We start from the raw sequence: 71,504 nt of genomic DNA, 5'->3' as shown, positions 1-71,504 counted from the left end.
GCCCATTTGCCAATGTGGTTTGTCATGAGCCTCAGTCAATCACAAGCTAACGTCTGAGCTCGCAAAGCTGTGCAGAGAAGCGATAAAGGAAGACCTCAAAGAGAGAAGAGCAGCAGTATTGGCCAGTGTGGCAGAAGCCGAGAAAAGTATTCACAATGCTCGCCTGTCCTTTGCCAACTACAAGACCAAGATGACTGCCCTCCCACATCCTGATGGATCTATCACATCTTCCAGAAGGGCAATGGAGAGGATTACTCACAACTTCTACTCGGATCTCTTCGACAGCCACGTCCACCTACCCACATACCAAATTCCGCAGGATGGATATGTTGTTCCCAACATTCTCCCTTCCAAAATCCAACACATCATTTCATCGGTAAAGACGAGTACAGCACCCAGTCCAGACAAGGTCAGACCCGAACACCTGAAGAATCTGCCGCCAATACTCATCAATACACTGGCTCGGCTCTTCACATGTTACCTGTCTGAATGCAAGGTTCCATCCCAGTGGAAAACCAGCAGGACCGTTCTGTTGTACAAGAAGGGAGACATCCACGACATCGGCAACTATCGCCCAATCTGCCTGCTGTCTGTCGTCTACAAGTTGTTTACTTGTGTCATCCTGAATAGAATAGGCAGAACACTAGATGAAGGACAACCATGCAAGCAAGCTGGATTCCGAACGATCGACCATACCCACACAATGAGCAAGCTCATTGAAGTTTCGTGAGAGTTCAAGATGCCGCTCTGTCTAATGTTCATCGATTTAAAGAAGGCCTTTTATTCTGTTGAGACTGAAGCGGTCATCAAAGCTCTAGCCAAACAGGGCGTTCAAACTCAAGATCCTCCTCGAGCTGTATTATGGATTCACCACCAGGATCTCACCATTCTACAAGGAAGTGATCATTGACGTAAAGAGAGGGGCTCTGCAGGGTGATACCATTTCACTGAAACTCTTCAGTGCCATCCTTGAGAATGTCATGCAACGACTGGAAGGGGAAGGAATAGGAGTGAAGATAGTCGGTCGGCAACTACACCGCCTCCTCTTCGCTGATGATATCATTCTAATGACACCAAAGGCACAAGAGGCACAAATGCAGGCTGACTTCGACCACAAGTGTGGAAAGGTCAGACTACAGCTGAATCTCACCAAGACATTGTTCACGAAAAACAAACTAGTCCCTGATGTTCCACTTGCTCTCAATGGAATGAACATCTTCGAATGCAACAGCTATGTGTACCTGGATCAAGAACTCAACATGAGGAATGACTTGGCGCCAGAACTGTGCAGGAGAAAGAGAGCAGTGTGGAACGCCTTCAAGAGCATTGAAGAAGTTGTTAAAAGGATGAAGGACCTCCGGCTCCGGGCACATCTTTTCGACTCCACCATTCTTCCTGCTAACATAGCCTCAGATACCTGGGCCCTACGCAAACAGGATGAGAACGCTATTTGAGTATCCCAAAGAGGAATCTAAAGAGCTATGCTAGGAGTTTCACATTTCACTCAAGTGAGAGAAGGAATCCAGAGTTTCGAATTCTGCCGACAATCAAGAGTCAGGGACTCTGTCTTGTTTGCCAAGGCGTCGAAAATCAGACGGGTTGGACATGTAATGCGATTTAGAGACGACCGCTAGACTAGAGCTATTACCGACTGGGTTCCACGGGACGTCAAAAGACTGCTTGGCCGCCCATCTATGAGATGGTCAGACTTCTTCATCAAAACCCTGAACGAAAAAACAACAAAACAAAACAAAACAAAACCCTGAACGAATGGTTTGAGGCTCTTCGTGTTCCTGGAGCAAGCAGATACCATTGGGCCACACTAGCATGCGACAGGGACAAATGGAGATGTTACTGGCGCCTGCTCTAGCAAACTGAAGATCAACAGGATGACAAGTGATACAAGAGATATAAGTTTATGGTCACAACTTGACCTTGACTTCCCTCACTGCCATGATAATTTGGATTCAAATCTCAGCTTGGACCTTGCCTGTGTGAGACCCTACGTTTAATCTCTGGCACTGAAAAAAATCAAATTCCAGCTCAGCACTTCCCAGCAATGAGAACCTGGGCAAGTTCATTTTCCCTATCTTAGGGTCTTTTTATATTTTTCCAGCTGTGCTGATGAACTTGCACATTTAGTACTCTACCTTAAACTACATTACCCTGACCCTAAATTTTAGTGACTTAATCATTAAAATGGGGATGTTCCACTAAGTTCTATCTTGCAACGGATAGTGCACTGAAGTTCTAAAATGGGGATACTGAACTGGGCTCAGTACAAGTCAGGACCCTGGACTCGAGCCCTGACACCCCTTGGCCTCATGAAGACACTGGATATATCCCTTGAGATCCTCAAAACTGTTGGAGAGACACCTCAAAAACAGACAACCCAACCAAAGAAGGATAGCAAGGGAATATTGCTTCTGGTTATCGTGTGGATTAAACAAACAAGTGAAATACCAAACATCTTTACTTAGGCAGCAATTGTTGTATTTTTTTGGTTTTTTTGTACCACATCCAGCAGTACTCAGGACTTATTTCTGGCTCTGCATTCAGGGATTACTCCTGGTGGGGCTTGGGAACATATGGGGTGCCTGTGATTGAACCCAGGCTGCATGCAAAGCAAGCCTCTGTTGATGGTTATTTTTATTTTTGTGTTTTGCCACATAAAGAAGCCCTGGGGGCTACTCCGGTAGTACTTAGAGGGTCATGCAGTGCTGGAGATTCAACCAGGGCTCTCACAAGCAAAACATGCTCCATCTCTTTGAGCATTCCTATTCCCTGTTAAGTTTTTTCTGTTAGGATCCTCCTAGCAGACTCCCAGGGAGTTCTGACGCCAAGGTGCCAGCAGACGGCGCTGTGGACCCATTTCGCTGATGGGGATTCCAGCTTGGACTGATGGGAGTACTCTTAGGACAATGGCTTGCTTTTCTTTCTTTCTTTCTTTTCTTTCTTTCTTTCTTTCTTTCTTTCTTTCTTTCTTTCTTTCTTTCTTTCTTTCTTTCTTTCTTTCTTTCTTTCTTTCTTTCTTTCTTTCTTTCTTTCTTCCTTCCTTCCTTCCTTCCTTCCTTTCCTTCCTTTCCTCTTTCCTTCTTTTCCTCCTTCCTTCCTTTCCTCCTTCCTTCCTTCCTTCCTTCCTCCCTTCCTTTCCTTCCTTTCCTCCTTCCTTCCTTTCCTTCCTTTCCTCCTTCCTTCCTTCCTTCCTTCCTTCCTTCCTTCCTTCCTTCCTTCCTTCCTTCCTTCCTTCCTTCCTTCCTTCCTACCTTTCTTCTTTCTTTCTTTCTTTCTTTCTTTCTTTCTTTCTTTCTTTCTTTCTTTCTTTCTTTCTTTCTTTCTTTCTTTCTTTCTTTCTCTTCCTTCCTTCCTTTTTTTCTTTCTTTCTTCCTCTTTCTTTTTTAATTGAATCACCATGAGATAGACAATTACAAAGCTGTTCATGATTAGGTTTCAGTCATACCGTGTTCCAACACCCATCCCTCCACTAGTGTACACTTCCCAGCACCAGTGTCCCCAGTTTTTCCTCCTCCCTACTCTCCCCCGCCCCACCCTCTCTCTCTCTCTCCCCCCTCCCTCTTTCTCCCCCTTCCTTTCTCCCTTCCTCTGTCCCTCCTTTTGGGTATTGTGGTTTGCAATAGAGATACTGAAAGGTTATCATGTATAAGGATAGTGATTTCTTAACTCCTCTCCAGAGTCTGGGCTTCTTCATCTCATCTGCAGGCAGCCCAGTCTAGGAGGATTCTGGGAGGTGAAATTTCTAAATCCCAAACCTGCTTTGTTCTGCTCTGGGGATTCCAGCATAGAGTTGGCAGCCAGACGAGCCACATAATTTGTGGGGTCTAGAGGAAGAAGAAAATGTTCATGTTGCTCATACAGGCAGCACAGGACTTGTCTAAAAGTAGCAGAATGGTTCTAGTTCAACTTCTTGGACTATTAACATGTCATTGACATCTGGCTGAAGAGATAGTATACAGCAGGTAAGGTGCTTGCCTTGCACATGGCTGACCTAGATTCAATCCCTAGCACCATATGCAGTCCCCTGAGGTCTGCCAGGAGTAATCCCTGTGTGGAGAGCTCCAAGTAAGTTCTGAGCACTGCTGGACATGGCCTTCCAGAGAAACAAAACAAAAAGTTAAGAATTTATGAGCTAGTTGTTGAGTCCAACTATTATAAAGAATGAGATAGCACAGGGATGAAGGCACTTGTCTTACATGAAGCCTTCCTGAGTTCAATCCTTGGCATTGCACAGTCCCCCAGAACTGCCAGGAGTAACTATGAGAACCACCAGGTGTGACCCTAAATATCCCATATCCAAATTAATGCCTATAAACTTATAATTAAGTTATATAAGAACAGGGGGAGGGGGCTGAGGTGACCTTCTGCTTTTATAGGACAGTATTGCTATTTTCTTCTATGACAATAATGACAAATTTTCCCAGAAGGGAGACTGGGTTTGGATGCTTTGTGAAATGCCAACCAAAAATACAATGCTTCAATATTTTAATTATTTTAAGCTGAAGGCATTTGAAAAGCAGTTCATTCAGGGAGAGACTTTCTCAGAACCCTTATCTGCTTAATAATAGACCCCTGGTAGGAATCAGTTGTCATCAAGCATCTCCTTGAGGTTTCATCCACCATTTTGTGTACACAAATAATTGAGAAGGTCAATCTCCTCCACATACCACATAATAGCGATGGTCAGTGTCAGGCTGCACAGAGAGTGATGGTTCCTGCAAATGTCCTAGGTGTCCTGTAGGATGATCTAGACTTGGCTATATAAACTCTTGACTTTCACACAATAACATTTGCCTGAAGAAGCTTTTCTCCTTTTTTTCCTTGAGTTTTGGGCCAGATCCAGCATACTCAGGGGTTACTCCTGATTCTGAACTCAGAAATTATTCCTGGTGGCTCATGAGTGACCATATGGGATGCTGGGAATCAAATCTGGGTGGACCATATTAAAAAGCAAACTCCTTGACTTCTGTACCATTTCCCAAGCCCCTAAAAAGCCTTTTGCAAAGTGTGTTTGTGCAGTTAAGCAGAGTGTAACTGTATATGTAGATCTCACCCAGAGTTCTGAAGCTCCTCCTGGTGATGCTCAGCCCTAGGTCATGAGGAGAAAGGGTCAGTGCATGGAACTGTCATGCCCTGGGCCAGAGGTGCTCAAAGTCCACTCCAGGCACGCTTGATGGTGCTCAGCGGGCCAGGCGGTGTTGGGATTTGAACTCAGAGCTTCACACCTGCTGGGCATATGCTGTCACCTACACCATCTCCTCCACTGTAGCACTGTAGCACTGTCATCCCATTGTTCATTGATTTGCTTGAGTGGGCGCCAGTAACGTCTCCTTTCTGAGACTTGTTACTGTTTTTGGCATATCGAATATGCCATGGGTAGCTTGCCAGGCTCTGCTGTGCGGGCGGGATACTCTCAGTAGCTTGCCCGGCTCTCCGAGAGGGATAGAGGAACTGAACCCGGGTCGGCCACGTGCACTGCAAACGCCCTACCCGCTGTGCTATTGCTTCCTCATCTCCTCCACATACCACATTAATTCATCCATAATTAGATGCTTGCTTCCGTGTCTTGGCTATTGTAAATAATCTTGCAGATGCTATTGATCTAAAAAGGAAAATTACCTAGAGAGTTAATTCCCAAAGGCAGCAACCATTCTTATTGGGGTAGATGAATACAGGGAAAAGGTCAGACTTGTTTCTATTTGTTTATTCATCGTTTTTTGCCAAACACCACATATAGCCAGGGGTAAGCCCCATTCAGGGAATGCTCAAGGGACCATGTACAGTTCTGGGATCAAGCCAGGATTTGCCATTTTCAAAGCAAGCACCTTACTTACTCCTGTACTATCTCTCCAGCCCAGAACTGAGTCTGGGCTGAACTGAGGATAGTACAGGGGTTAAGGTACTTGCCTTGAATGCAAATGACCCCAATTCAATCCCTGGCACCACATATGTTCCTCCAAGTACTACTATCAATGATCCCTGAGCAGAGCCAGGAATAAGCCCTGAGCACTACAGGGGTGGCCCAAACCCACCCTCCCCAAAGACCTAGCTTAGTGGTAGAGTGAATGTCTTACATACACTGGATCCTGGATTTGTTCTTCAGTAACACATCTGTAACACCACACATGCACACACACACACACACACACGCATATACACACATCAATTTGGAAGCTAGAACTAGAGTTTTCAGACTTAGCAGAGAAAAATACAATGTTTGAAATGTGAATTTCAGGCAATATTAATTATCCGAAATTCAACTAGTGTCTTACATTTGTCTTTCTTTGCAGGGGAGAGGGATTTTTCCCAAGCAGTGCTCAGGGGATCCAGGAGACTCTCTTGGTGACACGCCCAGTGCGACTCTGACCCAACAAGACTAGAGGGCTCTAAGGCCATGCTAGTAGGTTTGGGGGACTACGCGGTGCCAAGACTTCAACCTAGGCAGGCGCTCCAGCCCTCTAAGTCAACTCCCTGGAACCTCTTTCGTTTTTCTTGGTTAAGTTTGGCAACTGCAGCTGGAATCAGTCGCTGAGGAGAGGAGGCTGCTTGGTAATAAGTGGGTCACTGAGAGGGGTGCAGTGAAACAGTCTGTGAATATCAGAAAAGTGCAAACTAAAACCCTTTCCTCAATCAGCTGTTGGGCCAGTTGACAGGGTGAAACGCAGGGTGGAGGAGAGACTGACAGTAGCAGGCAGGTAAGGAGGAGGACACCCCTTTTCTTCTGCCACCTTGTGACCACTCTGATCTCCCCTATTGTCAGCTGGCAAGGAAGGAATTGTGTGACCTGGGAATGTGGCTTGAGGCCATGAGGTTGACCGCAGAACTGACCTGTCTCCCCCGAAGTGACCCTTGCTGGTACTGCCCCTGTGATCCCTATTTTCACAACTTGTGTGTCACTTCTGAGCATCACAACAATGACAGAAACAACAGAAGGAAGTGTGATTTTCCCAGTCTCAGTTCCGCATCTCCAAGCTGGGCTTAGGGCTGAGAGATAGGACAGGGGTAAAGGCGCCTGCTTTTCATGCTGCTGACCCCAGTTTGATCCCTGGGACCGGACGGTCCTTAGCACAGAGTCAGAAATATTCCCTAAGCACTACTGGATGTCACTCAACCACACCCCCAAAACTGAGCACAGACAGTGGGTTGGAACACAAAAGATTAACAACCAGAACAGCTGGACAGCTGCCAAGAAGGATATTTTCTCATTGGAGAAGACAAGGCTATCTCAGATGGTAGGGTCTGGGGCTAGAGCAATAGCACAGTGGTTAGGGTGTTTGCCTTGCATTTCCCAGCATCTCATATGGTTCCCCAAGCACCGCCAGAAGTAATTCCTGAGTGCGTGAGCCAGGAGTAACTCCTGTGCATCGCTGAGTGTGACTCAAAAAAAGCAAAAAAAAAAAAAAAAAAAAAAAAAAAAACCACCTCAGCCTAAGACATAGTAGAGTAGGTAGGACACTTGCCTCGCATGCAATTGACCCAGCTTCAATTGCTGACACCCGTTAGGTCCTCTAAGCCCCCACCAGAAGTGATCCCTGAACACAAAACCAGGAATAAGCCCTGAATACCGATGGGTATGGCCCAAATACTCCCATCTCCCACCACCACCACAAATTTAACACCCGCGTAGGAAACCCTTACCATTCCTGCAACAGAGGTTCTAATAATTTCCTAGACAGTGACTTCTGAAGGTTCACAGTCTCCTTTTTTGATAGGATTATTTTACTGCAGTTTTCTTGTTCTATCTCTATCCCTGTATATCACGAGTATTGAATGATAGTAGATGCTTTCCACAGGTAGACTTCACGGGTAGGATGTCAAGCATGCAAGATGGCTCAGTAGCCTAGGGTGTACGCTTCGCATGCAGCTGCCCCAGCTTCAGGTTCAGTACCAGACACTGTGTCTCCAGCCTTCCTTTGGGAGTTCTCTGGTTCTCAGAGAAAGGCTGAGGGATGGGGTGGGGTAGGAGTGGGATGAAGGGAAAGGTGGAAATGGGTAGGTGGAGTTCAGGGGTAAAGCATTTGCTTTCTATGTACAAAGTTCTGGGGAATTTGTACAAAATCTTGGCATCAAAAAGAAAACCAGGGGAGGGGCTGGAGCGATAGCACAGCGGGTAGGGCGTTTGCCTTGCACGTGGCCGACCCGGGTTCTAATCCCAGCATCCCATATGATCCCAGCATCCCATATGGTCCCCTGAGCACCGCCAGGGGTAATTCCTGAGTGAAGAGCCAGGAGTAACCCCTGTGCATCGCCGGGTGTGACCCGAAAACCAAAAAAAAAAATCCAGGGGGCTGGAGCGATAGCACAGCGAGTAGGGCATTTGCCTTGCACGTGGCCAACCCGGGTTCGAATCCCAGCATCCCATATGGTCTCCTGAGCACCGCCAGGAGTAATTCCTGAGTGAAGAACCAGGAGTAACCCCTGTGCATCGCCGGGTGTGACCCAAAAAGCAAAAAAAAAAAAAAAAAACCAAAAAATGACCAAAAGGAGTGATAACATCAGGAATTAAACTGTTAAATCAGGTTTACAGAAATCATAGACCTTATCCCATACTACACTCAACTGATGATTTTCAGTCTAAAGGCATTGATAATGCTCAGAAATTCAATACTGTCCTATGCAGCTCCCATTTATTTGTTCTAATTTTTATTTTGAAAGCATGATTGATTTATAATACACTTAATGATAAAATTAATGATAGCTTTATGCATACAGTATTCTAATACCATGCCCACCACCACACTGGTCAGTGTCCCTCCACCAGTGACCCACGGATTCCTCCATCAATAATTCACCCAATAGCTCCCCATTTAGAGTATATCTTTTCTCCCTCACCTCCTGAATCACTTTAGTTTTCTTTAGTTTTCAACTTACCAGGTAAGGTTTGTTCTGAATGATATCTGAGAGCCATTGCTTCCACAAAAAGAATTATTTTGGTTATGGCACTTTGCCATCTATTTTTTTAAGAGTAAAGAAAAATATATTTTATTGTGAATTTATTGGTGTCTGCTTGAGCAAATCAATGAACAACAGGACAGTGTTACAGACAGTGCTATAGTGCTATTAATTTGTATACAATTCTGGTCTTCCACCTGACTCAGTTTTGTTATTATCTTAACATGTTTCTCTTCAGCTTCATTTTAAAAAAATTTTTTATTGAATTACCATGTGAAAAGTTACAAATATTTCAGGCTTAAGTCTCAGTGATACAATGCTCAAACACCCATCCCTTCACCAGTGCCCATGTTCCACCACCAAGAACCCCAGTATACTTCCCACCCCACCCCACCCCTGCCTGTGTAGCTGATAATTTTCACTTTACTTTCTCTTTACTTTGATTACATTAAATATTTCAACATAAAACTCACTATTATTATTTGGAATTTTTCCCCGGAATCAAACCTGCTGAAAAGGCAGCGTTTGATAATTTGTTTTCTCTTGCTGAGAATGAAGAGATATGAGGTCGCACGGCCACTATCGCCTGTTTTGGATTTCTGTATTTTAGTAGCTAAGTCCAGGGAAATTTGTGCCAAAAATTGCATTGTGTAGTGGGCCTTATAAGATGGCGGTCGCCACGCTGCCCCACTGGAAAGGAAAAGCCGAGAGAGAAAAACCTTTCCCCTCCTGGGGTAGCATGGGGCCGTGGCTTAGTTCACAGTCTGGAGGCATTTCTGCCTTGCCATCTTTTTTTTCTTTCTTTCTGGTATTTGGGCTGTACCTGGTGGTGCTCAGGGAGTACTCCTGGTTCTGTGCTCAGGGATCACTTCTGTGGTGCTTGGGGGGACAATATGTAGTGCTGGGGATCAAACCAAGTTCAGGTGCATGCAACACAAACACCCTACCTGCTGTCTCTGGCTCCAGGAGATTTCCCATCTTATATCTGATTAGTTTTCCCATCTTGTATCTGATTAATTACATGATCCATCCTCCATATTCTGATTAGTTATAATTTACATTAATTCATAAACTCTAGGGTTATTATTATTATTATTATAGATGTTGAGCCACACCCAGCACTGCTCAGGGCTTACTCCTGGGGGTTCAAGGGACCATAAGGGTGCTGGGGGTGGAACCTAGATCAGCTATGTGCAAAGCAAACACCCTACCCGCTGTATTCCAGCCCATAAACTCTAGGGTTAACTACAATTATTTACAGACAGACAGTACTGGTACATCCTGCTAAAAATAACTCATAATTAAGAATTTTCTGTTAGAGAGTACTGTTAGCTTGTTTACCAAGAGCATGGATTATTTGCATTTTATTATTAGAATTGACCAGGGACATTTCGTTCTTTTTCTCCAGGTCCCAGTAGAGAGAGGTAATGGGTTGTAGGTTTGAGGTTACCTCTTTCCTTCCCACTAGGGCAGTTTCTTAATCTCATAAAGGCAATTAACAACATATAGAGTTTGAGTATTAAATTTTTTTCCATAAGCTAGTAATAAAACCACAGAGCTGAGGCACTCACACCAGAGGGCCAGGCATGAGCCTGCCAGAGTGCGCGAATATTCACTGAAACATACTCTAGGTTTCAACTGGGGATAAAATATGGGTTGGGGGGGCCGGAGCTATAGCACAGCGGGTAGGGCATTTGCCTTGCACGCGGCCGACCCGGGTTCGATCCCCGGCATCCCATATGGTCCCCCCAAGCACTGCCAGGAGTAATTCCTGAATGCAAAGCCAGGAGTAACCCCTGAGCATCGCTGGGTGTGACCCAAAAAGCAAAAAAAAAAAATATGGGTTGGGGAAGTGGCATTTGGAAGTGACACAGGAGGAGCAGCCATAGTCTTCAGAGGTAACCACGCACTTAAGGACCCAGGGGCATGGCTCAGGGGTAGAGCACCAGTCTCAATCTCTGATCCCGCCTCCCATTGTCAAGTGTGACCCGTCTCACTGCTGGAGTGACTTTAGCACCATCACTAAGTATTCTGAGCACTGCCACCACATGTGTGATCTCCAAGCACTGCAACTGAGACCAGGACAATAACAAGGGGCAAAGGGAAAGTATTCACTGGAGAATAAGGCTAATTCCCACGTTAGCAAGCCAAGCCAGAGCTGCCCTTAGGCTAAATGACAATGTGTATATTTTATTTTACTTATTTAAAAAAATTTTATTAGTGAATCACCATGAGGTACAGTAGTTACAAACTTACAAACTTTTGTGTTTGCATTTCAGTCATACAATGATCCCTCCACCAGTGCCCATTCTCCTCCACCAACGTTCCCAATATCCCTTCCACCACCCCCACCCCATCCTTCACCACCCCACCCCACTTCTGTGGCAGGGCATTCCCTTTTGTTCTCTCTCCTTTTGGGTATTATAGTTTACAATAGAGGTATTGAGTGGCCATCGTGTTCGGTCTATAGTCTACTTTCGGCATGCATCTTTCAACCCAAATGGGTCTTCCTGACACCCTTTACTTGGTGGTCCCTTCTCTATCTGAGCTGCCTTTACCCCACCACGTGAGGCCAGTTTCCAAGCCAAGGAGCAGACCTCTTGGTCCTTATCTCTACTACTCTTGGGTGTTCTAAGGTCTCCCATTCTCTATGTCTATCTCTCTCTTTCTGACTCATTTCACTTAACATGATACTTTCCATGTTGATACACTTATATGCAAATTTCATTACTTCATCTTTTCTAACAGCTGCATAGTATTCCATTGTGTAGATGTACCAAAGTTTCTTTAACCAGTCATCTGTTTTTGGGCATTCTGTTTTTTTCCAGATTTTGGCTATTGTAAACAGTGCTGCAATGAACATATAAATGCAGATGTCATTTCTACTATACCTTTTTGCCTCTCTGGAATATATTCCCAGAAGTGGTAATGTGTATATTTTAGAATAAATAAACACAAACTTTACTTCCACAGAGGAGCAACATATTTGGTTTTGTGACCATATCATGATTTCCTCAATAAGAACATCAATACAGTCTAGAATTTGGAAATGCAGAGCAGAAGGCATGTTCAGAGGATGGCTTTGCCCTTGTGTCAGATGCAGGCCCCATGCTATGGCTCATTGTTGGGAGGAAGCAGGGCCACACCTTTCTCAGAGTCTAAGCTGTTGTAGGTCCCGCTTATTGCTCTAATCAGATAGCCCCAAACAGACGTGCCGCTTCTGCTCTTGTGTCCTGTTGGGTTTGCCCAGTTGCTCCTGACTCGACTATTCCAAGTTGTATACCCACATTCACACCTGTGGACTCTCTCCAGCTCCCAGCCCCCCCAAAGACATGAATAGCCTGTAGTTCTCTAGAAGTTCTCCTTGTTTTTTTTTTTCTTTTGCTTTTTGGGTCACACCCAGTGATGCACAGGGGTTATTCCTGGCTCTGCACTCAGGAATTACCCCTGGAAGTTCTCAGGGTACCATATGGGATGCTGGGAATCGAACCTGGGTCAGCCTGGGTCGGCCTCGTGCAAGGCAAGTGCCCTACCCGCTGTGCTATTGCTCCAGCCCCCTAGAAGTTCTCCTTGGAAAGAAAATATCTCATTGTTCCAAGGGCTCCTCACTGGCACAGCTGGCGGCCATTGCTGGCCACAGTCCATGTGGAAAGTATACTGAAATCCGACACGCCATTTCGTCGGTAAAGACTTGTACAGCACCCAGTCCAGACAAGGTCAGACCCGAACACCTGAAGAATCTGCCGCCAGTACTCGTCAATACACTGGCTCAGCTCTTTACTTGTTACCTGTCTGAATGCAAGGTTCTGTCCCAGTGGAAAACCAGCAGGACCGTTCTGTTGTACAAGAAGGGAGACATCCACGACATTGGCAACTATCACCCAATCTGCCTGCTGTCTGTCATCTACAAGTTGTTCACTCGTGTCATCCTGACTAGAATAGGCAGAACACTAGATGAAGGACAACCATGCAAGCAAGCCGGGTTCCAAAAATGATTCAGCACGATAGACCATACCCACACGGTGACCAAGCTCATTGAACTTTCGAGAGAGTTCAAGATGCCACTTTTGGAAGGGAGGACGTTGGGAATGACATATCTATCCTGCGGAATTTGGTATGTGGGCAGGTGGACGTGGCTATCAAAGAGATAAACATCTTATAAATCCGTCATTCATGTAGAAGATGCAAGAGGTAGAAATTTGGTGAAGAATTTCTGGATATCATCAGAAAATGCAATCCTTTAAAAAATGGCGGGGGGGGGGCAATTTCGGGTCACAACCAGTGGTGCTCAGAGACTACTTCTGGCCCTGTGTTTTGAGAGCCATATGTAGTGCTGGGGATAAAATGGGACAAAAGGTTTGCTTTACTCCTGTCCTTTATCTCCAGTCCAGAAAATACAACCTTTCTGTTCTTTCCTAGAATTTTATTTGTTTTTCTTTTACAGAGGAGTGGCTGGACCACCCAAGTAGAAAAACACTGTTTTAAGTCAACTGATAATTCCCAACCAGACATTCACCGTCTGAGGAATACTCACAGGTCGGAAAAAGAGGCCTCATTTCTCTCCCTCTGTGTTTTCATGCAAAGCCTAGACATTCATTACAGGGAAGTTGGCCCAAACAGGACAGGAAGTCTACCGCTCCAGACTTGGCGTCCTGGCTAAAGTACCTGGCGCTTTGCCTTGCAGGGAGGGCTGTGCGACTCCCCGAGGAACAGAGGTCTATGCGAGCCTGTGTGGAGTCACAAACGAGTGCCATCGGGTTCCTGAAGCCGGCACGCGACAAGAGTGACCTGCTGTCGGCGGAGAGATGTAGGTGTTTGTGGGGGTGGGCTCTGCGCTCATCACTTGCAGAGCAGCTGGTGCATCCCAACCACCTGCCTCGCATCTGCCCCTGGGAGTCAGAGCAGCTGAAGGAGACCTGGCCTACGGCGGGGAGGGGGTGGGGAGGGGGCGGGAGGGGGCGGAGCTAACGCGGGGCGGGGCTAACGTTCCGGGCGGAGGCGCGGGGCGGGGCTAGCATCCCCGACGCGGAGCAGGGGGAGGGGCCAACGTTCCGGGCGCCTGCGCACACACGCCCGTACCGCACCGCCGTTACCCGCCGGTCTCCACTGTGTTGGCGCTCCTTGCACTCTCCACGCTTAGGGCTCTCGTTCCTGTGCTTTCCCGGCCCTCTCGGGGGTCGGGACAGCTGCAGCTCCTCGCCCTCCCCGAGCTCTCAGGCATCTTTGTGCTCCACTTTGGCCCCACTGGGGTCTTGCCGGTGCAGCCGCAGCTGCCTCAGTAGCTATGTTTTTTCAATAAGTTGTTTTGAGGGTTTTTTTTTTTTTGGGGGGGGGGCGTGGAGTGTACCTTACTGGCTGTGCTCTGGATTTATTACTTACACCGTGCTCGCTCCTAGAGGGGCTTGGGGAACCGTATGTTGTGCGGGGACATGGATCCCAGACTGGCCACGTGGCAAGGCAAATGCCTTAAGCCTTGCACTAGCTCTCCAGCCCCCTCACTAGCAGCCTTGGCAGCTTCAGCCCGCTCTCTCGCGCTCTCTCCCTCACTCCCTCCCACCACCCTTGCCCCTCCCTGGACCCTGTGCCCACCACCCTCTGGTCTCTGAGTTCATCTCAGTGGTAGCAGCTGGCCCCTCGCACTTCACCCCTCCAGCAGATGGCCAGCATTGCTCAGCCATCCCCAGGCTTGTCCCCAGGTAGGGTAGCAGCGGTTCTGGAGATGACACACCCTGCCACAGCAGCTTCTATTCTCTCAAGAAGCTGCTCCTCTGTCCCTCACAACCTGTGTCTGGTCCCCACTCAGCTGGGGGACTCAGAGGGGAACAAAGGAACAAAGCTGATTAGAATACCAAGGACCTTACTCTCTGCAAACCTACCGGTAGGCATACATAAGAAGTACCCAAGGTCCTACTGTTTGTCTGGGTCTTCTTCCTGAAGTCTGTTCCTCAAGGTCCCACTGTTTTGCCTAAATCAAGGAATCTTTCTCACCCCAGGCCCCTAAATGTGTCAATGGACAAACAGCCCCTTACAGAATAAAGACCTAACTCCATCATCGAGGAGAAAAATCCTAACACTGCCATAAGCCTTAGACCCATGAAGGGTGGTTTGCCAAAGTTCAGGGCATTTTGATACTAAATCAGCAATGATATAATAAGCCCTATAACATACCAGATCAAATCTATAGGGATAGTAAGAACGCCTCCAAAGCCCAGTTTCTAGGAATGTACCCTAAAAAGTCCCTTTAGGAGCTGGAGTAATAGCACAGCGGGTAGGGCGTTTGCCTTGCACGTGGCTGACCCGGGTTCGATTCCCAGCATCCCATATGGTCCCCTGAGCACCGCCAGGGGTAATTCCTGAGTGCAGAGCCAGGAATAACCCCCTTGCATCACTGGATGTGATGACCGCCTCTCATCAAAAAATGTCCCTTTATACTAACAGTCAGAAAGATAACTAAACTTTCTAGCACAGGACATGTGTGCTCCAGCCATAAAATATACCTTAAATTTAGAGGTATCCATAAGGTATTTGGATAGACACAAGAAATATAGAATTACACTGGTGAAGGAATTGGTGTTGGAACATTGTATATCTGCAATGTATATTCAGTCATGAATAATTCATGTTGATTCAGTAAAATTTTTTTTCTTTTTTGGGTCACACCCAGCGATGCACAGGGGTCACTCCTGGCTCTGCACTCAGGAATTACTCCTGGCAGTGCTCAGGGGACCATATGGGATGCTGGGAATCAAACCCAGGTCGGCTGTGTGTAAGGCAAACACCCTATCTGTTGTGCTATGTCTCCAGCCCAATTCAGTAAAAATTTTTAAAAATTGTGGAATTAATAGCACAGGGTGAGTTCCACGTACTGTTAAAAATAAAGGTTAAGCCCTTTTCTAATACACAAAAAAACATTAAGGAGCGGCTCCTTCACCCCTGAATGGCCATGATCCCAGAGGCACACAAACCAGTCTCGGAATGCATCGGCTGCTGGCAGAAATGCTCCTGAATTGTGAACTAAGCCCCTGGGAGGGGAAGGGTTTTTGTCCTTTGGGCTCTTCCCCTTTGCAGCAGCATGGTGACCGCCACCTTCCAGAGCCAACTGGACAGAGAGGTAGGAGCTTGCAGTGATGGGCCGCATGGGAAATCTCCATGGGGGGCAGAATTGGCCAGTCTCCCACCCAAATGGGACGGAACAGCTGCCCACGAACGGCTCCTCCGCTCCTAAACAGCCGTGATCCCAGAGGCACACCAACGTAGTGGTGCCTCAACACATTCTCTCAGCTCAGAACGCAGTGGCTTCTGGCAGAAATACCTCTGGACTTAATTACTAAAATACCAGAATTCCGAAACCACATGGCCACTATCGTGGCTGTGTGACATCATACGCTTTTCATTATCAGCAATAGAAAACTAATTATTTAATGATGCCTTTTCGGCAGGTCTGATTGTTGAGGGAATATTCCAGATAATAATAGTGGGCTTTCTGTCAAAAATTGAATGTAAACAAAGCAAAGAGAGAGTAAAGTGAAAATCACTGCCACACAGGCAGGGTGGGGGGTATACTGGGGTTCTTGGTGGTGGAACTTGTGCGCTGGTGAAGGGATGGGTGTTTGATTATTGTATGACTGAGACTTAGACCTGAAAGCTTTGCAACTGTTCTTACGGTGATTCAATTAAAAAAAAAAAAGAGTTAAAAAAAAAAATGAAGGTTAAGGGACCAGTGACCTGACTTTCTAAGTTAGGAGGTAGGACTAGTCAAGCCCAGGAAGGACTGATGCTCTTCTGTCTGATGAGTGCTTTGTTGCCATGAAGCGCAGACCCTGCGGTGGGCTGAGCTGGCCAGAGACAGAGCAAGGAGAGCCATCCTGGATCAAGAAGCAGCTCGCTTGACCTCTCTGGGTATTTGGCTTTGCGAGAGACAAGTAATCTGCTTTTCCTTAATGGACAGTATAAGCTTGTCTGATATTTTGTCTCTTGTGGTACTGAGTTTTGTTTTTTATTTTCACTCCTGACTCTGTGCTCAGGGTTCACTCCTGGAGGTGCTTAGGAAACCATATGTGATGCTGGGTATTGAACCAGGGTTGGGAGCATACAAATCAAGTGCCTTAGCCCTTTTACTGTATCTCCAATACCTTAAAGTATTGTTATCTCGGACTGGTGAGTTAGTTTTCCAGGTCATGCTTATGCCTGACATCAGCAGGCAGCAATTCTGAGCATGCTTATGTGCTAGCACCACCAGGAGGCCTGAGCAACAAACTCAGAGTAGCCCCCAGCATGGCGAGGTGTGACCCCCAAATAAATGAAAAACATTATTACTATCTTTAAAGTGATGAGGCTGGGGCAACAGTACACAGGATAAGGCATTTGCCTTGCATGAGGATGACCTGGGTTTGATCCCTGACACCCCATATAGTTCCCTGAGCATCGCCAGGAATGCTTCCTGAGTGCAGAGCCAGGAGTAACCCCGGAGCATTGCCAAGTGTGGCCCAAAACCCAAAAATTTAAAATAAAAATTAAAAATATATTTAGGGGCTGGAGAGATAGCACAGCGGGTAAGGCGTTTGCCTTGCACGCGGCCGACCCAGGTTCAAATCCCAGCATCCCATATGGTCCCCTGAGCACAGCCAGGGGTAATTCCTGAGTGCAGAGCCAGGAGTAATCCCTGTGCATCGCCAGGTGTGACCCAAAAAGCAAAAAAAAAAAAAAAAAAAAAAAATATATTTAAAAAGTGAGCTGTAGCTTTGTTTTTGGCCTGCTTTAAAATTTATTCTAAGACAGTTAACCACTTCTACTACTTCCACCATAACTCCAACAATTGGTATTTTTCAGTGGGGCTACTGTTACAATATCATCTCTTTCTCTGCTGAAGATTCAAAGTTATCACACTTGAAAAACCAAATCAAACTTCCCTAAACTTGCCTGGAAAAATTACAAAATTTGGTGTTTTTTTTTTTTTCTGCTTTTTGGGTCACACCCAGCAATGCACAGGGGTTATTCCTGGCTCATGCACTCCGGAATTACTCCTGGTGGTGCTCAAGGGACCATATGGGATGCTGGGAATTGAACCTGGGTCGGCCGTGTGCAAGGCAAATGCCCTACCTGCTGTGCTATCGCTCCAGCCCTTCATTACAAAATTTGGGAGCCTAATACAAAATAAAAACAAAGAACAGAGAGAGTACAGTGGAGAAGGTTCTTGTCTTGCATGCAACTCACCTAGTTCACAAACCCTGGGCTCCACAAATGGTCCCTTGAGCCCCACCAGGAGTGATCTATGATTAAAGAGGCAGGAATAAGTCCTGAGTACCACCTGGTGTGGCCTCAAAACAAACATATAAAGTTTATTTGCTGAAAAATTATGAAGAATTATGATTGGGCTGAGAAATGACTCAGTGATGGAGTGCATGTCTGCATGTTTTGCATGTATGAAGCCCTGCGTTCAATCTCAAGCACACACGTATGCACACACATGAGAGTGAGAGAGAGAGAGAGAGAAAGAGAGAAGAGAGAGGGAGAGAAGAGAGAGGGAGAGAATGACAAGAGAGCAATAGCAGAGCATTTGGCCAAGCACTGAACTTTCTGAGCATGCAGCCATGCCTAACATACAGGTTTCACAGCATTAAACTGGTCAGATTGTCATTCATACACCTCCTCACCCCAGTGACCTCCTGTTTCTGAGGCATGCATCAGGCTGTTTCAGAGCCTTTGTATCAGCACTCCTTCCATCTGAAATGTTCCTGTTTCTCCTCATCAGGGTCTCGGGTGAAAGGTCATCTGACCCAACCTAACAACCCATTAATAGCTCTTTTTTTAATTTGTTTGTTTTGTGGCCACACTTGTGGTACTCAGGGCTTACTCCTGACTGCAACTCAGGAATCACTCCTGGCAGTACTCTGGGAACCATATAAGATGCCGGGATTGAACCAGCAAGTACCCTACCTGCTGTACTCTGGCCCCACCACTAAAGCACTCTTGATTGTGTCAACCCTGTGTTCTGTTTTTTTTTTTTTAATTTAATTTTATTTTATTGAATCACCATGTGGAAAATTACAATGCTTTCAGGCTTAAGTCTCAGTTATACAATGCTGAAACAACCATCCCTTCACCAGTGCCCATATTCCACCACAAAAAAAAAACAAACAAAAAAACAGTATACCTCCCATCCCCCCCCGCCCCCCCCCAAACTGATAAATTTCACTTTACTTTCTCTTTAATTTGGTTACATTCAATATTTCAACAAAAAACTCACTATTATTGTTAGGAGTTTGCCACTAGAATCAGACCTGTTGTGAAGAGATATGAGGTTACGCACCCGCTATTGTGGCTGCGCGGTTTTGGATTTCTGTATTTTAGCAAGTCCAGGGAAATTTCTTCCAGATATTGGATCATTGCAAGCTTATAACTCTCATCTGTGTTCCTCATAATATGGCGGTCACCACACCCATTCCCCCCACCCCCGCAAGGAAAAGGAGAGAGAGAGAGAGAGAGAGAGAGAGAGAGAGAGAGAGAGAGAGAGAGAGAGAGAGAGAGAGAGAGAGAGAGAGAGAGAGAGAGAAATACCTTTCCCCTCCTGGGCAGGCATGAGGCCGCGGCTTAGTTCTCAGTCTGGAGATATTCTGCAAGGAGCTGCTGGTACCAAAAGTAGTTTAGCTGGCCTCTGGAATCATGCTCATGCAGCTGCAGAGAGGCCGCACACGTGCGGCCCCTGGGATCACATATCGGCGGAGGGAACCCTGTGTTTTAATTCTTTGCCAAACTCTTCGTATTACCTTCCTCCCACTTCCCTTCCCTCGCATGTTGTGATTACTGGTGGGTGGTATATAAATTGGGGTATGGTGCACACTTTTTTGGGGGGCACACCTAGTGATACTCAGAGCTTACTCCTGGCTCTAAGGTCAGGGATTCCCGGCAGAGCTTGGCTACCATATGGGATGCTGGGAATTGAACCTGTGTTGGCCATGTGCAAAGCAAGTGCTGCCCCTGCTGTTCTAAGACTCTGGTGCACACTTTTAGTTGTGGTACAAATAAACAGGCATGCTGGGGATTGCAATCTTTTAGTTGTGATGCTTGAAAACATCGTGGTTGTAATGCTAGGCTTGGATCACTGTGATAGTTACACAGTGGCACTCCTGGCTGTAGTGTTCACACAGCTTTAATTACACTGCTTGCACAATATCACTAACTCCACTGTGGCCCCAACAGTCCCACACAGCAGAGTTGCTAGGATTATGCTTGTGTGTATAGGCAGCATCAGGGATTGAACTTGCAGCCTTACTGAGTATGCAATGCTGGTTCCTAATAGTTGAGCAATCTGGGACACTTTCCAGTTTGGTTATTTGACCGTTTCCCCTAGTTAAGGCTTGAATTGTGGGAGCCCTCCCCCTGCCTCCATTCCTGTGTAAAAGCCTTAACCCACTGTACCTGCAATGAGACCTTATTTAGTAATAGTGTCATTGCAGATGTGATTAGAGGTCATGCTCTGGTAAAGGTAAGTCCCAAATCTAATAGGACTGATGTCCTTATGAAAAGGGGTAAGTTTGACACAGAGATTTAAATGGAAGATGAATAGGAAAATGATGGTCTCCAGCCATTTCTTTCATAGCTCTCAGAAGAAACCAGTTCGATTCTTCTAGAACCAGGAGAAATCAATTCTTGTTGAAGCAGCACTAGAAAGGATTCAAAAGCCTACTCCCTGTGAGAGCTATGGTAACCAGGTTCGTCTTGTTCACAGGCAGCCCTGAAGTTTCTTAGCTATCTTGGTTTCATGTGCTGACAGGAACCTGAAAGTCTTTATAGAAGAGGGTGGTCACTGTATCACTGTATCAGTCATCCCTTTGTTCATCGATTTGCTCGAGTGTGCACCAGTAACGTCTCCATTGTGAGACTTATTGTTACTGTTTTTGGCATATCGAATACCCCACGGGGAGCTTGCCAGGCTCTGCCGTGCGGGTGGGATACTCTTGGTAGCTTGCCAGGCTCTCCGAGAGGGATGGAGGAATCGAACCTGGGTGGTGGTCAATGAAAACCTGTTGAGACAGTACAGCGGGTAGGACATCTGCCTTTCACATGGCCGACCTGCGTTCGATCTCCAGCATCCTATATGGAGTAATCTCCGGGTGTGGCCCAAACTCCTCCCTCACCCATTCCCCACGAAATAATAACCTGTTGAGTAGATGAAAGCTTTTCACTCGTTTCTGGACTTCTCTTTTCTTTTTTTTTTTTTTCACGGAGAGTGCTGGCAAATGCAATGTGTTTGCGCTGGTTAAGTCACAGCTCTTTCTGCAAGCACGGTGTGCTTCCAGCTCTCCCGACAAAGAGACCACTACTCCGCAGGTCCCTCAACAGGGACTCCAGACCCAATCGAGCTCCAGCCTGCACAAACGCCAGTTCTCGCCCCTTTGGGCATCTTGGTACTTGTAGTTTTGTCTGCGAGCTCTGTGCCCGAAGCACGGACGCCGAGACCACAACTCCCATCGCGCCGCGAGCCGCGCCGCCCTCAGCGCGCATCCTCGGAGCGGACGCGGCCATTGACGAAGCTGCTGGCCCAGAGCTCCGCCTTCCTGAGCCTGAGTGCTTCTGATTGGTCGGCTGCCCCGCCACTCAGCGCAGGGGCGACAGGTGAATGAAAGGGGGCGTGTCGGTGCGCGTAGCTCGGCGGCGGCGCGACAGGAACCAGCTGAAAGGTGAGAGCCCCGAAGCGGGTTCACGCGGCCGTTTTCATCCACTTTGGGGGAAGATTCTGGGCACCCCAGGAGGTCCGCCCGGCCTGGGAGGCCGCGGACCCGGAAGCTCCCAGTCGGTGGCCTTCCTTGGACCGCCCGGCCCGGGAGACCCCCGCGACCCCCGCCGCGCGAACCGCGCTTTAAGAGCGACCCCCTCGGTCCCCATCTGCGTGGGGGAGGCTGGCGCGGCGGCAGATGTCCCTTCCCCCGGCCTCGGGCAGCGCCCCGAGTTGTCCTGCGGGCTGTCGGGGCGCTGGCCACTGGGACGGGGCCGGAACGCGAGGACTCGGCCGGACTGGAGCAGTGCCCGCCGCAGCGACGGTCACTCTGTCCACGGGAGGCCAGGACAGGGCCAAGGCCCGGCTGCCACCGCCTGGAAGCGAGGACTGTGCCCAGCCCTTGGTTCCTACGGGGCCATCGGCTTGGGCGGGAGGATCTCCCGGGCTTGCGAGCAGTTTACCTTTGAACCAGGGGTGCTTCTGACCCCAAAATTCCTTCTGTAGGATGGGACCCCTCCCCCTCACAGCCCCCTCCACTCCTGCCGTGGGCGACGGAGAGTTCTCCACCCTTCCCACCCCGTCCTTGGAGGTTTGGGCATCAGGTCAGCATCGCGGCGTCGAGCACCAGCGGGGGAGCCAGCCACTCCGGGTTGCGTTCTTGATGAGGCGGGTTCTCGGTATAGATTTGGTGGATGATGTTGTGCCAGATCCGGATCGCACTCTTTGAAGTTTGGGGTCGCTCCAGGGGTGTCGCCGATGGAATGCAGGGCCCTCCGCATGCCAGGCACGTGTGTAGCCCGCCTTTGAAGCCCCAGCCCGGGGCCCTTAGTAACAGGGAACCTCGGCCTCTTCTGCCAAAGAGAATGCAGTGATCGTATCCACTGTCCTAGCTTACTGTGAGGTGAAAATCAGCTGGCACTTGAAAACTATTGTGCATGGGGGTGGAGAGACAGGATGGCTGGTAGGGCTCTTGCCTTGCACCAGAAGACCTGGTTTGATCCTGGACACCTCAAATGGTCCTTCTAACCCAGCTAGAAACAAGCCCTGAGCAATGCCAGGTGTGGCAGAGAGAGACAGACAGAGAGACAGAGAGAGAGAGAGAGAGACAGAGAGATAGAGAGACAGAGAGACAGAGACAGAGACAGAGACAGAGAGTTTACCATCCACCAGTTTCATTATTCCAGGCTTGGTGAGACTGTGGCAAGTTTGGAGTCTTATTGCAAAGAGTCAGTGGGTGGAATTCTGGGCTGCTTTGTGCCCCCCACAGAGTGAAGCAGCCTGTGATCTGGCTAGGATTCGAGTCCTGTCCCCACTGTGGGAGTTGCTAGTGGGTGGCAGAGTTGACATCTGCCCTCTCCTGGAGGATGGGGCCTATACTTGGTTCCTTTCCCTATTCTTGGCATCCTCCACGGGCCAGACAGAATACGTAGCCAGTATTTATTGAAACGCTCATTGGAACAGCAGGGAAGTTGGGAAGGCCCTTGTCAGACTCTTAGCCCCGAGAGTTTCTTTTCTGGGAGCAGTGAAGATGACAAGTGGGATTAATGTGAATCAAAATGTCCATGTAGGAATATGAAATATCATAATGTGAGACTAATACCCTAGGAAAGTAGAGACAGGGCCAGGAAGATTGCTCCACAGTTGTAAGTCAGCCTGCCTCATGAGCTGGGGGAGAAGGCAGCTGGGATAGAGAAAGGATCACTAAGTCAAGGATGGTTGGAGGGATTGCTCAGGATGGGAGATGTGTGCTGAAAGTAGATAAAGGACCAAACATGATGACCTCTCATGGTCTGTATTGCAAACCATAATACCTATAAGTAGAAAGAGAGTAAGAGGGTAATTGTCTGCACAGAAGCAGGGGGAGGGGAGGGATGGAGGGATACTGGAGACATTGGTGGTGGAAAATGTACATTGGTGGAGGGATGGGTGTTTGATCATTGTATGACTGAAACTCAAACATGGAAGCTTTGTAACTGTAGCTCACAGTGATTCAATAAAAAAAGAGAGAAAAAAAAAAGAACCCCCCACAAAATGTCCACATTGTATGCCTACAGCAGGATGTGGGCAGGGTGTATGCCTTGTGCACGGCCCACCTGGATTTTTCTTTGGCATGGCATGTAATCTACTAAGCATCACTAGGAGTGATCTCTGAGCACAGAATAGGAAGTAAGCCTGAGCATGATCGGGTGTGACTCCATTCTCCCTCCACACACACACACACACACACACACACACACACACACACACATGCAAAAGTATATGGATAGACTGAGCATGGTCGGGTGTGGCTCCATTCTCCACACACACAGACACACACGCGCGCGCGTGCGCAGAAGTATATGGATAGACCTGACACAGTAGAATCTAGAAGTATGTTTATTTATTTGTTGGGGATCACACTTGGCGGTACTCAGGACTGACTCCTGGCTCTACACTCGGGGATCACTCCTGGCGGGGCATGGGGGAAGGGGGCTGGGGTACCAGGGGTTGAACCTCAGTTGGCCACAGGCAAGGCAAGAGCTGTGCCTGCTGTACTGTCTCTCCAGACCCAAGATTTAGAACTTTTTTTTTTCTTTTTGGGTCACACCTGGCAATGCACAGGGGTTACTCCTGGCTCTGCACTCAGGAATTACTCTTGGCGGTGCTCAGGGGACCATATGGGTTGCTGGGAATTGAACCTGGGTTGGCCGAGTGCAAGGCAAATGCCCTACCTGCTGTGCTATCACTCCAGCCCCAAGAATTTAGAACGTTTTCAGAGAGAAAAAGGAACCTCTTCCCATGAGAGCTGGAAATGTCCTGGCAGGAACCCTGTATATACCTCCCAAGTGTGCCAACTCTCCGGGGCTAAACTTGGAGACAAACACATGGGAGGCAAGCGCTCCGTGCTGAGCCATACCCCTGCCTACTCTGGTTTGCCAAATCTGTGCCCCTCTGCGCCCCCCCCCCAACTTTGTTTAAAAAAAAGAAAGCAGTATGTGTTCAAGAAGAGAAGAGAAAGGGAGAGAAAGAGAGAGGAGCACTAGTGCTGCCAGGTGTGACCCAGAAACAAAACTGAAAAAGGTCAGAAAACTACCGGGAGTGACCCAAAAACTGCCCGTTTGAAGTTTTTTTGTTTTGTTATTGTTTTATGGGCCCACACCTGACACTGATCAGGGTTCACTCCTGGCTCTGTGCTCAGGGATCACTTCTTTTTTATTTTATTTTATTTTATTTTTTGCTTTTTGAGTCACACTCGGTAATGCACAGGGATTACTCCTGGCTCATGCACTCAGGGATTAACTCTTGGTGGTGATTGGGGGACCATATGGGATGCTTGCTGGGAATCGAACCCGGGTCGACCGGGTTGGCCATGTGCAAGGCAAGCACCCTACCCACTGTGCTGTCGCTCTAGCCCCACTTTTTTATTTTTAATGTAGGAGTACTGTTATTTATTCAGCCACTGATTAAGAAACTGACTGAAGTGGGCATGAGCTTTACATTACTTTTTAAAAAAATTTTTTTAATTGAATATCGATGAGCTCGACTACTACAAAGCTGTTCATAATTGGGTTTCAATCATACAGTGATCCAACACCCATTCCTCCTCCACCAGTGTATATTTCCTACCATGAATGTCTCCTGTTTCCCTCCCACCATCCCCCAACACCCCACTCCCTACCCCCAGCTTCCCTGTATGGAAGGCACTTTACTTCTTGCTCTCTCTCTCTCTCCTTTTCCTTTTGCATTATGGTTTGAAGTACAGGTACTAAGAGGTCATTGTGTTTGTTCACGAATTTTGATTTATTTCGAGATTTATTTATGAGTCTTTGAAGCAAGGCTGATAGAAGAGCTTACATGGTGGTGCTGGAGTTGGTTCTTGGGTATAGGGAAGTGGGAGAGGTAGCCCATTCCAACGCTGAGAAAGCCTGGAAATTTCAGTCACAAACCTGCATACCCAAATTTTCAACAGGTCAATATCTCGGTGAAGTCTGTCTGAGATGGTGAAGTCTGGCTGGGGGCATGTAGTGATTTTGGATTGTGGGAGCAAGCAGCTATTGGGGCTCTCTGTGGGTGGGCACCAGACTAACCCCCCCTCCTATTTACCCTGGTCTGTTCAGCCGTGCGTGAGTCCAAGGTTAACTGTGACTTTTCATCTCTTCTTAGTATTTTTTTAAATGTAGGAGTACAGCTATTTATTCAGCCATTGATTAAGCTGATTGAATTGGGCATGAACTCCACATTACTTTTTTTTAATTCAAAATGTTAATTTAATTTTATTATTTTATTATTATTATTTTTCTCCCTTTTTATTGATTCACCATGAATCAGTTACAAAACTTTCATGTTTGAGGGGCTGGAGCAATAGCACAGCGGGTAGGGCATTTGTCTTGCATGCGGTCAACCCGGGTTCGATTCCCAGCATCCCATATGGTCCCCTGAGCACCGCCAGGAGTGACTCCTGAGTGCAGAGCCAGGAGTTACCCCTGTGCATCGCCAGGTGTGACCCAAAAAGAAAAAAAAACCAAAACCTTTCATGTTTGAGCTTCAGTCATACAATCATCAAACACCCATTCCTTCACCAGTGCACATTTTCCACCACCAAAATCCCGAGTATTCCCCTGCCTGCATGGCAGACAGATTTCCTCTACTTTGGTTACATTTGATATTTTGACACCAGTCCCACCACCATTCAAAAAGGCAATGCGAGATTATTTGTTTCATATTGCTTGTTATGGATAGAAAATAATGTCCAGGAAATTGTGTCGTTCTCTCCTGGGAGCTTTAGTTTATAGTCTGTGGGTCTTGGCCATTGATGAGATTACATGGTGCCCTGGAGCAGTTTGTGGGTGTGACTTCCAAGCTACTCTAAAACCGGGAACCTGAGGGGAGGAGGCCCAGTCCCGATCTGAGCGGGATTGGAGATCTCAGTCACAGGTTCCTGCATACTTGGGTTTTCCTGCCTGTCTGAGCATGTGGAGAGTGGCCTTGGGCATGGTGGCGGTTGGGTTCTGTAGGTTTTCAGCTGCCGGGGTTCTGTTTGGGGCAGGGAGAAAAACTCAACCTGCCCCCCCCCCCGCTCCCCAAGGTGCCCCAGTGAAGATAGCCTGTACTTCTCATTGGGTTCTGGAAGCTGGCAGCCACCAGGATTTTTAGGGGACAGGTGGAGGGACGATAACTGCTCCTGTCTGAGGCTCCCTGATGAAGTTGGCCTGACCTAAAGTTCGGAGGCATCTCTGTAGCCGGCTGCTCGGTTTGGAGATTCTCCTGTTTGTCTCTGAATCATGACTGTTAAGGAGCTCAAGTAGTAGCTGGAGGCAGTTTGTGGGCACGACTTCTAGAGTCCCTTGGGGTTGGGGTAGGGTGGGGAGAGGGACCAGCCCATCCCCTATCCCTTGAGGTCTGAAGTTTGTCATCACCAAACCCGCATACCTGTACTTCTCACTGGGTTCTGGAAGCTGGTGGTCACCAGGGTTTTTTAGGGGACAGGCAGAGGAATGACGCCTGCCCCTGTCTGAGGCACCCCAGTGAAGTTGGCCTGGCTTAAAGTCCGGAGACATCTCTGCAGCGAGCTGCTTGGTTTCGGAGACTCTTTTATGTGTCTCTGGATCATGGTCCTTGTTTCCATCTTCTCCAGAGAAATATTGGCATATGCCCTGCAGGGTGTGCCTGCTTGCCCACATTGCTCCATGCCACAGGCCCTAACTGCATCTTTTGATCTTTTTGGAGATTTATGGATCTCTGAAATAAGGCCAATAAATGAGCTTGTTTAGCTGAGCCAGAGGTGGTTTGTGGGTGTGGCTCCCACATACCTAACTTTTGGCCGTTTAATGTTTTGGTAAACTTGGCCCCAAGTTGTTGGGGTCTGGCCAAAGGCACAGCAGCAATTTTAGGGTATTTGGAAGTCTGAAGGCATCATCAGGCTGCTGATGCACTTGCCCCTCAGGTACAGGTTGACCTGTTGGCGGCATCATACCCTCTCTTTTAATCTCTTTCGAGATTTATTTATGGGTTTCTGAAATAAGGCCAACAAATGAGCTTGTATAGCTGAGCCGGAGGTAGTTTTTGGGCATGGCTCCCACATACCTAACTTTTATCTGTTTAATTTCTTGTGAAACTTGGTTACAAGTTATTGGGGTCCAGCCAAAGGCACATTGGCTATTTTGGGGTATCAAGTAGCCTGAAGGCACCATCAGGCTGCTGATGCACTTGCCTCTCGGATACAGATTGACCTGCGGGCGGCACCATACCCCCTCAGGGATCACTTCTGTGGTACTGGGGATTCGAACTAGTTAAGTAATGTGCAAGGCAGGTACCTAACCCCTGTTCTCTCTTTCAGACTTTGCATTTGAAGTTTTGATAAATACTACTCAAGTCCCATTTTATGTGGTGTCCTAAATTACAATTGTGTCCAGAGTGGACATTTCCACACAGAATAATACGTTTACCAGTCTCATTTTCTTTAGTTCTGAGGAAGAACCCAGTGTGGTATCTGAATGCAGCATCTTTTCCTCTATTTTCTTTTCCCCTTTAACTTTCTGATTGTCAAGGGCAGTAGTAGTAACTGATGCCAAGGCTTGTTTGGAAGTCTTTTTTGAGGGAGTATTGATCCCAGGTGGTGCTCAGAAAATTCAGAGGCCCCACTGGTGATTCTAGGGGCCAGAGTGATAGTACGGTGGGTATGACTTTTGCCTTGCACGTGGCTGACCTGGGTTCAGTACCCACATATGGTCCCCTGAGCCCCACCAGAAGTAATTCCTGAGTGCAGAGCCAGGAGTAACTTCTGGTGTGACCCAAAAAGACAAAACACACACACACAGACAAACAAAACCAATAAACCCACTGGCAATTCTTTGCCTCCTAGGCTAGCAGCTCAGTTCAAGGGTGGGAGGATGTGGTGTTGTTCAAGACAAGCACCCTGCCCACTTTACTCTCTCCACCACACTGTTTCCCCCCCGTCTCTCTCTCTCTCCTTCTTTCTCTCTCTCTCTGTCTTTATTTTCAATTTATTGAATCACTGTGAGATACAGTTACAAAGCTTTCATGCAATGATTGAACACCCATCCTCTACCAGTACATATTTTCCACAACCAATTTCCCCAGTATTCCCCCCACACCCACCCCTGCTTCCCAATCCTCACCCTGTCCAATACTCTATCTCTACTTTGGGGCATTATGTTTTGCCCAAAATTTTCCACCGTCATTCAAACCTGCCTGCCAGGGGCAGATGCTAGATAATTTATTTTCCATCATTTTGAATTTCATGAGCATTCCCACGGCCACAAAGTGGCCACACACTTCTGGGATCCTAGATTGTAGATGGTTGGGTTCCAGAGACATTTCTGTAGGGCACTAATCTATTTTGGGATTCAGTTGGGCATCTCTGGACCAGGGCTGTTGGTGCGCCAAGATGGCGTCCGGAGGAAGCTTATGCGCGTGACAATGTGGCCACCTCGGGCGAGAGCCTGCCAGGGAGGGACCGCCTGACGCCTCTGCCACTATGCGGCCCGGAGATTTAGTTCTCTTTTTGATTTTGGGGCCACAGTCAGTGGTGCTGGCACAGTACTAAGAATGGGGTGGGGTCTGCACCCTGGGTTGCTCTGGGGACCTTGCAGTGCTGGGGATCACACTGGGTGTCGTGCTTGCAATGCCTATGCTTAGCCCATCAATCTCGCTCCCTGACCTGTTACTTTCCAGCCATAATGGTTTTATGGTTTTGGTTTGTTGTTCAAGGGACCTACTTTGTGGTTCTGGGAATTGAACCTGGGCTAACGGTGAGCTAAGGCTTCCTGCATACAAAGCTTGTGCTTAGCTTGTTGAGCTATTTCTCTGGCTCTCTGAATCATAAGTTAATATTAACTACTTAGGGTGAAGAAAAATTATTGAAATTATGATATAGCTTTTGTGGGGCTGGAGTGATAGCACAGTGGTAGGGCATTTGCCTTGCACACGGCCGACCCGGGTTCAATATCTCCGCCCCTCTCGGAGAGCCCGGCAAGCAACTGAGAGTATCTTGCCCGCACTGCAAAGCCTGGCAAGCTACCTGTGGCATATTTGATATGCCAAAAGCAGTAACAACAAGTCTCAAAATGGAGATGTTACTTGGTGCCTGTTCAAGCAAATCGATGAGCAACAGGATGACAGTGACAGTGACAGCTTTTGTGAGTTTAAAAAAATATTTAAAGGGGGGCTGGAATAATAGCACAGCGGGTAGGGCGTTTGCCTTGCATGTGGCCGACCCGGGTTCGATTCCCAGCATCCCATATCATCCCTGAGCGCTGCCAGGAGTGATTCCTGAGTGCAGAGCCAGGAGTGACCCCTGTGCATCCCCAGGTGTGACCCAAAAAGAAAAAAAAATTTTAAAGGGGCAGGAGTGATAGTACAGCAGGTAGTATGTTGGCCTTGCATGTGTCCGACCTGGGTTCCATCCTCGGCATCCCATATGGTCCCCTTGCTGGATGTGACCCAAAAAAGCCCCCTCCAAAAAAAAAAGAAATAACAATAAAGCAAATATAAAAAGATAAAAATAATCTGATGGCTTAGACTCTGGGCTATAATTTGGTAAGATCCTTAGGCTATTTTGAATGTGTAGCATTATTTGACGCCCTCAGCTAAATGATCTCTGATGTCTTGAAAAAATTCCTAGGTCTGGGGCTGGAGCAATAGCACAGCGGGTAGGGCGTTTGCCTTGCACGCAGCCGACCCGGGTTCTAATCCCAGCATCCCATATGGTCCCCTGAGCACCGCCAGGGGTAATTCCTGAGTGAAGAGCCAGGAGTAACCCCTGTGCATCGCCGGGTGTGACCCAAAAACCAAAAAAAAAAAAAAAAAATTCCTAGGTCTGTTTTTTGTTGGTTTCTGGGCCAGACAGGGCTTGATACTATGTTGCAGTGGTGCCTCGAGGAACCCTGGGGTGCTGGGACTCAGCCCAGGCTCCCCTCACAGTGCGTCTGCTCTGCCTAATCGGCCTTCTCTGACCCTTAGGTTTTTTCTTTTTCTTTTTTTTTTTAAATTTGAGTTTTTTTAGACCACACCCAGTGGTGCTGCTCCGGAGCTATTCCTGGCTCTGTGCTCCAGGGTGACGCCTGGTGTTGCTCAGGGGACTGTGTGCATTGCATGGATTTAACTAGGAGAGCCGTCCGCAGTATGCAAGGTGAGCACCTTAACCCCTGCACATCTCTCCATTCCCAGTTCTCAGTAATTTAAAAAAAACATTTTTCAGGGGCTGGTGCAATAGCACAGCGGGTAGGGCGTTTGCCTTGCACTCGGCAGACCCGGGTTCGATTCCCAGCATCCCATATGGTCTCCTGAGCACCGCCAGGGGTAATTCCTGAGTGCAGAACCAGGAATAACCCCTGTGTGTTGATGGGTGTGACCCAAAAAGCAAACAACAACAACAACAACAACATTTTTCTAGCCTCCTCCCCCCCCAAGTGGTGGTAGGGGACAGGCAGTGTTGGGTCACACCTGATTGTGCTCAGGGCTTGACTCTGATTCTTGACTCTGCTCAGCTATCACTCCTTGCAGTGCTCGGGGTGCCAGGAAACAAAGGGCAGCCACATGCAAGGCAAGTGCCTTAACCCTTCTACTATCTCTCTTTCTCTGTCTGTCTGTCTGTCTGTCTGTCTGTCTGTCTGTCTTTATGTCTGTCTCTTTTTGGAGCCATACCCAGGGTGTTCAGGGATCACTCCTGGCTATGTTCGGGGATTAGAGAACCAATTAGGTAGGGAGATAAATAGAGAAGAGTTTCTACAAGCAAGTATTAACTGGCCAACTTAAAAGTGAGGAGGCCTGAGAGATAGGCCTGAGAGATAGTGCAACAAGTTAGACCTTGCACGTGGCTGACCCAGACTCAATCCTCAGCATCCCAAATGGTCCTGTGAACCCAACCAAAAGTAATACCTGAGCACAGCCGTGTGTGGCCCAAAAACAAAAAGGAAAAAGTGAGCACTGGCTGGGCAGGAGCTGTAGTACAGTGGGTAAGGCACTCTGCGTGCAGCTAACCTGTGTTCAGGGCTCGAGAGACTGTTCAGAGCTCCATGGGTCACAGTGGGGTGGTGTGATGGAAGAAGATGGAGAGGAGAATTTAAGGAAGAAGTTCAATGTGTGTCTTACGTATAGCAGATGGAATTTGTGCGTCTGTTTTTTTGGTCACACCCAACTGTGCGCTCTGCTGCCACACCCCTGCTCTGTGCTTAGGGACGGTGTGGTTCTGGGATTCAAATGATTGTCTCAACCATAGCTTCATGCTAGGCAAGTGCCTTAACGGCCCCAGCAGAAAGATTTAAATTTTTTTTCTTTTATTTAGTTTTTTGCTTTTGGGGTCACACCCAGGGATATTCAGGGGTTACTCCTGGCTCTGCACTCAGGAATTACTCCTGGCGGTGCCTGGGGGACCATATGGGGTGCCAGGGATCGAACCCGGGTCGGCCGCTTGCCCTACCCACTGTGCTATCGCTCTGGCCCCTTAAATTTTATTTATACTTGTCCTCTGTAGCACTAAAGAAAGGGTGTTAGGGCTGGAGCTATTGTACAGTGAATAGGGCGTTTGCCATGCACATGACTGACCCAAGTTCGATTCCCCAGCACCCCAAAAGATTCTCGAAGCCCCACTAGGAGTGATCTCTGAGCACAGAGCCAGTAGTAAACCCTGAGGTGTGACACAAAAACTTTAAAAAAGAAGAAGAAGAAGAGGAGGAAGAAGAAAGGAGTATTCTTTGTACTCAGCAAGACTGCTGTTTTTGAAGCACTTTGCCAGGTGTTGGGGGGAGGGTGAGGGTGGGGTAGCACGTGGCATAAGACCTAAATCATGACTGTAGAGGGCTTGTGCACTGACCTAGTGAGCCAAGACATAAAACTAGAAGGAGAGAACCAAGAGGAATCAGTAAGCCTGTCAGTTGGGAGCCTCAAGCAATAGAGAACTCAGCTCAAGGGCTGGGAATGTGGCTCAAGTGTAGAGCATGTGCTTTGCATCTGCAAGGCCCTGGGTTTGATCCCTCTCAGTGCATGGCCTAGCACTGCTGGGCATGATGCAGGTGTCCTCTGAACCCTGCTGGGAGTAGCCCTGCCCACCAGAACCACTAGCCAGTGTGACCCCTATAGTTAACAAGAACCCCCAAACCTCCACCAACTCAGATTAGCTAAGCAAAACATTTAGTGCCTTCTGACACAGCTTCTGCTGCGCTGCCCTATCTGGGCCATCATCTTTATTAGGCCGGGTCTCCTGAGGGATGGAAGCAGCAACCCGCAGCCCACATGCCCACATAGCAGAGAACTCTTTTTTTGAACCCTTAATAGATAGTGCATTGTTTTTCATTGGCTTGAGTAAGTCACATGGTAAATTTTTAGCCAATCACAGTGGTCAAAGGGTGGGGAACAGTTGTTTTAGCTTGTTATACACATTTTATATACCTGGAGAGTCTGGAATAGTGGTCTCTTGGTAAATGGTAGAGTATTTCCATCAAAGCCAAAAAGGGCAATAAAACCATAAAATGGAGAATGCATTCAGATTAGTTCGAAAATCCATCAAATGTTTCCACAATTTAGTGGTAATAAGTGTGAGCTGAGAATATACTTAGCTTCTCAGTTCTATTCAGGACACTGGAAACCAAAATGTAATTCTTTTTTTTTTTTTTGGCTTTTTGGGTCACACCCAGTGTTGCACAAGGCTTACTCCTGGCTCTGCACTCAGGAATTACTCTGGGGCTCGGGGACCATATAGGATGTTGGGAATCGAACCTGGATTGGTTGCATGCAAGGCAAACACCATACCCACTGTGCTATCACTCCAGGCCCCAAAAATGTAATTTTTTTGCTTTCTGGGTCACTTCTGCCGATGCACAAGGGTTACTCCTGGCTCTGCACTCAGGAATTATTTCTGGCGGTGCTCGGGGGGCCATATGGGATGCTGGGAATCGAACCCGGGTCGGCTGCGTGCAAGGCAAACACCCTACCCGCTGTGCTATTGTTCCAGCCACCCCCACCCCCCCCCCCCGCAAATGTAATTCTTAAATTTGCGGATTATCTGTATTTGAGGCTTGAAGAAAGCAGTACAGTGCCTAAGAAAGCAGTACAGTGCCTAAGAGATAGGCCGGTAGGTTAGGTACTTGATTTGCATGCTGCCTAGCTGGGTTTGATCCTCAGAACTGTTTATGGTCTCATGAGCAGTACAAGCTATGGGCAAAACAAACAGCAACAGAGTGTGATCTTTGGAGGTTAACAGACCTTGTTTTGATGGGGGCTGGAGATGATTATACAACGGGTAGGGTGCTGCTGTATGAGACCCACAAGTTCGATCTCTGACACCACATAATGCCCCCAAGCCCCACCAGGAGTGATCCCGGAGTAAGCCCTGAGCACCACCGAGTGAGTATGGCTCCAAACGCAAAACAAAACCCAAGTGGTTTTGTGTCCTAGCTCTGATACGTCTGGGCTTTTCTTATCCTCCCTGAGACTCAGTTTCTTACCAGGAGAAGATACAATATTACTAAGTACATGTTCTAAACATCATATTGTAAGTGCAATATTAGAAAAAGACAATATTGTGGGTATAATATTAATACTTACTCATAAGGTTTTATAAAAGTTTCTTAGAAGAGTCATGTGAAACAGTAAATACTATGCCTACAGGCAGTTAAACTATAGTTGATTGTATTTCTAAATTCACCCAGTCGGACAGCCTCTGATTTTACTGCAGAATAATCCGCACCATAAAGGTATTATTGAAAGCCGGTGTTTCTGAAATGATTTTTGAAAAAGTCATTTGCACGGTTGGGGTTTCTGAATTAACCCGAAGCCTTCCTCGCCCAGACCCAGGCTCCTCGGCGCCGCGGCGGCTGTGGAAGAGATGGAGATGCAGTCCTACTGCGCCAAGCTCCTGGGGGAGCTGAACGAGCAGCGGAAGAGGGACTTTTTCTGTGACTGCAGCATCATAGTGGAAGGGCGGATCTTCAAGGCCCACAGGAACATTTTGTTCGCCAACAGCGGCTACTTCCGCGCCCTGCTCATCCACTACATCCAGGACAGCGGGCGGCACAGCACCGCCTCGCTGGACATTGTCACCTCCGAGGCCTTCTCCACCATCCTCGACTTCCTCTACTCCGGGAAGCTGGACTTGTGTGGCGAGAACGTGATCGAAGTGATGTCGGCCGCCAGCTACCTGCAGATGAACGACGTGGTGAACTTCTGCAAGACCTACATCCGCTCGTCCCTGGACATCTGCCGCAAGATGGAGAAGGAGGCGGCGGTGGCCGCGGCCGTGGCGGCGGCGGCGGCGGCGGCTGCGGCGGCGGCCGCGCACCAGGTGGACGGCGGGAGCCCCAGCTCGGGCCGCGAAGGGGCGTCCTGCGATGCCAAGAGCGTCCTCTCCTCGTCCGCCGAGGGCGACGAGGGCACAGACTGCCCCCGAGAGCCCCCTTGTGGGGACTGCCGAGACTGCCACCCCCTGGCCCTGGTGGTCAAGGACAGCCAGGGCGGCGGCCCGGCCAACGCTGACCTGTCCACGCTGCCCAGCCAGGTTGCGCCCAAGGTGGAGTTGGACGCGGACGAGGTGGAGGTGGAGGTGGGGGAGCCGCTGCAGCCGTACGCGGCCCCGCTGAGCCTGGCGCACGTGGAGGAGGGCTTGCCTAGTGGCCAGGCCATGGACTTGGCCTACAGCAACTACCACGTGAAGCAGTTCCTGGAGGCCCTCCTGCGCAACGGCGCCGTGCAGAGCAAAGAGGATGCGGACCATCACTTCTCCCGGAGTTTGGAGGGAAGACCAGACGGGGCGGGCGTGGCCATGAGCTCCATGATGGACGTCCAGACCGACTGGTACGGAGAGGATTCAGGTGAGCTCTCTCTGTCAGTGCGCATCGCCTCAGCGGGTCACTGGGCACACGTGCCTGTGCATTCGTGTCTCGAGTCACCATTGCCATTGTCACTGCTCTCATCCCTGCCACCACCATCCCCATCAGCACTATCACCACTTGTTCTAGCAGGTGTGGTCACACCAGCGCCCTGCACCATGCAGCCCTCTGCACCAAACATCCAGGCTGTTTGGATTTCCTTGGCCACTGGAGCCCGGGTTTCCCCTGCTCTCTGAAAGTAGTACGTTGGGGCCGGAGCCATAGTTGCGGGTAAGGCAGCTTGCCTTGCAGGCTGCTGACGCGGGTTCATTTCCCGGCATCCCAGATGGCCGCCCAAGTACTGCCAAGAGTAATTCCTGAGGTGAGGACAGAGCCAGGAATAACCTCCTAGCATCACTGGGTGAGGCCCAAAAATCCTAAAAAATAAAAGTAGAATGCCACTCTTTGGGAGATTATTTTGGGGGTCTTGGAATGCTAGAAATTTTTCCTATATAAAGTAATGGTGACAACCTTCCCAAATCTGTGCAACCCTACCAAATGATATCATATAGAAATATTCTAGTTTCTGTCTGGAGGGATAGTACCCAGATAGGGCGTTTACCTTGCATGTAGCTGACCCGGGTTCGATTCCTGGCATCCCATATGGTCCCCTGACTACCTCTAGGACTAATTCCTGAGTGCAGACTCAGGAATAGCCCCTGAGTATTGCCAGGTATAACCCAAAAAGAAAAAAAAATAGTTTCAGCTAGCAAGGTGAAACCCTTATAAATATGCTGTGGGCAGTTTCTAGATATGAAACAACCCTCTGGTTTTGGTTAGATTCTCTTGTTTGGTTTGTTTCTGGCCACAACCAGCTGTGCTCAGGGCTTATTCTGGGTCTGTGCTCAAGGATCTCTCCTGGAGGCTCAGGGGACTATAGGGGTACCTGGGATTGAAACCAGATCATGTCCTGCTACCTGCTATACTATCACTCTGACTCCTGGCTATGTTCTTCAATTTCTTTCTTTCTCTCTCTCTCTCTCTCTCTCTCTCTGTGGGGTGGGGTCATACCTTGCAATGTTCAGAGGTTACTTCTGGCTCTGCACTCAGGAATCACTCCTGACAGTACTCTCAGGACCCTTTATGGGATGCCGGGGATCGAACCCAGGTCAGCCGTGTGCAAAGCAAGCGCCCTAACGTCTATACTATCTCCAGCTCTAAAAATAAATTTCTTTGAACTTGTTTAGTTCAGAAGATATCCATCCCCATCTTGCACTTGTCTCAGCTTTTTGGATCAAGTAAGGAAGTTTCCAGACTTTTTCTTCACATAGTAACATGTTCTACAAAGTAGGAGTGGATACTTCTTTGTGTCAGACATGGCCTGTACTAACTCTGTCTGCGACCTATCCCTTCACATTTTTTAATTGTTTCTTCCTTAGCTTCACATGCCACATGCCACAGGCTTCTGACCTCTGGCCGTTCCTTTTTGCCTTATGATGCGGTCGTCTAGTGTCAGCCCAGCTACCTTTCCATCCCTGGCTCACCTCCTCAGCCTCTCTTCCCTTTGCCCGCCTTCCTGCCTTCCTTTCCAGACACTTATTGAGCACTTCCTGGCACAGTCAATAGGGAGACAGACAACAAACAGAGAAGGAAACATCCAGTGTGAAGAACTGAAGCAGGGAAAATGTCATTAGAGGGTGAAAGGCATGCTGTTGTGTTAGGTTGACAAAGAAGACCTTTCTAGTAAGTTGTCTTTGAGGAGAATCCTCAGGGGAGATAGAGCATATGGGCCAGCTCTCCGGGAGAATGTTCCAGGCAGAGGGAAGCGTCAGGTAGGTACAAAGGCGTGCAGGCAGGTTCACACTTGGTGCATGAACAAACGGAGCAACATGGATGCTGGTGTGTCTGGAGTCAGGCACGCAAGGCAGAGAGTGGGGCAGGGGCCAGGGTGGAGACCTGGGAAGGTGATGGGAAGGGGCGCCCCTGTGACCTGAAACGCTGCATCCTGGAAGGATCCTTCTAAGCGCTATGTGCTGTCACCCCCTAGGGATTCTCTTGCTTCTGCCCTTAACTCTCCTGGAGACCCTAGTTTTAAAGACTCTGGTTGTGATCCCCTGTAGGGGTTCTGTAGCAGAATGTGGGGTCATGAAGAATTCGGCAGCAGTGAAAGTTTTCTGAACATGCACCGGGTGAAAGTTAATTCTGGGTCAACGGCATTATGATGCCAAGGCGTTTCAGGCAGGGCTTCCCTGTGCTGTGTTTCTCAAACGAAAATGGGTTGTGAGTGGAAAGGATTTCAGAAGCCCTGCTGCAGAGTAGAGGTGAGCTGGGGTGACAGGAGGAGGACCCACACCAGAGTGACTCTAAGCCCCTGGGAAATGTGTCCCTGACCCTGTGTGCTGGCTCTGGAGGGGAGCTGGGCTAGGACTGGACTAGCTCCCCAGAGAGGACCAGCCTTGCTGATGGCATGTATGGGTGGGAGAGAAGGGAGGCATTAAGGTGGTGGCCATATTGCTTTCTGGTAGAAGTGAGGGGTGGGTGAGGCGCAGCCTGCCTCACCTCCTGCAGCACGATCTGTGGGCCGGTATGGGGTGTAAGCCACACAGCCTGTCGAACCACAGCTAAACCATGGTTTTCAAAGTTAACCAAAGTCTGTCTAGAGTGATGGTAATTAAAGATGGGGTTTAAGCCCCATTGGGCAGAACAGGAGGCAGCATTATTAGTAGATGTGAGACCTATTGCAAATGAGGAAAAAGATAAGAGACGCTCATCAGCGAATTATGCCTTTAAATCATCCGGATATGGGAGAATCTTTCTAGAGCAGCCACCATCAGTGAGGACAAAGACCTATTAGAAGGCCAAACTGAAGAAAGAAATATATGGGGTGAAACATTGAATGGAAGGGCCAGAGAGGTAGCACAGGGATAAAGGTGTTTGCCTTGCAGGTGACCACCTCTGGCTTGAATCCTGCCACTGCCTCTGCCCCAGCCCCTTCCCGCCTCCCCTCCTCTCTCCCCTGTCAGGGATCACTCCTGAACACAGAGCCAGGAGCTGCCCCTGAGCACTGCTGGGTGTGGCCAAAAATAAATAAATAAAAGACTGGCTGGCTGGAGTGGCTTCAAAGGAGCTGTGGAAATAGATGTGACGATAGTGAGCGGAGGAGCTACTTCGGGGAGTTTTCCTGTGAAGGAAACAAAGAAATGCTGATGGAGAGGAGCTGACGCCTGTTCAGAGCCGTCCCCTCTCCCTTTCTGAGCTTTCAGCTACTCAGGCCTTGCTGTCTGGTTTCAGTTATCTGTGGTCAACCACCATCCAAAAATATTTTGTAGAAAGGATATTTTGAGAGAGAGAAACTTTGAGAGAAAGAAAGAGACCTCTTATACATAGCCTGTATGACACTATATTGTTAGAGTTCCTTTGCTTTTATTATTCTTTTCTTTCGGTTTCTTTTCTTTTTTTTGTTTTTGGGCTTCACCCAGAGATACCCAGGGCTTACTCTTGGCTCTGATTTCAGAAATTACTCCTGGCCAGCCTTGATGGACCATATGGGATGCCAGGGATTGAACCTGGGTCGGCCGTGTTCAAGGCAAGCACCCTGCCCAATGTAATAGCTTTCTGGCCCTATTATTATTTTATTTCTTGCTGTTCCTCACTTATCGACTAAACTTGCCCGTTGATATTTATGTATAGAAACAAGCTTGGGGCAGAAAGGGTCTGCAGTCTGCAGTTCCATGTGTCCACTGAGGGTCTTGGGATATAGCCCCTGAGAATAAGGGGGAGTCCTGGATTTACTGATGAAGTGATCCAGGAAAAAGGGGGAGAACTGAGGACTGAAGAGAGTGGGACCAGTTTCCAAGTGGAAGCACAGCAGTTTCCTGAAGTGAGCCGTGGCAGGGGATTTGGAGCTTGGATCTTAGGAGAGGTGTGAAATAGATGTTGAAAGAGGTGGGGGGAGGCTGTAGCAATAGCACAGCGGGTAGGGTGTTTGCCTTGCACGCGGCCGACCCAGGTTCGAATCCCAGCATCCCATATGGCCCCCCGAGCACCGCCAGGAGTAACCTCTGTGCATCGCTGGGTGTGACCCAAAAAGCAAAACAAAAAAAAGAGTACAGGAGTGAATAAAGCAGGAAAGTATTTGGGACAGAATCAGGGGCGCTTTTGTTTTTTGTTTCTTTTTGGGGGTTGAGGGGACATCCAGTGCTGCTCAGGGTAACTCCTGGCTCTGTGCTCAGGATTCACTTCTGGCGGTGCTTGGAACGGAACGTGGGTTGTCCGTGTGCAAGGCCTTGTCCCTGTACTGACTCTTGGCCCCCATGGGCTGTTCAGAAACTACTAGATGCTTCAGGTGTGGAATAGACCCACGTGGTGTTTCACACTGGTCCTAAGGGCCCCAGGTAAAGACCGAGTGACTGTGTTCTGGAGATGATCCGAGAAGCAGGCTTCTGTCTCTCTGGACCCAGAGCCCTGCGCGCCATGGGGAGGGAAGTGTGTCCTCAGCTCAGGCCTGCCTCTCGGCGCTCTCGTCACTGAGGCCGCTCAGCTGTGCTGTCTCCTTCTCCCAGAGTGCGGGTTTGTGTCTGCGCCCAGGTTATTCCTTCCGGGAGCTCATTGCCTGCCTCCATCAGTCCACTCAGAATCGGACTCTTCATTCCTCTTGTCCTTGTTTTCCTCCTGTGTTTCCTGCCTCAGTTTAGCCCACTGTGATTCACCAATTGCATTGGGTCCTTTCCCAGGGCCGAACTGATAGTACAGCAGGTAAGGTGCTTGCCTTGCACATGGCTGACCCAAGTTCGATCCTCGGCACCCCAGATGGCTCTCTAAGCAATGCCAGGAATAATTCTTGAGTGCAGAGACAGGAGCCACCCCAGAGCATTGCCAGTGTGACCCCCCAAAAAAAAGATCTTCCCTTTCCCTCCGCTCCCCTCAAACATGTCTCTTTTCCTATCTGTACCTTGTCATACTTTAAACTGTCACTGCCACATTGTCTTGTATAGGGCTGGATTAGCTCCCCAAACAGAGAGGACCAGGTTTGTTAATGGCTTGTTTGAGTGTATGAGACATACCTTTATACACACGTGTGTCTCTTCCGCGAGCCTTGACTTCCTGAGGAGGAAACGGTTGCGGTGCTGACAGCCTCCTGCCGTGCCAGGTGCGCTGCATGCCTTCGAGTGAACTGTTTTCGTGTGGGAGGCATTGGATCATGCGAGAGGAAGGGCGGGTTTCTCTAACGCAGTTCTTCTGTGGAGAGTTAGCAGTTGTTTTTTTCCAGGGACTAATGTAGAACCATTTCACTTCATGCTTCGTGGATAATCCGGAAGAAGGTTCTAGTACATCACCTAGCACTCCTGAGCCACTGAGATGGGAGATCTCCGAGCACTGCCAGGTGTAGCCCAGAGTCCAACAAACAAGTAAAGAACAATTGCACCCAAAGTGTTTTCCGAACTTTCGAGGGCCGTGTAAAGAATTTGGGAGGGCTGTGTTAGTTGGCCCAGCCTTCACGCAAAGATGTCTATTTTCTCACCAGTCCGGGGTCAGTGGCCAGCGTTGCTGGTTCCTAGGGAGAGTTCCCTGGGGAGAGTTCCAGCTTCTCCCTGGCCCTTCCCTGGCCTTTCCTCTGTACCCCAGTGGGCAGAGAAAGTGCCCTCTGTTTCCCAAGGACCCCCGTGCTATCGGATTAGCGCCACCCTTGTGACTTCGTTTAACCTCCACTGCCTCAGTCTGCAGACACTCACCTGTCAGTTAGGGTCCTCAGAATGTGCATTTGGGGAGCCCACGGTACTGTCCAACGGCAGAATCTCCATCAGCTCTGCCAGCAGGACAGGCCCCAGCACAGCGTGTGTCATGTCCTCGGAACACATAGGAAGGCCAGTGTGTTGTGTCCTGGGTGTTGGAGCCGGAAATCGGTTGCTGCGATTTATTTGCCTTGCGCCCTGCTGGTGGAAGCCCTCTTGATGGCCAGTGGCGGGGGAGTGGGGACAGACAGAGTTGGGATGTGCAGACCGTGTGGGCAGTGGGCTGGTGGGACAGTGGGGGCCTCCCTGGGCAGCAGGTCTTGCGTGTTGTCCCTCGGGGCGGCCCGTGTGGGAGAGCTAACTCGTTCCATTTGCTTCCCCAGGTGACGTGCTGGTGGTGCCCATTAAGCTCCACAAGTGTCCTTTCTGCCCTTACACTGCCAAGCAGAAGGGGATCCTGAAGCGGCACATCCGCTCCCACACGGGCGAGCGGCCCTACCCCTGCGAGACTTGCGGCAAGAGGTTCACGCGCCAGGAGCACCTGCGGAGCCATGCCCTGAGCGTGAGTGCTGCGGCCGGGGCTGGGGCGCCGGGCCCGCATCTCCGTCCACTGGGCTGCTAAGAACGCTTGTCCTGCCCCATCAGAGCCGGTTTCGTTGGAGAAGTTAAAGCTTCTAGGGAAATAGGCTTGCTTTCTTAAGGGGAGAGTGGTGAAAGTGTCATTCCTCACCAGGGATGGCTGTTGTAGGCAGGGATTAGTGGGCCAGTGGGTGAGTCCAGAGGTACGAGCGGCCTCAGCTTCCCACCTCATCCGGCTCCCAGGGGTAGGTCTTGGGTTCCTCTGAGCCGTGAAGAAGGCCACAGCCCAGGACCTCTCCTCGCTTTCCGATCCTAGAATCACCCTCTAAGCTGCTGCTTCCCACAAAAAAAAAAAAAAAAAAAAAAAAAAAAAACAGAAAACAACAACAAAAAACTACTCAGACCACTCAGAGCGCTTACAATTATTTTTGAGCAAGGCAGCCTTTGGAAAATCCAGTGTGAAAGGGATTCAGACTGGACTGGGGAGCAGGCTTAGAGGGCTCCAGCTCATACTTTGCATGTGGGAGCCCTGGATTTGATTGCCGGCACTACTGGGGGTCACCCCTAGGTCACCCCTAAGAACCATCCCCAGTCCCCAAACAAAAGATTTGAACTTAAAACGTGCTATCAAGAATATGAAAAGATAACTCGCAGAATAGGAATAAAACTACTGGTGTCATTTATTTAATTTATTTTAAATAAATTATTTAAATAATTTATTTAAAAAGGAGCCGGACCACTGTCATGGCTGCACATCTCATACAGTTATGCCAAGGGTCTAGCAACCAGAATTTATAAAAGATTCTTAAAATTCACAAGTATAAAGGCAAATAACCCAATTAAGTAATGAGTTTGAATAGACCTTTCTTAAAATAGATACCAAAATGCAATAAACAAAAAGATGTTCAGCATTGTTAATCATTAGGACAGTGCAGATTAACTCATGAGATGCCACTTTACATACACTAGGAATGTAGTTATCGAAACACAGAGTGAATGTTGGCAAAGACATGGAGAAGTTGGAGCCTACCTATATTGTTAGCGGGGATATAAAATTATTATGAAAATAATCCTTTGCTTCTTCAAAAAAGGTAAGTATATGGGCTGGGAGAGAGCACATGGGCTAAATACGTGGTTTGCATTGGGAGGCCTGGGTACAGTCTTCAGCACCATATAGCACTCTGAGCATAGGGCTGAGAGTAACCCCAGACACTGCTAAGTATGGTCCAAAACCCAAAATTGGAAAAAAAAAAAAAAGATAGGCAGTAAGCATGAAATTACTATAGGATCTAGCAGTAACTTTGTGAGTTGATTCAAAAACTTGAGCTCGGGGGGCTGGAGAGATAGCACAGCGGGTAGGGCATTTGCCTTGCACGTGGCCGACCCGGGTTCAAATCCCAGCATCCCATATGGTCCCCTGAGCACGGCCAGGGGTAATTCCTGAGTGCAGAGCCAGGAGTAACCCCTGTGCATCGCCAGGTGTGACCCAAAAAGCAAAAAAAAAAAAAAAAACTTGAGCTCGGGAGCTGGAGAGAGTACTGTGGGTAGGGCACCTGCTTTGCATGCATCTGACCTGGGTTTTATCCTCGGCATCCCGTAAGAGGTCTTCCCCTGAACAGGCCAGGAATCGTTCCTGAGTGCAGAGCCAGGAGTAACTCTGAGAATCTCTGGGTGTGACCCCAAAACAAACAAAACTAAAAAACATGTTTAAAAAGGAGCCGGACCTAGGGCTGGAGCAATAGCACAGTGGGTAGGGCGTTTGCCTTGCATGCGGCTGACCCGGGTTCAATTCCCAGCATCCCATATGGTCCCCTCTGCACTATCAGGGGTAATTCTGAGTGCAGAGCCAGGAGTAACCCCTGTGCATTGCCGGGTGTGACCCAAAAAGCAAAAAAAAGGAGCTGGACCGATTTCACGGCTGTGCAGCATCTCATATAGTTATGCCACTGATATACTAAGATCAGCACACCACATTTGATGGGGTGTAAAGCTGAAGACAACCAATCTTGATAAAAAATATATAATAATAATATATGTGTACATATATAAATATATATATTAGTACACAGACTCAAACTCTAACAACATGATAATGATCTCTATACAGAGGCTTAATGGCTCCAAGATACAATTTTCCATACTTTTCTCTAAGGAAACCTTTTTGATTGCTGTATGCTATTCTGTCATGGAATAACACCCTTGGCTTTTCTTTTTTTGTCCAGTCTTTGTTGAAGGGGCTTTTGGGTTTTTCCAGTTTTGGGGAAAATACTGAGCATAGCATTAGTGAAAACCCTAGTAAAATATCTGACCTGGTGAATGCAAACCCTCATTTCTTTTTAGGTAAATTCTGAATGGGGAGTAGACTTGCGAGTGGAATTGCGGGACTGAGGGGTCGGCGTCTGTTAGCTTTATGAGACAGCAAAACTGCTTTCCAAAGATGCCACAGGCCTGACTTTACTTACATCATTGCCCCAATCTGTTTCTTATGGAAATCATGATGTGGGTAATTTTTATTTCGTACAAAGGTAATCTATTGTGCAATTAATAAAGTGTGATTTGATTCTTTCTAATACTACTGGGTAAGATTTATGTTGGAAACAAATTTACAAATCAACTAAAAGCCCTTTGTCAGATGTCTTCTATGCAACTTGGGGTTCAGGTAAAGGGGGAAATGAGGTCCGGCTTCCTGATTCGTAGGGTGGGGAGTCCAGTCAAGAGGCAGATGAAGTTATCATGGGTAGAGATGCAGAGAGGCCTACTATGTGCAGAATTCGGCACCCAAAAACATTTCCCACCTCCCTCAATCCTCCCAAGTGGACTGGGAAGCAATCATAGCACGGAATGTTTTGCAGAGGAAGAAACCAAGGCTAGAGTCCAAGCGTCTTGTCACCAGTCTCACAGGCAGTAAGGGCCCAGGAAGAGGTGGCACCCCGGAGCCTGTGAGGATGACAGGAGAAGTCTGGGCAGCAGGAGAGGAAACCTTTTTGATCATTTTTAGTCAGTTATTCATAACAAGCAGTACTAAATAAGTTACTTATCATCTGCCTTTTGGACAGGCTTGGGTGGTGGTGGGAAAACTCGAAATAATGGTGGTAGGAAGGTGTCATGTGGCGGAAGAGATAGCACAGCGAGTAGGGCGAGTAGGGCCTTGCAGATGGCTGACCCGGGTTCGATTCCTTCGTCCCTCTCAGAGAGACTGGCGAGCACTGAGAGTATCCCGCCTGCACGGCAGAGCCTGGCAAGCTACTCGTGGCGTATTCGATATGCCAAAAACAGTAACAAGTCTCACAATGGAGACGTTACTGGTGCCCACTCGAGCAAATCGATGAACAATCAATTACTGTGAACAACTCCTTGAAAATAGAATTTTTAAAAATATAAATAAATAAATAAAAAGGAGCTGGATCAGTAGTATACCAGGAAGGCGTTTTTGCCTTACATGCAGCCTTACATGTTTACCCCCAGCATACCATATGGTCCCCTGAGCACCGCCAGGAGTGATTCCTGAGTACAGAGCCAGGAGTAACCCCTGAGCATTACCAGGTGTGACCCAAAAGTGAAAAAAAAAAGTTGGAAAAAAAAAAGTTTAAAAACAAAAATGTTGAGCTGGACCAGAGATAAGACAGTGTGGAAGGTGACATTTGCCAACTTAGGTTTAGTCCCCAGTACCCTATATTGTTTTCTGAGCCCCACCAGATGTGATCCTGAGTTCAGAGCCAGGAGTAAGCTCTTCATACTGCCAGGTGTTTCCAAAAAAATATTGAGCTGTCTCTCTGGACAGCTTTGATTTTCTAAAATCAAAGACTATCTTCTTTTTTTCTTTTTGTTTAATTTTGGGCCATACCTGGCATTACTTACTCCTGGCTCTGCGCTCAGGGCTCACTCCTGGCAGGACTAGGGGGCCATATGTGGTGCTGATGCTTGGGGATTGAACCGGGTTGGCCTCCTGCAGGACAAACACCATACCCACTGTGCTGTCGCTCTGGTCTGTCGGAGTTCTTCTGCCGAGGAAGGGATGTCCGTACCCACTGTGTTTGTATCCACAAACATTCAGAGGGGAAACTTGTCAACACATTTTGGCAACATGCTGTCTAGAAAACCTGCCTTTTGGATAAGGGAATAGTGACCCATAGTAAGCAAAAAGCCAGCCTGAAAATCCCACTGGGTTTGCTGAGAGCCTTTAGGATTTTGTTCTTTTTGCGGTTCCTAGGAAGAAACAGGCCTCATGCATGTAAGACCTGAGCTTTACCTCTGAGCTACATCCCCTCACTGAGTGCCATTTGGATGCCAGGGAGAGTGGAACAGAGGGGTCAGAGGACAGAGGGGCATTGCTAAGGACATCCCTGCCCTCTTGAAACCTACAATCTAGTGAATTTTTACCAAGCCTTGTTAAGGACTGGTAGGTCAAACAATATGGTGGGTAGAAAGATAGTACAGTGGATAGGCTGTTTGCCTTGCATACTGCCAACCTAGGTTCGATCCTCAGCATCCCAACATATGGTCCCCGGAGCATATGGTCACCGCCCTATATAATTACCATCCGGAGTGATTTCTGAGTGCAGAGCCAAGAGAAAACCCTTAGTGTTGCCATGTGTGGCCCAAACACAAGCAACAAAAAGATATAGCAGTGGGGACTGGACCTGGGCTCAAGCAGCAGAGACTTACCCAGAGGCAAGGGTTGGGGCGTGGGGTCAGCAGTGTGGAGGAAGGCACAAGCCCTGCATGTTTTAAGGACCCTGGAGTGAGTAGACAAAACCTTATCAAGATGAAGGCCATGGGAGAGAGAGAGCGAGGGGTACAGCAGTAGAGAATGATGACGCCCGACCCTCCCTCTTTGCTGGGACATTGACAGTCTCTGTGCATGATTCTAGGTCCACAGATCCAGCCGTCCAATCATCTGCAAGGGCTGCCGACGCACCTTCACGAGTCACGTGTCCCAGGGGCTGAGGCGCTTCGGGCTGTGCGACAGCTGCACCTGCGTGACCGACCCCCATGACGATGACGACGACCTGATGGTGCCCATCAACCTGAGCCTGGTGGAGGCCTCGTCTGAGAGCCAGGAGAAGAGCGACACCGACAATGACTGGCCCATCTATGTGGAGTCTGGAGAGGAGAACGAGGTGGCCGAGGACAGACCCCAGCTGCAGCCCAGCTTTTCAGATCGAGAGACCCTCACGTAGCAGGGGCTCGCCGGCGTGGGTGGGGGGTAAGAATTTAGAGGTGGTCGCTCCTCGTTCTGGGGTCGAAAGCCACCGTGGTCCAATTTGGCGAAATCCCAAGAGGAACGTTTTTCCACTGTTAATATATTTGCCTTTTGTTTGACTGGTGTGTTCTCGCTGCAGTTCTTGGAGAAACTGTGACGTTAAGCAAAAGCAGGAAATGTCGTCGAGGGAGAGCGGGTCCTCGGAGAACTGGTTATTCCTCCAGCCCCAGCAGGGACAATCGTCCTCCAGGTTGTAATGAATTGTCATCGATCCCCACAGAGTTATTGGAGGATCTGCTTCCATGGTGGCAGCTGGGTTCTGTGACTCACAGGACTAATGATAGCTCAGGAGGGTCCCCTGCGTCTCCGAGGCCTCTGCCGGCCCCTCCTTAGTTCTGAGTGAATCGAGGCTGGTCCCGAGGCTTCTTGTGTTTCCTGCTGCGCATCCAAATTGTAGATAAGAGAAAGAAGAAGAAAATCTCCATTCTTTTTTTCCACAGTGTCTCAACCCTCTGCTTTCCTTCATCATCATCATTTTTCTCTGAGAACGTGGACAAGCATCCAGGAAGTTTGGCGGGTCAACTTCCCTTTGCCAAGCCTCTCCCATGAACTCCATGTTTGAATTTTCTGCTGAAATTTTAAACAGAAACTTTGTTGACAGGAGGCAGGCAGGACTGCCTGGCAAGATGATTGTAAAAATTACGTTCTAGCAGCTGGAGCGACAGTACAGTGTGTGTAAGGCGCTTGTCTTGCATGCGGCTGATGCGGGCTTGATCCCCTGCACCACATATTATTCCCAAGTATGCCAGGAGTGCTCCTTGAGTGCACAGCCAGGAATAAACCTGGAAAAGCCCTATACAGGCCTAAAAGCAAAAGAAAATTGCTTTTTAAGTCTAAGACCACAGTTTTACAGGTTGATCGTGTTTGTGTGCAGACAAGCATGGAATGAGCTGAAACCGTTTCTTCTAGCACATTCCTCACCTCAGTGAGTTCGGTTTGAAGGTGACCCGGGAAGGGAATGGAGCCACTGAGCACAGGTCTGGTGGTCATCCTGTCGGCTTTGCTGTTTAACTCTTCCACGCACACTGATAACTGCCTTGTGATCCTAAAGCAAATCATCTGGGTGAGATCCAAAATGGGCCCCTCTTTTTTTCATCTATTTTCAAATAGCACAGCTGTGTTATTCAAAAATGGAGCCACTGCTGACATTCTTTTATTTAGTTTATAAGGAGAACTTTAACAGGAGGGAAAAGGAGAAGATGAGATTGACAAATCATGTTTTAAATTGATTACCTTTAAAAGATTCTCTGGAAGCGGGGGAGAAAGCTTATGGGGCTAGTGCAAATTCTTTGCGTGAAGGCCCAGATTTGATCCCCAGAACACATGGTCTCTCTCACCAGCACCTTTGGGGCGACCCTGTCCCAAGTCAGGAGTCACCCCTACTCACTGTCAAGCATGGCCCAAAACACAAACAAAAAGAGCCTATTAAGAGGAAAAAAAAAAAAAAAGGGACTAGTTAGGGCCAGAGCTATAGTACAGTGACTAGGGCATTTGCCTTGCACGTGCCTGAACTGAGTTTGATCCCCAGCATCCCATGTGGTCCCCAGAGCTCTGCCGGGAGTAAGCCCTGAGCACCGCTGGGTGTGGCCAAAAAAAAAATTAAAAAATACCCTAAAAGCAAACCAAAAGTATTGGTAGAACCAATGTTAAAAACTGGTTTGTTTTTTTACCTACTCTGTCACCAGACAGTTCTTCTAATAAAAGACACTGCACGTCTTTAAAGAACTAAAAGTTGGGATATGTGAGTGTTAAGGATATTCAGAGATGTTTAAAATTCTTTCAGGGCTGGGAGGTGGCTCAGATGGCCAGAGCGCGTGATATGCGTGCAGGAGCCCGGGCCTGAACCCGTCCACTTCATGGTGCCCTGAACACCTCTGAGAGTGATTTCCCCAAAAAACAAAATTTTTTAAGGTACTTTCCTGATTTTATAGCAAATTATTCAAAATGAAATTATAACCCCTTTTACTTCTTTTAATTTTGGTATAGTTGTGTTTCAAAAGAAAAGTTATGTTTCTTTCTGCATGTTGACCCAAAAAAGATAATAAAAAGCGTAAATCGGCTTGTAAATGTTAGTCATTGAAAGGCTCAGATGATGTGTAAGCCATATTTCTTGGTTGGGGAGATGCTATGTAAGAAGCCTGGATCCTACAATCCCTAGCACTGCGTGCTCTCCTGAACACCAGGAGTAATCCCTGAGCACCACCAGGTGTGACCCAAATAACGCCCCCCCAAAAAAATAAACCCCAACATATATGCAACAAAAAAGAAGTCTCATGTTGGGCTTCCAGCATTGGCCCTTAAGTAGGTGCGTTTGGTACAATTCAGATCCTCGGAGCATGGATTATCTGCAGTAGATGGAAAATTTCAAAGCTATGTCATTGTGTTATGACATAGTAGGTCATAAATTGTTATCAGATTGAGTGACAATATGATAATCATTGGAGCCTGGAAATACCTTTTTTTTCCCTATGGTTGCTGTGGGGACCACACCCACAGTACTCCGGGCAGCTGCCCACGAGCTCCCAGACCACCCCGAGCTGTGCCGGGAAGCAGGGGCACGGTGCCAAGATCAGGCCCAGCCTCACCCACACCAGGCATGTGATACACCGCCAGAGCCACATCTTCAGTCACCGAAATTTTGTTTGTTTGTTTTGGGGCTACACCCAGCGGTGCTCAGGGCTACCCCTGGCTCCGTACCCAGGGATTACTCCTGGCACTACTTGGGACACTACATACGGTACCAGGGGTCAAATCAGGGTCAGATGCTTACAAGGCTATTTTCCAGCCCACAAATGCTTTTCTTACCTATGATGAAAATATTTGCTTTTTTTGTTTGTTTTTAAGGAATCGTAGTAAAAAGAAATGGAAATGGCTATGAAGATAGACCTTCCAAGGACTTTTGCGTGACAGTTTTGCTCTCGGTTTCATTTTTTTTGTTTGTTTGGTTTTGGTTTTTGGACCATAACTGGTGGTGCTTGGGTGCTATTCCTGGCATGGTGCTCTGGGGACCAGGAGATGCTGAGGACCAAACCCAGGGACTCGCGTGCAAGCTGCGCTCAGCCTGCTGAGCTGTGTCCTGGCCTGTTCCTGACACTCTCAAATGACTCTTCTACCTCACCACTCAGTTTCTCTGGCTGTTTACTCCAGCGATCCTCTCCAGTGACCCTTTGATCTCTTCAGGTCACTGGGTGCAAAGTACAAAACTTTACATTTGAGGACCAAAGAGATGGTACAAGGGTTAAGGCACTTGGCACAAGGCCAAACCCAGTTTGATCCCGGCACGGCAGTTGCTCCCCTGAGAACCTCCAGAAGTGGTCCCGGAGCACAGAGCCAGAAGTAAGCTCTGAGCACCAACCGCCAGGCATTCCTAGCCAGAGCAAAAACTTAGCATTTAAGATTTCACCATGGTTTCAACTGTGGGTGCTTTTACCCCCAGTCGAAGATGGGGGTCAGAGCGATAGCACAGCAGGTAAGGCCTTGCACATGGCTGAACAGGGTTCAATCCCCAGCAGCCCATATGGTTCCCCTCCCCCCCGCCACCCCAGTACCACCAGGAGTGATCCCCAAGTGCAGAGCCAGGAGTGATCCAGTGTGTGTCCCCCTTTCCCCCCAAAAAAGATGTTTGCCTATGAATGGAGAACATTCTTTTTTTTTTTTTTGTTAAAACTTGGGATGGGTTTCTTCAGGCTCCTGGTGGGTAGAAGTGAGGGAGACAGCTAAAGAGTGGATGGTCCCTTACAACAAGGAATGATCTAGTCCAGCATGTCAAGAGTCCCGTGGTACAGCAACCCAGCTGTCAGATAAAGTAGGATTTTAAAATGTGTCTTTATGGGCTGCTGAGATAATAGTGGGTAGAGCGCTTACCTTGCACACTGCTGACATGAGTTTGATCCCAGGCGTCCTGTATGGGCTCCTGAGTTCTGCCAGGAGTAGTTTCTGAGTGCAGAGCTCAGGAGTCACCCCTGGTCATGATGGTGTGGCCCCAAACCCTCACAAAGGGTCTTTAATAAGTGAACTTGATTTTGTGTTATAGCTACCTATTAGCTTCATAATATTTTTAATTTTTTTAAGGGAGGCACAGCCAACTATGCTGAGGGTAATTCCTGTCTCTGCACTCAGGAATCACTCCTCTCGGTGCTCCAGGGACCATACAGGATGCTGGGGATTGAACCCAGGTTGACCATGTGTAAGGCAAATGCCCCTCCCTCTGTACTATGGCTCTGGCTCCAGTCTCTTTATAATATATAATGGGCGCTTCTGTTCCCACAAGTTTTTGGTAAACCATGAATTAGTAAAATGAGATAAAGCTAAATGATTCACAACCTGCCCAACAATTGATTTGATGTGTGATTTGGAAAAAGAAATATTCACTCTGATTCATACATCCAGAAACATCTGACCAGTATATGCAGTTTTTAAGTAGTAGAATCATTTTGGAGGAAAATAGAAGATGAATCTTATTGATTCTCTTCTACAATATCCAGGGAGTATTGATCCCTGATAGATATGGAATTGGTGTTTGGCATTGGTCATGACCAGCTTGTTGGATTCCAGTACTATGGTTTTGTTTGCTTTGGGGTCACACCCGGTGGTGCTCAGGGGTTACTCCTGGCTCTGCCCTCAGGGGACCAATTGGGATGCCAGGGATCGAACCCAGGTCAGCCACATGCAAGTCAGAGGCCCTCCCCACTGTGCTATCGCTCCAGCCCAAGGATTCTAGCACTCTTAGAGGGCTTCATTCCTCCTGTCTCAAGATCAAGACCACACACTGTCCTCTCTTACATGGCTCTTTGCTTTTGGCAGTGTCTCTGTGGTTCACTTTGTGGAACTGGAGATATATCCTCCCTTCCCTTCCCTTTTGTTGTGATGATCAGGGGTCACAACTACTGGGTGTTAGTGTGCTCAGACGCTGGAGCTGTGGTTCTCACCCGGATTGCACAATTGCAGGTCACACACTGTGGTGGTGCCAGGGATGCACTCAGCATACAGGATGGGGCTGGGTACCCATCTCTAGGCCTCATGCCTGCCAGGCAGCTGCTCTCTCACTGAGCTACATGCTCAGGGGGACCACATCTGGAGGTGCTGGGGTCTACTCCCTATTCAGTGCTCAGGGAACCACGCTGGAATGCCAACATTTGAATGCAGGCCTCCTTCATGTACTCAGCCCAATAAGCTATCTCTCTGGCCCTGATTTTTGAGGGAGCCGGAGCGATAGCACAGGAGGGAGGGTGTTTGCCTTGCATGCGGCTGACCTGGATTCAATTCTCAGCATCCCACATGGTCCCCCGAGCACCACCAGGAGTAATTCCTGAGTGCAGAGCCAGGAGTAACCCCTGAGCATCACTGGGTGTGACCCCCCCAAAGGTAAATAAATATATATATTTTTAAAAAAGAAGTGAATTCAGGGGCCAGAGCCATAGTACAGAGGGTAGTTCACTTGCCTTGTACACGACTGACCCAGGTTCCATCCTCAGCATCCCATATGGTCTCCCAAGCACATCCAGGAATGATTCTTGAGGGCGGAGCCAAAGGTAACCACTGAGAATTGCTGGGTGTGGCCCACAAACAAACAAAAAGTGAATTCAGATTGCTGGAGAGATACAGCGGGAAGGATGATGCCTTGCGTGCGGTCTACTAGGTTTCGATCCCTGGCACACCAAATGGTCCTCCAAGCACTGCCAGGAGTAAGCCCTGAGCACTGCCAGGTGTGGCCCAAAACCCGGGGGTCAGGGGGAGGTGAATTCAATTCATTGTTGGGTCCATCGTAAACGGTGAGTGATTTCATTTTTATTCTGGAATCTTTCTGGCACATTCAGTTCAAGTTTACAAAGAGATACTTTTATCTTACTCTAGCTCCATTTTATAGATGGGGACAGAACTCTTGACTATAGAATAAGAAACAGCATCCCAGGGCCATTGCTTCTCCTGAGGGAAGAGCATAGGTTTTCTGAATAAGAGTTAGCAAGAAATGTAAAAAAGGCCTGTACTTGTAATTAAGAAATAACATTGAGGGGCTGGAGCGATAGCACAGCGGGTAGGGCATTTGCCTTGCACGTGGCTGACCCAGGTTTGATTCCCAGCATCCCATATGGTCCCCTGAGCACTGCCAGGAGTAATTCCTGAGTGCATGAGCCAGGAGTAACCCCTGTGCATTGCTGGGTGTGACCCCCCCCCAAAAAAAAGAAATAACATAACATCTAGCATTTTGCTTTTGACTTTTGGCAGAAAGATGCCATTTTGAAGCTACCCGTGGCGTGTTCGATATGCCAAAAACAGTAACAAGTCTCACAGCCGAGATGTTACTGTACCCGCTCGAGCAAAATCAATGAACAAGGGGACGACAGTGCTACGACAGTGCTGCAGTGCATTTTGGTGGTAGGCTGGTCTGCAGAATGTCATGGAATTGAGTGTTCTGGAGGTTCAGAATGCTGTGATGAATTTGTCGCTGTTTCTTGACACTGTGATGACCCCCTCAGAGAGCGGGTAATGACGGGGCAGGGGCAGGGGCCTCTGTGTGCTGACTTGGAAGGCTGTGGCAAGGACTGGCGTGGCCTATGGTCAGCTAAGTTCATACATCCATTCTGACTTCTGAATTTTCCCAGATGTGTCCCTTGTGTATTGATCAGAGAATTACCTCTGGGAAGTATAATGTATTGGGGTGGGGAGGGGCAGCAAACGGGAGGAGAGAGAGTTCCTGTTGCACTGTTTTGAGCATCATCACTATACTTCCTACTGTAGGTTCTCTTAGAAGTTGCCATGTGCTTTTATGTGGACACTCTAGCTTCAAACCCCAGTGGGAGCACTTTATTCAGTGGCTTATGATGGTCAGTGTTTGCATTTCTGGGCCTAGAGGGATAATACAGTAGGTAGAACCCCTACCTGGCACCTGCCTGAACCAGGTTCGATCCCTGCCATCCCATCTGGTCGCCAGAGCCCTGCCAGGAGTGATCCTTGAATGCAGAGCCAGGAATTATCCCTGAGCACTGCTAGTGTGGCCTCAGAACAAAACAAAGCATTTGCATTTCTTCAGTACTTCACCCTATGTTCCTCGAGGCTTTAGAGTACTGAAATTTTTCATTCTTCTCTTGAAATGATAACCTTTGATGTGGAAGGTATATTTAGTTGGTTCCTAAGATGCCCTAGGTTTTGTTTGCTCCATTTTGCAGTACACCAGGGATACAACCCTGGGCCTCATATGTGCAAGGCAAGAGTTCAACTACTGAGCTACATCACCAGCCTAACATATCCTAGTTTTAAAAGGTGACAGCAACTCTAAACATTGCAGTTATATAATACAGAACCTTCATAACTTAATGAGGACTTCCATCATCTGTTTCTACCATCCAGGTAAATAACCTTATGACTGCCAATTCTTCCTTGACAGCTGTGGTTTGTAAGAGCAGCTTTTTACCCATCATTGGTTTTGGCAGCTTTGTCAGTCACTGCTTTTTTTAGGTTTCTTTCTTTCCTTTTTTTTTATTTTTAATTTTGGGGCTACACCCAGCAGTGCTCAGAGGTACTTCCAGAGCATTGTTTGGAGATTGCTCACAGATGCACTTAGAGGACCCTGCCGTGCCAAGAATGAAACCCACGCCTCCTCCACGCCGTCAGCGCTCAGCCCTTCCTGCTCTCTCCCAGTCCTGTCAGTAGCATATTTATTATTCGTAGGGGCAGGGTGACGATTATGGGTTTGGGTGAAGAAGGTACAGTAGTAACACATTCAGAGATTTTTTTTAAGTGGTGGTATCAATCTAAGAGGTACGTCTTGGTGGTGTACAATGGGCATCATTGATCTGTCACGCAGAAAGTGAAGGGTATCAGCAAGACAGGGAGACAAAAAAAGGCACTTGGCATCACATGGTCCCCTAGTACTTCTGGGTATGGCCCCAAAGCCCCGGCTCATTCCCCAAAAAGAAATGAGCAAATTATAGCAGTGTTGGTATAGGAACTGGGCCTCCATCTGCCCAGTATCATACCTTGTCTAGTGTTTAAGGTGAAGGGGTCTCCCAACAAGTGCACAGACACAGACTCTAGGGGTCTAGGGGTCCCCTGGACTCCAGGAATACAGAGATACAGCTTCCTAGGTGTTTCTCGTCCTGCCAGTCCTTTCCCTCCACCAATTAGGGGTCATTTCTGCCATAGATAATGTTACCTAGCAACATAGGTAGAAATTCTTCATTGGGTTGCCAGGGTAACAGAGCTAGAAAGTTAACCAAAGGTTAGAATCTCACACGCAGGGGGGAAAGGTTCTATTAATCCTTTACCAAACAGCTGAGCATAATAATAATCCTCCACCTAGTTTCTATAAAATATAGCCAGTATAATTCCTATTAAATCGTTTTAAAAATAAAAGAAAATAAATTATAGCCAAGCTTGCTCTTCAAATCCATGTTCTCTCTTGAACACCTATCTTACTTGCTTGTCTCTTTGCTTGCTTGTTTCCATTATGAAGACGCTTGTGGTCTCTCTTGAACATGTATTTCCCCTCTTTACCTCCTTTCACTTTTTTTTCTCTTTTTTTTTTTTTTTTTGCTTTTTGGGTCACATCTGGCAATGCACAGGGGTTACTCCTGGCTCTGCACTCAGGAATCACCCCTGGCAGTGCTCAGAGGACTATATGGGATGCTGGGAATCGAACCCAGGTTGGCCATGTGCAAGGCAAATGCCCTACCCGCTGTGCTATTGCTCCAGCCCCTCTTTTTTCTTTTTTTTTGTCTGTTCTATCAGACCCACTGGTGCTTAGGGCTTATTCCTGGCTCTGTGATCAGGGATCACTCCTGGCAGGGTTCAGGGGACCATATGGGATGCTGGCATTGAACCTGGGCCAGCTGTGTTCAAGGCAAGAGCCCTAACCACTATGCTATTGCTCTGGCCCCTCTCACATCTTTCTGAGCAAGTTTCAGTCAATAAAAATTATCCAGGAGTAAGCCCAAAGATAGTGCAGAGGTTAGGATCCTTGCCTAGCAGGCGACTGTGATTGCAGAAACCCTGATTTGGAAGCCAACACCATCAGGAATGATCCCTGAGTACAGAGCCAGATGTAGCCCCTAAGTACCTCTGGGTGTGTGCTCCCCCCAAAAAAAATTTTTTAAATAAAGGAAAATAAAATATAACCAATGTATGGTCAGAGAAGGGATGTGGCTCAGTGATAGAGCACATAACTTGTATGTGTGGGTCCCTGAGTTCAGTCTCTGACACTAAAAAAAGAAGTAAAACAGCCAACACTAACTCATTTTTCCTCAAAAAATATTGATTCTTGGGGCTGGAGCGATAGCACAGCAGGTAGGGTATTTGCCTTGCATGTGGCCAACCCGGGTTCGATTCCCAGCGTCCCATATGGTCCCCTGAGCACTGCCAGGAGTGATTCCTGAGTGCAGAGCCAGGAGTAACCCCTGTGCATCGCCAGGTGTGACCCAAAAAGAAAAAAAAAAGTTGATTCTTTGTGCTTAGTTGCTTATGATTAATATACTGGGTAAGAGTTAAATAGTTAAAACTAGCAAAATACCATGTATCTTTTGGTGCTATCAAAGTAGGCAAAAAGAATTTGATGTCTTTTTTTTTTTTTTGGCTTCTTTTGCGTCACACCAGCTCAGAGGTTACTCCTGGCTCTGCACTCAGGAGTCACTCGTGGCGGGGCTCATCTACTACCATTTCCTCAGTTTCCATGGGCTGATGATGGCCTGACAAGTTGAAAATATTGTAAGTTGGGGACTGACTGGAGTCAGTACTTGAGAAACCAAGACAATATAAAGTAGTACCACTCAAATATTTGGGAAATAGAAGGAACTTTAGAGGTGATCCGGTCCAAGTCCCATTTTACAGGACATGAAGGAACTAGACCCCCGTTCCTGCACAGCTGCTCAGGGCCAGGCACCAGCTCCTGCCAGCACGGACCGAGGGCGAGCAAGCATGTCTGGGCAGGCAGCAAAGACCATCTGGAGAGAGTGTTTGTTTCCTTGAGTACACATCAGACTAAAACCACAGAGGAGGAAAATGCTCTTTCACCTTCCTGTGGCTTGGTGTGATGGTGGCCTGCATTCTTGTAATGCCTAGACAGGGATCGGGGGAATCCTGTGTACACATCAGATAATTCATTTAATTTCTTTGCCAATAATATCCACACATATGTGTGTATATATATATGTATGTACATATATAAAAACATCCTAAACCACCATAACACACGCACATGCAGCAAGTTAAAATATTTTCCAGTTTTTTTTCTACTGATTCAATATGTGTCAGATATTTTATTTTCACAATGTGTTACTTGTTTGTGAAAACATTTAAATTTTGGCTGGGGGATGCTAGAGCGAGAGTAAAGCTGATAGGATGCTGACCTTGTACATGGTCAACCCAAGTTCGATCCCTGGGACTCCAGAGGCTGTCAGGAGTGATCCCTGAGAGCAGAGCCACGAGTAAACCCTGAGCATTGTCAGGTGTGGCCCCCAAAACAAAACAGTTAAACAAACAAAAAAAAAAAACCAATAAACTTTGGCTGGGGGTGTGGCTCATGGTATGTATGTGTGAGGCCCTGGGTTTGATTCCTTGCTTGACAAAAACTTTTAAAATTAAAAAAACAAAACAAAACATTGTCTTGAAATTGTTTTTGTCAACCATTTTGACTAAATTTTTTTTGGCAGGGGATCACACTGGGTAGTGTTCAGGAATTAATCCTGGCTGCATGCTCAGAAGTTGCTCCCTGCAGTGCTCAGGAAACTGTGGTGCTATTAATGAAACCCAGGCCTCCTGTATGCAAAGCCTGTGCCCCAGTCCATCGACGTGGCTCCTCTCTCCGGCTTCTCTAACTATTATTATTATATTTTGGCTTTTTGAGGTCACACCTGGCGATGTTCAGGGGTTACTCCTGGCTCTGCACTCAGGAATCACTCCTGGCAGTGCTCAGGGGACTGTATGGGATGCAGTGGGGGGGGGGGATGTGTAGAACCCAGGTTGGCAGCATTCAAGGCAAGTGCCCTACCTGCTGAACTATTGCTCTAGTCCCCGCCTCTTAACTTATTTCTTTTTTTTTTTTTTTTGCGTCACACCCGGCGATGCACAGGGGTTGCTCCTGGCTCTGCACTCAGGAATTACCCCTGGCGGTGCTCAGGGGACCATATGGGATGCTGGGAATCGAACCCAAACGCCCTACCCACTGTGCTATTGCTCCAGCCCCTCTTTTTTTTTTTTTTTTTGCTTTTTGGGTCACACCCAGCGATGCTCAGGGGTTACTCCTGGCTTTGCACTCAGGAACTACTCCTGGCGGTGCTTGGGGGACCATATGGGATGCCGGGGATCGAACCCGGGTCGGCCGCGTGCAAGGCAAACGCCCTACCCGCTGTGCTATCGCTCCGGCCCCTGCTCCAGCCCCTCTTAACTTATTTCTAAAATATAAATTGTGGAGACTGAAAAGATAACTCAGCCAGTTAGAGAGCATGCTGTGTACACGGAGACCTGAACTTGACCCCAGCACTACTTAGGCTCCTCCTGCACCTTCAGGAGTGACCTGAGCAGACAGTATCCCCTGAGCACTGCCAGGGAAGGTTCAAAAATCAAATTAAAAAGAATCTATATACAGGGGCTGGGGTGATAGTGCAGTGGTAGGGTATTTGTCTTGCATGCAGCTAACCCAGGTTTGCTCCTCATTACCCCATATTGTCCCCTGGGCACTGCCAGGAGTGATCACTCAGCGCAGAGCCAGGAGCAAGCCCTGAGCACCGCCAGGTACAGCCCAAACACCCCACCAACACAAATAACATATATAATATACATAATAGTTCTAGCTGGAGCGATAGCACAGCGGGTAGGGCGCTTGCCTTGCACTTGGCCCACCCAGGTTCGATTCCCCTGTCCCTCTCGGAGAGCCCGGCAAGCTACCGAGAGTATCCCGCCTGCACGGCAGAGCCTTGCAAGTTCCCCATGGCATATTCGATGTGCCAAAAATAGTAACAACAAGTCTCACAATGGAGACGTTACTGGTGCTACTCAAGCAAATCGATGAACAATGGGAGGACAGTGCTACAGTGCTATGTAATAGTTAGGGATGCTGATAAGAATAATCTTTGAATAAAAAATAAAAATAAGGCTGGGGAGCTATTCCAGTGGTGCTGAGGGGCTACCAAAGCCCCGGGTGCTGGGGTATGTAGTATCAGGAATGGAAGTAGGGATCAAACATGCATTCTACCACTTAATCCACATCCTTGACCCCTAAAAAACACTTCTGTGGGAGTGTTGGTGCCATACCCAGTAGTGCTCAGGGATCACTGCTTGTGGTGCTTGGGGGTCATATGTGGTGCTGAGGATTTGAGCTGGCTGCATTCAGGGCAAGTGCCTTATCTTCTGTACTATCTCTCTCACCCAAAAAAAACCCCTTTTTTTGGGGGGGGTTATTTTTATTTGGGGGCCACACCCACTGATGCTTGGGGGCTTACTCCTGGTTCTATATTCAGGAATTACTCTTAGTGGTACTTGGAAAATCGTATGAGATGCCACGGATCAAAATGGGTTGGCTGTGTGCAAAGTGAGTGCCTGACCCGCTGTACTATCGCTCGGCTCAAAACCAACCATTTTAAAGTCACAGCCCACATGAGAGTTTGGAAGTGAGAGAAATGTCTTTTATGCGTCCCTTCCCCTTTCCCTTCCCTTGGTGGTGTGTTGACTGGGGTCTCACGGTAGGTTGCAGTGCTTGTGGGGGGCTGCACACATTACTTTTGGTGCTGCACATGTTCTCCTGGTTGTGGCGCACTCAGACTGCACACTTTTGTACCATTATTATTATTATTTTTTTGATCCTTCGTGTCACACGATGACAGTGCCGTTAGTATCACAGTCAGCGTGTGAGGTGGTACCAGGGATTGAATTCATAGCCTCAGGCCTGCATGGCCGACATTCCTCCCCTGAGCCATCCCCAGTTGCCTCATGTGTTTCTTAACTCAACGAATTAAAATATATATATATTATTGGACCAGAGAGAGCGCAAAGGGGCTAAGGCACTAGCCTTACATGCAGCAGACCCGGGTTCTTTATTTTTTTTCTGGTTTTGGGGCCACATCTGATGATGCTCAGGGGCTACTCCGAGCTCTGCACTCAGGACTCACTCCTGTGATGCTCCAGAGGCCAGAGGGATGCTGGAGACTTAACCTGGGTTCGCCACATGCAAGGCAAGCATCCTACCCACTGTACTATCACTTGGGCCCCAGACCCAGGTTTGATCCCTGGCACTGCATTTGATCCCCTGAGCACTGTCAGGAATGATTACTGAGCACAGAACCAGGAGTAATCCCTGAAGAGAGTCAGGTGCAGCCCCAAACCAGAAAAACATAATTGTTACTGAAGTTTCATTGGTCTATAATATTCACATAGATTCTACATGTACACATTATTTATTAACATCAGTTTTCATCCTTTACTGACCATTTTTACCAGATGTACCCACTCTCTGTCTCTGGATTGTAATAAGCCTACAAAACTTAATTTTATTTAGATATCTGTGAAAATACACAGCCAGGTGTGTCCTTACCCCCTTCACTCCCACAAAAAATGAAAGCAAATAAAGATCAGTGATAATACACTATTAGTAAAGAAGATTAGCCTCTTGATCTAAAAATACCTAGCAGCAGTGGTCTTGGTTTGTAAATATTGATCATCCAAGGGATTTAAATTAATGCACATCATCTTTAATTCAATCTACCTGGGGATAAACAGGAAACAAATGTAATTTAAATATTTTTCTGTATTTACAAGTGATCTAAATGAAGGAAACTGTAAACTTTATAATGGCTAAGGAAAAATGATTAAAATAGTTTCTTTAGAATAAGTGAAATAGTTGTCCCAGATAGTACAGTTGATAGGGCACTTACTGTGCACTCACTCCCACCTAGGTTCAATCCCTGGCACCCCACATGGCCCTCCAAGCCCACCAGGAATGACCCTCTGAGCACAGAGCCAGGAGTAAGCCCTGAGCATTGCCTGGTATGTCCCCAAAACAAAAACATACAAAAGAATAAATGAAATAGTTCAACGGGTGAAGCACACTTTGCATCCAGGAGCCCTGGTTCCATCCCTGCCATTCCAGCAGTAAATCCTTCAGCCATCCTTCAGAACCACAGGTGGCCCCTGAGAACCCTGAGTGTGGGCGACAAACAACTGCAAAATTTTAGTTGCTTTCACAGAGCAATTAGTTCACTGTCACTGTCATCCCATTGCTCATTGATTTGCTTGAATAGCACCAGTAACATCTCCATTGTGAGACTTGTTGCTACGGTTTTTGGCATATTGAATACACCATGGGGAGCTTGCCAGGCTCTGCTGTGGGGGTGGGATACTCTCGGTAGCTTGCCAGGCTCTCTGAGGGGGGCGGAGGAATCGAACCTAGGTCGGCTACATGCAAGGCAAGCACCCTACCCGCTGTGGTATCGCTCCAGCCCAATTAGTTCACTTGTAATTTTATGAATATGATTGATCACAGGGGTAAACACAAAATAAAGAGAAATATTTGACAGAATTCTAAACAGAAATGGCTCCCCTTCAACATCTTTTCCCACTTCTCAGCCCCATGGTGCTGGGATCAATTATTCCCTCGTGTGAGACAGTTTCCAGGCAGAGGGTCCCAAACAAAGATTGTTTAGATTCTGTGAAGGAAGACCAACAAACCAGTGTTTGATGAATGGGGAATGTGGGGGGGCCAACAGAGATCAAAAGTAATGGCCGGCAACACAAAACTCAACACCTGGCCCTTCTAGACCCTTCTAGACCCTTCTAGGCCCTCCTAGGCCCTTCTAGGCCCTGAGCTCTACACTCTCCAATAACTCTTAGAAGAAAGACAGACTGAGTTCATCTTTGTCTACCAGGTCTCCAAGTTGATTAGTTCCTCTTATAAAAGCACTTAGGAAGAGAAGACAAAGTTGGAAGTTAAAACAGCAGCTGATACCTTTTTTTAAATGAGTAGGAGAGCTGCTGCTCTTTGCAACTCATGTGGTCTTTATGTTCAAGTGACTCTGTACCAGATGTGTTTATATGGCTCCACATTGTTCAGCTTGTGTGTTTTGCTATTTTTACTTTTTATATATAAAGAATTAAAAAATAAGACAGAATAAAGTAATAAATGAGTGACTATAACCCAATATGCCAGCTCTGACTTATCCTTTCTTTTGTTTTGGCATTTTATCTTTAATCCAAGTCTTTCAGACATATGTGTGTGTTTTGTTTAAAAAATTATTTCTGCATAACAGTTTCAAATATTTAACTTTCAAAGACAGGGAGTTGATTCCATCTTAGTAATGTATTGACATATTTTTACATTAGAAAATATTGAGGTTGGATTTATTTAAGACTCACTGGGCTTGGTGCCACCTCTAGAGAAAGCCATTTATAGACTGTCAATTTTTAAAAGATTCCACATAATAATATAGAACAGCTAACACTAAATACACTTTCAATCTGTTGGAAGACTCATTAGCTTCATTTGGTAATAGGAAAAAAAACTTGTTACTTTCTGGAATAATGGTTGAGCAAATCCTTCTTGCTGTTTTCTTACAAAGTTTTATTAAAACATATAAGCACACCCCCTCCTTTCCATAATGAATATGATGGCTTTGGTGCTATAGTGGCAATATCAAATGGTTGCAATAGACACCTTTCATCTTCCAAGCCCCAAATATGTACTCTCCAACTTTTTAGAGTTCTGTTTAGGTTTTTGTTTTTGTGGGTTTTGGGACACCCAGAAGTGCTCAAGGCTTACTCCTGGCTCTGCACTAGGAATCACTCCTGTTGGGCTCAGGGGACCATATGGGATGCCAGGGACCAAACCTGGGCTGGCTGCACGTAAGGCAAACACCTTACTTGCTGTACTATCTCTCCAGCCCCTGGCCTTTTCGAGTTTGCCCACCCACCATCTAGCTTACTGCTTGAGACAGGAGATTGGCTCTTCCTTACAGAGGTCTGTGGAGGGGGATATACCCCTTCAATATAGTGTGCAACATCCGAATTTAAACGTGTATCATATATATGCAGATCAGCAGAAGGACAAAGCCCGTCTTTGTCTGTGATTTGGGAGCTAGTGCAGCGGGTAAGAAAGACACTTGACTTCCACGTGGCCAACCCAATTTCAATCCCCAGCACCCACATGGTCCCTGAGCCCTCCAGGAGTGATTCCCTGAGCACAGAGCCAGGAGGAAGTCTGAGCCTTGTGTGGCCCAGAAATAAAAAAACAAAACAAACCTAACCGACCAACAAATAAATCTGGGGGAAAGTCACTAGAAGGGTCTGACATGGAGAAAATGTGATCTCTTGTCTCAACTTCAAGGAAGAGTGCCTGAGGCCTTGGTGTAAGGGCAGCAGGCTGAAAGGATGCAGCAGGACCCGGAATCCTGGTGAGGTGCTGGCAGTTGGAGCTGCACTGCTTTCCAAAAACTGATGCCAGGGTTGTGGGAGCGTGAGAGCAGGGCCACTGACCACTCTGAATAGTCATAGTACCGCTGTGACTCACAGGTACCAGCAAGGGGTTGAATTTGGGTCTAATGGGGACATTGAAGACAGTGAGGGTGGGGGTATGGTGCCGCCAGCAGGTCAACCTGTCCCTGTGGGGTGAGTGCATCAACAGCCTGATGGTGCCTTCAGGCTTCCTGACACTTCAAAATTACCGCTGTGCCTTTCTCTAGACCCCAACAACTTGGGGCCAAGTTTACGAAGAAATTAAATGGCCAAAAGTTAGGTATGTTGGAGCCACGCCCACAAACCACCTCTGGTTCAGCTATACAAGCTCATTTATTGGCCTTTTTCAGATACCCATAGGAAAATCTCGAAAGAGATCAAAAGCCACATGGCTTTTGATGGACCCACTCATGGCTGAACACACTGGGATAAATCAGAGGGTGTCGGGTCAGCCTGGTGGCCTGCCCAAGCAGAACCCCCAGCAGCCACTTGCTTCCACAATCCAAAATCGCTGCCATACCCCCGGCCTGACTTCACCATCTCAGGATGGACCTCACCATGATATAATCTGCTGAAAATTTTGATAAGTTATTTGTGATTGAAATCTCCAGGCTTTCTCGGGGTTGGGATGGGCTACCTCCCTCCACCTCCCTGTACTTCCAGAAACCTCGGCAGTCACATCCACACCCCAAAGCTGCCGCCCAATTGAAAAGCTACTCCAGCCTTATCATCCCAATAAAAATACCAAATGCCCTGAACAAACACCATGACCTCTTAACACCTGTATTGCAAAACATAATAATGCATAAAAGGAAAAGGAGAGAGAGCAAGAAGGAAAGTGCCTCCCATAGAGGGAGGCTGAGGGGGGTGGGCGTTGTTGGGAGGTGGTGGTGGTGGTGGGAAAACAGGGAACATTGGTGATGGGAAATGTACACTAGTGGAGGGATGGATACTGGATCATTATATGACTGAAACCAAATTATGAACAGCTTTGTAATGGTCTGTCTCATGGACATCCAACTAATTCTTTTTTTAAAAAAGTAATGTGGAGTTCATGCCCAGATCAATCAGCTTAATCAATGGCTGAATAAATAGTAGTATTCTCACATTTAAAAAAGAAGGAGGAGGAGGAGGAGGAGGAGGAGGAGGAGGAGGAGTAAGACGATGACAACGACGATGACAACGACCATGATGACCACGACAACCACTACGACCATGATGACAGCGAGGGCTTAGCTTTGCCAGGCATCTGTGAATCCAGCAGGGGAGATCTTTGTGCAAGTCTTGTGTCAGGAAATTTTTTAATTCAAGGAATAGATACTCAAGTAAGCTTAAGGCAATGGTTCTCAAAGTGTGGTTCTGTTTTTTGTTTTGCTTTGACTTGGTGGTGCTGGATATTGAACCCAGGGCTTCATACATGTGAAATATGAACTCAAGAGATGGGTGGAAGAGATAATGCAGGAGTTAAGGCACTTGCTTTGCACACAGTTGACATGGGTTTTATCCCCAGTACTGCATATATTCCCCCAAGCCCTGCAGGAATGATCCCTGAGGAAAGAGTCACGAGTAAGTCTTGAGCAATGGCCACAAAAAACAAAATCAGAAAGGTGGGAGGAAGGAGGGAGAGGGAGAGAGGGAAGGATGTACCTAACGTGTGAGGCCTGAGAATGATCCTCAGCACCAAGGGCCCCTCCCCATTCCGGCACTGGTGGGTACAGCCCTGGTGACCCCATCACTGCTAGATGTGGCAACCCTGTACCACGAGGCTGCTATGTTTGTCCCCTATAAACAATAAAAAGTTCAAGGTATGGGGGCTGGAGCAATTGCACAGCCAGTAGAGCGTTTGCCTTGCATGCGGCCAACGCAGGTTCGATTCCCAGTATCCCATATGGTCCCCTGAGCATAGGGGTAATTCCTGAGTGCAGAGCCAGGAGTGACCCCTATGCATCACCGGTTGTGATCCAAAACGCAAAATAAATAAATAAACAAATAAATAAATAAATAAAAATAGAGTTCAAGGTATTTACTCTACAGTTAAGCTAGTTCCAGGCCCCTGGAAGTGACTCTGTGACCAGCAGGAACAGGACTGGAGGGATTTACATACAAACTGGTTTCATGGCCATTTTAAGAGGGTTTGTTTCAAGTTAAAATAGGTAAGGGGGGTCAGAGAGATAATACAGCTTACCTTGCATGCTGCTGACCTGGGTTCAATTCCCCACATCCTACGGTCCACTGAGTTCTGCCAGGAGTGATCCCTGAATGCAGAGCCAGAAGTAAGCCCTGAGCATCACCACGTGTGTGCCCCCACCAAAAAAAAATTTTTAAGGGGGATAGGGAGGGTAGGGAAGAATGAATTTTATTTTATTTTTTTATTTTTATTTTTGTTTTTTTGCTTTTTGGGTCACACCCAGCGTTGCACAGGGGTTACTCCTGGCTCACGCACTCAGGAATTACTCCTGGCAGTGCTCAGGGGACCATATGGGACGCTGGGAATCGAACTCGGGTCGGCCACGTGCAAGGCAAACGCCCTACCCGCTGTGGTATTGCTCCAGCCCCGAAGAATGAATTTTAAAGAGAGGTGTTCTAACAAAGAACTTAGCTGCAACTCTCTAGAGCATCTTCATTCACAGCAGCTGAAAGGTGGGAACAACACAAATGCTCAGTTGAAACAGCGAATGTGGTAGACGGAATATTTATCAATTTAAAGAAATAAAGTTCAGGGGGGTGGAGATAGCTCAAAGGGATGGAGCACAGAGTTTGCATCTGGGAATCAGCGCTGGATCTCTGGAGCTGCATGACCCCAGCACAAAGGAATTACACACTACGTTATGCCTGAAGAGAGAACTAAGGGCATGTAAAGTTCATGCTCTGCATGCAGGAGGCCCTGGCTGTTCCCCACACCTGCACCACAAGATCCCCTGAGCACCTTGGGGCAACTACTGAGCAAGGAGTACCCCCAAGCACTGACAACTGTGCCCCCCAAACCAAAAGAACAACAACAACCAAACAACACTATGCTCGTGAGAATGACAAAAGGATATTGCAAAGGACTGGAAAGATACTATAGTGGATAGGACACTTGCCTTGTATGCGGTGATCCAAGGCTCAGTCCACGGTACCCCATATGGTCACCACCACCAGGACTAATGCCTGAATGCAGACCAGGAGTAAAGCTTGAGGACTCCCAGGTGTGGCCGCCCCCAACCTGAAACATTGGTGCGGTGGTTGCTGAGGCTGGGGTTAAGGTGGGCAGTAGGGAGGAATTAGGGCTAAGGGGCACAGGTTTCCCTTTGAAAAGGTTCGGGAGCTGGGTTAGGGGTAATGGAGTCCAAATGGTGAATGCATTTAATACAACTGTATTAAATTTTATTGTACTCAATAAAATTTGTTGTATCTATTTTACCACTTTTTTCTTTTATGTTGATAAGGGTTTCTGGTGACGGGGACAAAGGGAACAGTCAGGGTGAAATTGGGGGGTATTGGCCCTAATGAAAGGGAGCCACTGGGGCGCTGGAGCGATAGCACAGCAGGTAGGGCGTTTGCCTTGCATGCGGCCGACCCAGGTTCAATTCCCAGCATCCCATATGGTCCCCTGAGCATCGCCAGGAGTGATTCCTGAGTGCAGAGCCAGGAGTAACCCCTGAGCATAGCCAGGTGTGACCCCCAAAAAATAAAGAAAAAAGAAAGGGAGCCACTGGGGGCCCACTGAGACAGTGCAATGGGTAAGTTCCTTGTTTTTCATGAGCTGCTCCAGGCTCAGGTTGATCCCGAGACCCCATATGGTCCCCTTGAGGACCTCCAGCAGTAAACACTGAACACCACTTGAGTGGCCACACCCTCTCCCCCAAAAGGGGAATCGGCATTGATATGGGCGGGGGTTATCTAGGTGGTACCTGATAACCTGGATGGTGAATGCGTTTAATACAACTAGGTACTGCCAGACACCAGAAGATGATCACCTCTGGGGCCGGAGCCATAGTATAGCGGGGAGGGCATTTGCCTTGAACGTGGCCAACCCAGGTTCTATTCCTGGCATCCCATATGGTCCCCTGAGCACCGCCAGGAGTTTTTTTTTTTTTTTTTTTTGGGTCACACCTGGTGATGCACAGGGGTTACTCCTGGCTCATGCACTCAGGAATTAGCCCTGGTGGTGCTCAGGGGACCATATGGGATGCCGGGAATCGAACCCGGGTTGGCCACGTTCAAGGCAAATGCCCTACCCACTGTGCTATCTCTCCAGCCCCAGCACCGCCAGGAGTAATTCCCGAGTGCAGAGCCGGTAGCCCCTGAGCATCGCTGGGTGTGACCCAAAAAGTGGGAAAAAAAGAAAAAAGATAATCACCTCCACATTCTTTCCCCCAGTGTAATGGCTCACATTCTTGGAACATAATATAAAAATTCTCACTCACCCATCTTTGTAAAAAAAGGTATATAATGGGGGTACAGCAGCTAGGACGCTTGCCTTGCACGCCACCAACCGGGGTTCGATCACCAGCACCCCATAAGGTAGCCTGATCCCATCAGAACTGAGTCCTGAGTGCAAAGTCAGGAGTAACACCTGATCATCGCCGGTATGGTCCAAAAACAAAAACATAAAGTATATAAAGGGAGAAGGAAGGGGGGACTGAGCCAAAGTACAGCGGGTAGGGCGTTTGCCTTGCACTTGACCCACTCGGGTTGGATCACCAACATCCCATAGGGTCCCCGAGCACTGCCAGGAGTGATTCCTGAGTGCAGAGTCAGGAGTAAGCCCTGTGCATCGCCGGGTGTGACCCAAAAAAAGCCAATAAATAAATAAATAAATAAAGGAAGAAGGAAGGGCTTCTGCCTGTCTGAACCCTTCTTTAGGAGCCCCCTCCCCTCCGGATTATTCCGGAGCTGCCCGGCTCTCCTCTTCCTGCCCTTAGACCCACTCTCTTCTGAATCCGCCCGCCAGTCCCCAGCTTTCGGTCCACTGCTCTCTTTGGGGAGCAGAACCTGAAGGCCAGCGCCCGCCCAGACGCTGGGACCGAGGAGGGCGGATGCCAGCGACGCCCCTGAGCCTCGGCCCGCCGGGGGGCGGAGGGGCTGGAGCGGGTCACACGGGAGGCCGGGAGCCGGGCCCGGGAGGGGCTGCGGGACAAAGGCCGCCCGCCGCGCGCCTGCCCCGCGCCCGCCCAGCCGCCTGCTGGCCCGCCCGGGCGCCGGGAGGGACGCGGGGGCGCGCCGGGAGCCCGCGCGGGCGGCGCCGGCCGAGCCGGGCGTGTCTGCAGCGTCGGGCGCCGGGACGCGGGCTGCGCGGGGACGGCCGGGCGGGGCCCTGTCGCCCTCCCGGGGTTCCGTGTAGTCCCGAGCAGATTCGCCGCGTGCGGTTCCGGCCCGAGCCGTCGCGGGGCTGATGGCTCTTTGCTTCCCCGCGTCTCGCCGGGAGCGTGGGGAGACGGCGGGCGCGGCCGGGGAAGGCGGGCGTGCGCCCAGGAGCCTGTGCGGGCTGCTCGAGTCCACGAGCACCCACCGGGAGTGGGCACGGGGGTCGCCGCCAGCCCCGGCAGCGCCAGAGATGCGCTTCATCCCCGCCGCCCGGGTCCTCAGGCTTGGAGGGAACGTTTGATTTGGGCAGGAAAAGAAGCGTTAGCCCAGACCTCCGCCCGGTTTCCCAGTTTCCTCCTCTCCTCTGCCCCTTGGGGTGATCCGAAAGCCGCTCCCTGGACTGCCCCTGAGCACCTCCCTGCGCGATCCCAGAACAAAACAAAACAAAGAATTTCTGGGGCTGGCGCGCTGGCCTTGGCACGGGGCGGACCCGGGTTTGGTCCCCTGAGCCCCGCCAGGAGTGACCCTGAACACCGCCCCAAAATAAAACAAACGAATTTCAGGAGGAGACAAATCGTAAAATAAAGAAGCTTTATTTAAGAAGTAAGAGAGGGAAGAGGGAGCCTCAGGGAGTAAGAGAAAGAAATGAATGTATCTAGGGAGGGTTCCAGAGCTGTTGCCAGTCTTCTGTTTGCTGTTTTTGCGGCCACCCTGGGCAGTTGTGTGTGGACTTTGCTCCTGGCTCTGTGCTCAGGGACCGCTGCTGCAGGACCCAGAGGACCTGACTGTAGTGAGCGTAGGCCCTTTTCTTTTGCTTTTTCTATTTTTGTTTTTTTGTTGTTTTGAGGCCCCACCCGGCGCTGCTCAGGGGTTACTCCTGCGTCTGCACTCAGGAATCACCCCTGGTGGTGCTTCGTGGACTGTATTGGATGCGGAGGATGGATCCCAGGCGGGCCTAGTGCAAGGCAGACACCCTACCTGCTGTGCTATCATTCCAACCCGGTCGCTGTGTCTTGTCCTCCCTTAGAGAAAGCAGTGGACTGGAAAGAAGATGGCGGAATCTAGTAAAGATTTTATTTAGGGACAGTAAAGCAGGGAAGTCCTAGATGATGGGAGGGCTCTTCTAAGGAGTTTCCGGAGATAATGCAGAAGCTTTCCGGTTTTATACCCTTTTAACCAGGATGGGTGGGTGAGCATTTCTTTATTTTGTTCCAAGAATGTGGGCTGTTAAAATGGGGGAGATGATACTGAGATGATTATCTTCTGCTGTCTGACCCAGCAGGTCATCCTAGGTCATCCAGGTTGCCAGGCCCCCTCGGGCCACCTGTGACATTCCACACAGACAATCTCCTTTCTTTAGGGCTATAATCCTAATCTCATCCTGCCTGCTCCCCTTGTCCCTGTGAATATGTGGTGCCAGGAATCAACCCAGGTCAGCCACATAGAGGCAGTTACCCTGCCAGCTGTACTGTTGCTCTGACCCCATGTCATTTGTATTCTTATGGTTTGTCCTGTTTGTCCCTGCTAATGTGTCTTCTCTCCTGAGGGGGTCCAGCATTCTCAGGACAAGCCTCAATTCCTGCATCTCCAAAGGTGGTTAAACCTTCAAGCTTTGGGGATGGAAAAGAGGCTGAGTATAGGGCTGGAGATAGAGTATAGGGGTGAGGTGGTTGCTTTTCCTGTGTTTACTACCTCTCATCTACTTTGATTCTTTCTTAATAAGATCTTTTGCACTGCTCCCTTTGTACTAAGTCAGGAATCTGGGTGTACATTTTAATTTGAACTAACTACATTTCAAATGTTTAGGAATATGGCTGGAGACCTTATATCTGATAGCACAGATCTAGAACTTATTTTTTGGAGGGTGGGGTCCCACCTCACTAAGCAGGGCTTACTCCTGGCTCTGTGATCTTACTCCTGCTCAAGGATAACTCCTGGCAGAATATATATGTTTCCAAGAGAACCTTGCCTGGCCATACAAAGCAAGCATTGTACTATCTCGCCAGACCTTTCCTTCTCTCTTTCTTTCTTTTTTTTTTTTTTTGTGGCGATGCTCAGGGGTCACTCCTGGCTCTGCACTCAGGAATTACTCCTGGTCGTGCTCAGGGGACCATATGGGATGCTAGGAATCGAACCCGGGCTGGCCTCACGCAAGGCAAATGCCCTACTCACTGTGCTATAGCTCCAGCCCCTCTTTTCTTTATTTTATTTTATTTTTTTTTTAGGAAGAGGACAGGGGTAACACATCTAGATCATGATCTGGGGAAAAAAGATAAGTTTTTCTAGCTTGAAGTGGTTATCATCAAAGAAAAAGTAGAAGAGTAGACGGTGTCCACCAAGCAGAAGAGCCACTTAAACTTTTCAAAAAGTTTGACAATCATAATGAAAGTTATGAAATTATTATCTCAAGGGAATTAGATCTTTGCTAATGTATCCAAATTGGCATCGTCTTCAAAGGTGACTGCAGCCTCTCACTTGCATTTTCTTGAATACTCCCTGAAAATGCCTCTCTTGTTGCATCTGTTTTTCCTTCCCTCTTATCTCCTCACTCCACACGCCCATGTGTGCTTCTCTGCCTAGTGAATACTGACTTCTCTGCTCAGACCCAGCCTCAGTGGTCTTTATTTCGTTGTTTTGTTTTTGTTTTTATTTTGGTTTTTGAGTCACACCCGGCGATGCACAGGGGTCACTCTGACTCTGCACTTAGGAATTACCCCTAGGGGTGCTCAGGAGACCATACGGGATGCTGGGAATCGAACCCGGGTTGGCCTCATGCAAGGCAA

The 71,504-nt window shown here is 48.2% G+C and overlaps 1 protein-coding gene across 2 annotated transcripts; it reads left to right on the top strand.

Annotated features, from left to right (window-relative positions):
• The first annotated feature begins 21,532 nt into the window (after positions 1–21,532).
• ZBTB8B (zinc finger and BTB domain containing 8B) lies at positions 21,533–49,060 on the top strand. Of its 2 annotated transcripts, none has more exons than XM_055140470.1 (4): positions 21,533–21,587; positions 34,412–35,430; positions 41,543–41,721; positions 46,610–49,060. In XM_055140470.1, the coding sequence occupies exons 2-4, from the start codon at positions 34,449–34,451 to the stop codon at positions 46,916–46,918; spliced, it is 1,470 nt and encodes a 489-aa protein (XP_054996445.1). In that variant the 5' UTR covers positions 21,533–21,587; positions 34,412–34,448; the 3' UTR covers positions 46,919–49,060. The 2 variants fall into 2 exon arrangements, with proteins under 2 accessions (XP_054996445.1, XP_054996446.1); XM_055140471.1 differs by lacking the exon at positions 21,533–21,587 and adding an exon at positions 30,637–30,755.
• The last annotated feature ends 22,444 nt before the right edge of the window (positions 49,061–71,504 follow it).

The sequence above is a fragment of the Sorex araneus genome, chromosome 5 (assembly GCF_027595985.1).
Source record: "Sorex araneus isolate mSorAra2 chromosome 5, mSorAra2.pri, whole genome shotgun sequence".
Taxonomy (NCBI): Eukaryota; Metazoa; Chordata; class Mammalia; order Eulipotyphla; family Soricidae; genus Sorex; species Sorex araneus.
Note: the sequence above shows the minus strand (reverse complement) of the source record. Positions and strands in the feature narration are given on the sequence as shown.

Coding starts and splice junctions, on each gene's coding strand:
- ZBTB8B (XM_055140470.1), top strand. CDS start 34,449: ATGGAGATGCAGTCCTACTGCGCCAAGCTCCTGGGGGAGCTGAACGAG. Junction 35,431..41,542: donor CTGGTACGGAGAGGATTCAG/GTGAGCTCTCTC, acceptor TTGCTTCCCCAG/GTGACGTGCTGGTGGTGCCC. Junction 41,722..46,609: donor TGCGGAGCCATGCCCTGAGC/GTGAGTGCTGCG, acceptor GCATGATTCTAG/GTCCACAGATCCAGCCGTCC.